The sequence below is a fragment of the Lactuca sativa genome, chromosome 5, assembly GCF_002870075.4.
Source record: "Lactuca sativa cultivar Salinas chromosome 5, Lsat_Salinas_v11, whole genome shotgun sequence".
Classification (NCBI taxonomy): domain Eukaryota; kingdom Viridiplantae; phylum Streptophyta; class Magnoliopsida; order Asterales; family Asteraceae; genus Lactuca; species Lactuca sativa.
In genome coordinates this window covers 6,449,818-6,521,906 of record NC_056627.2, presented here as the reverse complement: position 1 = coordinate 6,521,906, position 72,089 = coordinate 6,449,818, and the positions used below count along the sequence as shown (strand labels likewise).

At 39.9% G+C, this 72,089-nt stretch overlaps 5 protein-coding genes across 6 annotated transcripts; 2 read left to right on the top strand and 3 right to left on the bottom strand.

Annotated features, from left to right (window-relative positions):
* Positions 1-30,591: 30,591 nt before the first annotated feature.
* LOC111899613 (uncharacterized) lies at positions 30,592-31,741 on the top strand. Its single transcript, XM_023895450.3, has 2 exons — positions 30,592-30,750; positions 31,298-31,741. The coding sequence occupies exons 1-2, from the start codon at positions 30,640-30,642 to the stop codon at positions 31,562-31,564; spliced, it is 378 nt and encodes a 125-aa protein (XP_023751218.1). The 5' UTR covers positions 30,592-30,639; the 3' UTR covers positions 31,565-31,741.
* Positions 31,531-33,028, bottom strand: LOC111899619 (chitinase 2). Its single transcript, XM_052764117.1, has 2 exons — positions 32,952-33,028; positions 31,531-32,758 (listed from the first exon to the last, which is right to left on the bottom strand). The coding sequence occupies exons 1-2, from the start codon at positions 33,025-33,027 to the stop codon at positions 31,926-31,928; spliced, it is 909 nt and encodes a 302-aa protein (XP_052620077.1). The 5' UTR covers position 33,028; the 3' UTR covers positions 31,531-31,925.
* Positions 33,029-44,174: 11,146 nt separating this feature from the next.
* Positions 44,175-47,388, top strand: LOC111899618 (ethylene-responsive transcription factor 3). Its single transcript, XM_023895459.1, has 2 exons — positions 44,175-44,308; positions 46,875-47,388. The coding sequence occupies exons 1-2, from the start codon at positions 44,175-44,177 to the stop codon at positions 47,386-47,388; spliced, it is 648 nt and encodes a 215-aa protein (XP_023751227.1).
* A 2,573-nt stretch (positions 47,389-49,961) lies between these two features.
* LOC128126364 (uncharacterized) lies at positions 49,962-60,117 on the bottom strand. 2 transcript variants are annotated; one of them, XR_008224206.1, is made up of 2 exons: positions 59,219-60,117; positions 49,962-50,207 (listed from the first exon to the last, which is right to left on the bottom strand). XR_008224206.1 is itself a non-coding variant. In XM_052764116.1 (2 exons), exons 1-2 carry the CDS (start codon positions 56,968-56,970, stop codon positions 50,179-50,181), a joined length of 768 nt encoding a protein of 255 aa, XP_052620076.1. In that variant the 5' UTR covers positions 56,971-59,170; the 3' UTR covers positions 49,962-50,178. The 2 variants fall into 2 exon arrangements, 1 of the variants encoding a protein (XP_052620076.1); XM_052764116.1 differs by lacking the exon at positions 59,219-60,117 and adding an exon at positions 56,232-59,170.
* Positions 60,118-62,040: 1,923 nt separating this feature from the next.
* Positions 62,041-65,128, bottom strand: LOC111899612 (zinc finger protein VAR3, chloroplastic). Its single transcript, XM_023895449.3, has 5 exons — positions 65,076-65,128; positions 63,844-64,431; positions 63,571-63,673; positions 63,204-63,442; positions 62,041-63,070 (listed from the first exon to the last, which is right to left on the bottom strand). Exons 1-5 carry the CDS (start codon positions 65,126-65,128, stop codon positions 62,197-62,199), a joined length of 1,857 nt encoding a protein of 618 aa, XP_023751217.2. The 3' UTR covers positions 62,041-62,196.
* Positions 65,129-72,089: the final 6,961 nt, after the last annotated feature.

Genomic DNA, 72,089 nt, shown 5'->3' with positions numbered 1-72,089 from the left:
ATAAAATAATGTTCTAGTACTTTCTTTAATAACATTATACTTTTAATGAGATGTAGTTGTCCTATCAAATCCGTTCTACTAACGACCCTCCTCTAATCAAGGAAGCGGTGGGTGAGAGTGGACACCCATTCAACTACCATTTTATAGGCAGTTTCCTTATACCCCCCTTATAGATTAGCTTCGTGAAAGAGGCATACTAGCGATTTGACTGACCATATTCTTATACATATATAATATTTAACTTTTAATTATAATATACATATAAGGTGTGTTTTAAAACATTTTAAAACTCCAAGGGTTTATATAAATTTTTCGAAATTTAAACTATTAAATTTTAAATTTAAGTAAACCAATTAATTAGATTTAATATTTATCTATTAATAAACTTTTAATTAATTTATTAAATCTTTTAAGGATTATCTAATTAAATTAAACAATTAACTTAATCCTAATCCATATCCCTTCTAGATTTCAAAAATATGGGGATAGGATAATTTCCTTAATTTTCTCAACCAAATAACTAGATTTAATATTTGTCTATTAATTAAATTTTAATTAATTAATTAAATCTAGTAAGGATTATCTAATTAAATCAAACACTTAATTTAATCTTAATCCATATCCCTTATAGATTTCGAAAATATGGGGATAGGATAATTTCCTTATTTATCTCAATTATCCAATAAGGCAACTATTATCCAAAACAAAGAAACCTTAAAAGGGGGAGCATATTTCGAAATTTTCAAGGGAGGAGGCTAGGGTTTTGGAAACCCAAACCCTAATTTCGACTAGGGCTCATGGAGGCTAGGGTTTTCGAAAACCCTTTGCACCGAAACCCTAAAATCGAAAATTTTGGCCTTTAGGGTTTAATGGCTATAAACCCTAATTTACAATTCAACTATTATAGCAATTCAATTTAAAACAACAATGGCTCTGATACCACTGATGGGTTTTAGGTAAAACAAATAAACTAGAATACAATTCCTAAGTTCACATGCAACCTACTTTGGATCTATGTTTTAGCTATTGAACATACAACTTTGAATTGCAAAATAAGAACCCTAGATGAGAGAGGCTATTTTCGAAATTCACAAACTAGGGTTTAGAAATTACATACCTTTCAATTGTTATAGTAAACAATTGATAATTCCTTTGATCTTGATCTTGATCTTCTTGGAAGCTTAGCACCACAAGTGTAATGCCTCTAATGGAATCACACCCAAACTAGCAAGAAGGAAAGTAAAAGGAGAGAGAGGGAGTATGAAATTTTCGGCCCTAAGGGTTTCTTCCAAAGAAAGAGTGACCAAAATGTGAACCAGGAGGCTCCTTATATAGTTGAGGGATCTAGGGTTTAGGAAAAACCCTAATGCTCCTTGCTTAGGGCCTAAGCAAAGCCAAAGGCCTTATCCAAGCCCCCTTGGACGAAATCCTTAGGGTTTCCCCTATAGATTTCGTCCACCTCCTTCCAAGGAGGTTCTGGAGCCTTCCACTCAACTATTAGATAATTACAAACTAGTCCCTGCACTTTATAATTAATTCTTTTAACCCCAAAATTAATTCTGATTAATTTCTGTCTAACAATTAATTAAACAAAATGATTTCTTATTAATATATTAATCTTTTAACATATTAATAAATTCATTTATATTAATTTATTAATCTTACAATAAATTAATATCTCTCCTTTCATAATTTCCTTGTCCGGTTGCTAGGTTTGAGGGCAACCCAAAAGGACTGTGCTGCTATCAATTCAAGTACATACCAATTATAGTTATGGGCTTAGACACCTAATCCAACAGGTACGCCACGTGGGCCTACAGTCTCCTCGGACCGCTCATAGGGTATGTTGGCCTTCAGCACAAAGCAGGACCGCCTCAACCCAACCGACAAGCAACTAACCATGTGCGCATAACTATCATATAATGGCATACACAAACATCAAACATATCTATCTCACTGTTCATCAATCATAGAATTCTCTCATAACTAGAGCACCGACCTAGCAGGTCACTAACATACCAATCCCTACGGATTATAAGAGCATAACATACTGTCTACCTGATTCCGATCTAACAGATCATAACTACATGTAGCATACCATAACAATAACAACTAAAGGGTCGGCCTTGGTGCCGTAGACCCTATCAATATAGTGAGGATAACTTACCTCGCAGATGTCGACTCGAAAGGTAAATTCCAACTCTCGGATCACTTGACACAGGCTCCACCACCTATTATTATAGTACAACACACTCATAAGTCCTTAACCTTATAAGGTACTCCATAACCCACTAGTCAATCCCTGGTCAAAGTCAAAGTCCTCAGTCAAGGTCAACAATTCATGTTGACCTCAACTCGCCGAGTAACCTCGGCTACTCATCGAGTTCCTTGAAGCACATTCCAACTCGTCAAGTCATCGGGGTGACTCGTCAAGTTCCTTCGATTCTCGATCAAACTTTAAGGCCACCCGTCGAGTTTCCTCCTTGCAACTCGACGGATACACACACATACATATCCCAGAGAAAACTCATCCGACTCACCGAGTTGTTCTTCAACTCGTCGAGTCTATGGAAATCTTCATCGGACTCGACGAGTTGTTCATCCAACTCGTCGGGTTCACGACCATCTTCATGTGACTCGCCGAGTCAACCTTGCGACTCGTCGAGTCCATCCAGTCCTTTTTCCATACAGATTTGTTTTGAGCCATGCAGCGGCTCCAAATCACAGATCCAAGCTTCTAGAGCATGCTTATCACGTAAAGTTGCAAACTTTACGTGCATGCATGGCTATAAAGGCTCTAAATGACTATTTTAAGTTATTAATGGAGCTTCTTGCTCAAGAGGGACCTCAATCATGACCAAAACTATAACTTTATGCTTATAGAATCCAAGGAGGGTCCAGATCTGAAGTTACAACCTCAGATCTAGCCCATAGCTCATCTTACCAACTTAATATTCCATAAAAACCCTAAAACTCAACCAATAGAACAAATCTACAAGGAAAATGGCAATTTAGGTACCTCTAGAAGATGATAACTGAGATAAGTGTTGATTCCAACACTCTACTTGCTCAAATATCCTTCTCCTCCAAGCCTTCTCCCTCCAAGATCCTCTTTTCAAGTACGAGTGTAAATGAGCCATGCCGAGCCTGAACATACCCAAGCTCGGCTCAAGCTCGTATGATTGTATGTTGGCTCGAGCTCGAGCTCGGCTCGTTTCAAGCCCAATTTCAAAGCTCGTGCTCGGCTCGTAGTAAATATAAGAAGCTCGAGCTCGGCTTGGGTCGGCTCGTTTAGTTTGTCGTGCGAGCCTAAATGAGCTTACGCTCGACTCGAGCTTGTTTATGGTTTTTAGGCTCGTTTAATTTATTATCATATATTCAAGGGAATAATCCAAATTCTAACTTCAAAACAGACATTCATAGAGTCTCCATTTACATTGATTTAATGTCTAAAATATAACCAAATATAAGAACATAAAGAGTAAAAGCTCAAATTACAAAAATAGTAGTTAAACTCCTAATTACTGAACGACTAGTAATAAAAAAATCTTCCTTTATGCAACTTCACTCCTCAGATACACAAAACCTACAAAATGTACAAAGGAATCATTTTTTGAAATATTTTTCAAATTAAGAATTTGTTGTTTAACACATCTAATTACCTTCAATTACTTTGTGTTCACCTCAGGCAGTAAAACCTCAATAGGAAACTCCTCCTTCTACAAAATAAAAAGGTTGACAATTAATAATTTAAACTATTAAAATAACAATTATAATGTGGCTTTTATTTTTTCAAATATACCTTTAATTTTTTCTTGACTCCATGAACTTTCCTAATCCAATCTCCTTCGAAAATCAATATTTGTACCGTGTCGGACCCCAATGAAGCTCAATATGGATCAATAACTCTACCGCTTTGAACATGTTCCCAATCTCCGTCAGTTGGCAAGTGATGAAAATGTGGTTCATACTCTGCATACCTGAGAAAACCACAATTAAAGTGTTAGTGAATATGAACATGTGTTAAAAACTTTAAGGTATATTTGAGTATACCTTGGGAAAGCATCTTTGAACTTTAAATCCGCGCACAACATATCATAGGTTGAATTCCATCGTGTTGGAACATCAAGCATTAACTTCCGATCACGTATTTGCATTTGATGTGCAACCTTTGAAAATTTTAGACGTCTACCCTCCAAATTGTTAATATACTTTATACCCTCACGAACATCACCGATGATATGATCAATTATTGCAAGACCATCTTTCACTAGAATATTCAACATGTGTGCGCAACATCATATATGAAACAATCTACCACCACATGAAAGTTTTCTTACACGTAAAAAAGTTTCTTTCAATCTTCTTAAAGCTTTGTCATTATAAGCTGCGTTGTCAACTGAGATGGTGAATATCTTATCTGTAATTTCCCACTCTTGCAAACACTTGTAAATACCATCAACAATATCAACCGCAGTACAAGGAGGAGGAACATGTACACAACTTAATACACGTTTCTGTAATCTGTTGAAAAACGTTGAGATATAAATTAAAGTATGATAGAAAGAAAAAAGATAAATAATGAAATATTAAAATTGAGCAAGTTGTTAAACCTCCAATTACGATCTACAAAGTGTGCAGTAATAACCATATACTCAATTTTCTGATGCGAGGACTTCCAACAATCAGTTGTTAAACTGATTTTAGTGGCAACTTTTGTAAGGGCTTTCAACCTTTTCTTCTCATGCTCGTATACCTTAAAACAGTCTGATGTAATTGTAACTCTGCTTACTTTCTCAAACAATGGAGTAGTTGTCTTCATCATTTTCACAAACATGACATCTTCCACAGTAGCAAACAGTTGCTCAGTACTTAGTATCCAATTAGCTATGGCCTCCCTCATCTTGTTTTCATCATATTTTGTATCCGGTCCGATCAATGGTGGCACATAATCCACATCACACCCACTAGGCGGAAAATTTAGTATTTGTTGGTTTTTTAGCGATTGTTTATGGGGGATGCAGCTGTTTAGGTGTCTTTTATATCATGATGTAGGACCTGAACCAGTAATAGCCAACCTTGGCTTACAATGTTTGCATTCGGCTTTTTTCGTACCATACCGGAGTGTAACTACAACAAATTCGTCCCATACTTTTGATGTTTTTTCCGTTTTCTCGTTAATCGTACTTCATCTTCATCGGCTTCGTTATTTTTTTCTCTCACACTTTCATTTTCATTAGGAATTTGACTAGTTGTTTCTTCATTTGGAGTGGTTGTGTGATCCATACCATGTACCGATTGTGATAACGGATTATCAATCCTAACACGTGTTTCAACCCTCATTCGTTTGTTTGGACTTAATAGGTTTGTTGTAGACCCTCCATCATCCATTGAATCTTCATAAGAAAACAATACAAATCATAGATACATAAATTTGAAATAATATTTATGCAACAGTAAACAACTCACTGGAACACCATGAACACCAACAAGTACATATTTATGCAAAAGTAAACAACTCAATGTGATTTGAAAAATATGTGTGTCATTTTCTAGCATTTGTTTAAACATTAGGGTCAAAAATGTGAATTGAAAACAGCCAACATGTGATCACGTTGCAATTTGCAAACAGGTGAATTAATATGATTATATGAGCATCTTACAGTTAAGAAAAGAAAAGCAAACTAAGTATATGAACTTTTGATTTGAGGAGTGCCGATTTTAATTACAAAATTTGACTAGCAGGTACCTGTTGAGTTTATCTGCTTACAATTGATTCATTCAATCACATCACTAATGCCAATCGATTCATTATAAACTGCGTTGGAATGAAATATTATTAATACCTGTTGAGTGTTGTCTGTTGAGAACGAGATGGATTCGGGAGGGCAACGTCGACTGCCGATCGTCATATACTCAATTGATACATCCACTAGATTCAGAAATCAATTGTTATGTACTTACTTCGATCGTCTATTGGAAATCATGGATTAGTTATCGTCGCCCTAGATGGTAAATGGGTAATGGCATGTTCGAACGTCGTAGCCTCATAGGGTATATGCCGTATGCGTGTGTGAAGTAAGGGGAAGGTCGGCAAAGGCGGTTGGTTTGATTTCAATTCATAGAAAGGTTAAAGAAATTAAGGAAACAAATTATTAATAATATAAATATATAATATAATGAGTGAAAAATATATTTATATTATAATTTATATAGGCTCGTTTAAGCTCGCGGGCCCTAGTCGAGCTCGGTTTAAAAGATCGGGCTCGAGCTCGTTTAATAAATGAGCCCCGAGTAAAGATCAGGCTTGGATCGGGCTTGTTTAAATCGAGTTCGAGTCGAGTTTTTAACGAGTCGATTCCGAGTAGCTCGACTCACTTACACCCCTATTTTCAAGCTTCAAACACACAATGGGCACACACACACGTATTAGGGTTCTCAAGGACTATCTAGAACTGTAAAGAGGCCCAAAGGAGGCTAAGGTTCCTTTAAATAGGGTGCAAAGGGATTTAGGGTTTCATCTGCCAGCTCCTACTTGCCGAGTCCAAATATGGACTCGTCGAGTAGGTCACTTAACTCGCGATCCCACCCCGCTGCTACTCGACGAGTAGGGCAACCAACTCATCGAGTAGGGCCTAACCCAAGAAATCTTATTTAAAACAATACCTGAGAATCGGGGCGTTACATATAGCCTCCTGTTGGGCCTCCAGGATCTTCTCCAGAAGCGAAGTCACTACTGTCATCCTCAGACAGATGTCTCTGATCGGGGCTGTGAATGCCTTGCGGCTAAGTGCGTCGACCACAATGTTGGCCTTCACCGAGTGGTAGAGGATTTCACAGTCTTAATCCTTCACCACATCTAACCACCGACATTTCCTCATGTTTAGATTCGGATGATCCATGAGGTACCTCAAGCTCTTGTGGTCCATGTAAATGGTACAACGGACCCCATAGAAGTAGTGTCACCAAATATTGAGGGTGAAAACAACCTCCCCCAACTCCAGGTCATGCGTCGGGTAGTTCGCCTCGTGAGGCTTCAGTTGCCTCGAGGCGTAGGCGATGACGTGCCCTCTCTGCATCAACACTACGCCCAAACCCAAGATAGACGCATCGTAGTATATTACAAAATCCTCAATGCCCTCTGGCAGGGCTAAGATCGGTGTCTCACACAAACTCTATCTCAAAGTCTCGAACGTTGCCTGCTGCTCAGGCCCCCAGCAAAATACAACGACCTTCCTCGTCAGTCGGGTCAGGTGTGACAACCCGAAATTTCAAACTTGTAAGGGCAATCAATTCAATCAAAAGTCAGGCTCGTTTCTGCAATTTGTTAGCGTTGTTAAGGGTCCGTTTGAGTGTTCTAAAGCCTAGTACATTCGAGGTTGTGTTAACTTAAGTTCGTTAAGTTAAAATCAAGCCAGAAACTCCATCACAAGAGTTCACGGCCGCAAACTAGGGTTTACGACCGTAAACCCATGGCCAGCCGTGAACCCCTCCCTGTGACATCCCCATTTTCACGGCCAGAAAAGACCGATTTTGTTTATGCTTGTTTGAAAATCAAAGTAACATTTTAAATAAAAGTGTTGCGGAATTTGTCCCAAAACAAAATATGATAAAGATTTATCAAAAACATTTCCAAAGAAATGTATTTCATTAAAAGACTCGGGATGTCATGTTCGATACAGAAACATAAGCATAAACAGAACTTACATTCATTATCACTAGTGATTTACATCTCCTTAATCTCCCAGTGTAATGTAACTTCATATCGACACCTGCGATATAAATAAACTGAGTGGGTCAGGTTGGGAAACCTGGTGAGTACATAAGGTTTTCAACCCACAATAATATGATTATTATGTTTAAACAATCAAATAATCAACCCAATTACCCACCCCCATTATCTTCTTTACTCTTAAGGATCTACCCTAAGAATTAGCTATTCCTCGTTCATGCATTCCTAAGGATCATACTAAGGAATCGGCATGAAGTCCATCGTTGCCACAATTTACACAACGGGCACTAAGTCTACATAGTCTCCAAAGTTTAGGCATAAAGTTTGCATGATCACCAAGGTTTACACAACGGGCACTAAGTCTGCATAGTTGCCAGGGTTTAGGCATCAAGTCCGAATGAACGCCAAGGTTTAGGCACCAAGCCTGCATGGTCGCCAAGGTTTAGAGTACACCGGGTGAACGCATTGTTCACAAGACCTACAGGTTGCGAGCCTGCTAATGTTCCACTTGACTGTCTAATAGTCGGTGGTTGTCATCCATACTCTGCTGAATGACGGGGCCATCATTTGGGAAAAAGGCTTCTCACATCGTCCACCTCTCACCCTCACCTCATGGTCTAAATCATCCCTCATCTCATCATCCAACTCATATTTCATCTACCCATGTTTTACCCAACATATTTTGTAGATGTAAGATATACATACAGTTTAAATCATTTAAAACATGTATAAAAATCTTTCACCCAACATAGATAGCAAGAATACAGACAATATGCACACATAGCACGTAATTTATAATAATTACTTCATATCTATGTGTAAGATGAAATGGACTATGCACTCACCTGATTAGGTGGTGACTCTGCACTTGAACAACACTTCATTATCTCAAAATAATTTCCCTCGACAAAACCTAGTATCAATACCACTAGGGTTTAGTCTAACGTTAACCGCGACTAATTAATAGTCTAACTATTATTATTATTATATAAGCACTAAACAACACTCTATATAACTCATAATAATAGCCTAAATAATTATTTTAAGGACATAATAACATTACTATAATTATTTAAAAGCTATATTAAAATTTTCATAGGCGTAGCTCCCTTACAGCGGATTTTAAAGAAAACCAGGCTTCGCTTGGAGCAGCGTTTCGAAACCGAAAGACCCCTTTTTCTCGGGACTCCGGGAGTCTCAGGGCTTCCCTCGAGTGCTAGGGGTTCACCTAGACTTTAGGGAGGGTTTGAAACCCTAGAGGGAGAAGTGGAATTGGTGTGAAAAATCCGGAGGAGTTGGCACCCTTTTATAGCCTGCGAGGCCTCGGACTACGCTGGGCGTAATCCTTGGCTACGTTGGGCGTAGATCAGATAAGGGTTGCCAACTTCGCACCAGCTGGCTCGCACATCAGATGGGATAAGACCAAAGCTACGCAGGGCGTTCTAACCTCGTACGCGGCACATAGGCAAGGCGATGTGGCGCGATCCGACGGGTGCTCTGCGATCACCGATGAACGGCCGAGATGAGGCCACGTCATCCCTCTCGCAATAGACTTCGTGATTTCGATTCCAGACTTCAAAAATTCGTATCTTCCTCATACAAGTTCCGTCTTTGACATTCTTTATATCCATGCGTAGGCGAGAACGTACTCTACAACTTTCGTTTAGACTCCGTCGGCTAATTTTGACTTTATTTTAAAAGTTATATTTTTAACAGGCCGGAACAGGATTGGTCCGTTAAAAGTTCATAAATTCTTCGTCCGACGTCCATTTTCGTCTGTCTTTTTATAGTTACGCTAAAAATAACGAAATCTTCGATTGTCGTTTAGGTTGTGTCGGCTAAAACCGCTCGATCTATTATTCGAACTTCGGGATGTACACTGCTAAGCCGAAACTTTGAAAAATCATAACTATCTCATACGAAGTCAAATTTGGGCGTTCTTTTTATGGACGCTCTCGGTTTAACGTATTCTACGACTTTCGTTTAGATCGCTAAGGCTAAAACTCACTCTATCGTAAATTCACTATTTACGCTTCCCAGTATTGTGCCGGTTCCATCGCGAAACTTCGACGGGTCATAACTTCTTCGTTATAACTCGGATTTCGGCATTCTTTATATGTACGAAAACCTTGAAACATATACTACAACTTGGTTAAGATTATTTATTCCAAATAATCTTTTGCCGAAAAGTCATTTTCGACACTTATTGCCTCTAAATTGACTAGCCCGGATTTATTGGTGTTACACTCCCCTTAAGTTTCAAATTCCTTCATTTCCTCCTCATCTCCTCACATCTTCAAGGCTGAAACTCGAATTCTCTCTCAACTATCATCAAGAACACTTCCATTGTTCTTCAAAGTTTAAGTATTTCCTTCATTTTGAGTTAATATCTTTCACATTCAAGTGAAACCCTTTGATTTCGTCCATAAATCCAACTCTTTTTACATAGATCTTAAAATTTTCATCCATTTCACCATGAACACCAAGAACACACACTTATTCTTGGTGGTCGTGAACCCCAAAGGCTCCCTAATTCGTGAGTATCTCTTCTATCATCATGTATCCATTAGAAACACTTACTTTTCCAACCTGAAATCAAACATATTGTTCATGATCTTCAAGAGTTTACGACCGTAAACCCTTCATGGTGGCCGTAAACCCTTCATAAGATCATGGTGGCCGTGAACACTTCAAGTGTTCTTGACCGTAAACACACCCATGGCCGTAAACACTCATAAGTGTGGCCGTAAACACTCATAAGTGTGGCCATAAACTCCCTTTTTCCAATCATATGTGATTGATACACTCCATTATGAGTGATTCCTAGTTCCTAAGGGTGTTTTCCATACTTGATTAGTTGATATGTACAGTAATTGTACACATATGCGTGTTATTATATATTTAATAGGATCTGTTTGTGCTCGTGATTTCGCTGGGCATACTTAGCATCTTATACCAATCCTTCTTTCGAATCACTCACTGATGGTGAGTTCATACCCCTACAATCAACCGTTTACATGTTTCAAATGCTTTTAGGGGGGGGGGATACAAGTTGAAACACAATTGAATTGTGCTTAGTTTTACAATTGAATTCTTGCAAGCATAAGAGTTTTACTGTTTTCAAACACTGTTAAAACCTCATTTTCAAAACCCTTTTTAAACTACTTATCAAACCCTTTTATTTTCAAAATCATATTCATGTAGATATTTAATTATAAATATACTTTAATGGACTTAGGACTAATGTTAACAACCTTGACTCCTGTTCCGTGTTTGGTTGTGGGATTAGGGTAGGATTCACTAGTCCGACTGTCGATTAACTTATACTTGTACATACTAAATACTTATATGAATATTAAACCCCATTTTCAAGAATATACTTAACTTAATCATTTATGATTAACAAGTGAGTCTTTCAACATGTCAGTTATACAACAAACATACTAGTAAACTATAATGGGTATAGTTTAGAGAATTATTATTTACTATCCTCATACAATGAAACATACATGAGTCAGTCCATAAGATGAGCAAGATCATTTCATACCATAACAAGAAGATAAAGGAACACAAACATTTACAGATAGGAACCTATACATTTACAAAAGTAACATTCACTATAACTAGAACAAGATATCAATAATGTGAGATACTATTTCATGACACAACAATACACTTGCTATGTCACGTTTTGTAACCAGAGTCTCCTGGAGGGAGAGCTTGAGTTTGTGTATAGATCTATACGGGATTGACCATCCGACACCTCGTTGCTAGCTACAGCGGGATCTGCAGGTCCACGGGTGAACAAATGTCATACATTTTTGACGTCCCAAAAATTTCGTGTATTTACACTAGGTCTATCAAGCATGGTTACAACTTTATCACATTTTCATCTAAATTAACCAACCCAATTATAAGGTGGTAAACTAATATTTGAGTATCATTCACTAGTATAAACATTTTATTTACGTTACTATAAGAGTACAAACAAACGGTGCAGTCTTGGTAGGAGACTACATTTTTCATTACAAGCAGAAAATATAGGTTTTTCTGGGAAAACAAACAAACCTTTTTATGATACAACCATAACCCATTTTATAAAGTAAATACAACATAATGACACTAAACTGCTCATGAACTCACCAGCTTAAATGCTGATCTCCTCTTTCAAAATAACTTGTATCCTCAGGTCACCAGTAGACAGGTACAAATGGTCAGGTATTGCGAAGACGGAGCTTATTCAAGACCCGTCTTATTCTTTTTCTAATACATTCATTTTTGGTGTCATTTAAACTTTACAAAGAACACATGTATTAACTATTATTATTAATGCAATGGATGTTGTTGCTTGATTTACTATTACGCATTGTTATGATACTATAGATGACGTCCTCCGCCCCCAAATGTTTCCGCCAATTCGGTTTGGGGGTGTGACATCAGGGGTACTGCTATCTTGGAAAAATCCTGAATGAATCTCCGGTAATATCCTGCTAACCCGAGGAAACTCCAAATCCTTCGGAACCTCCCATCTCATCACGACCTCCACTTTGACCGGGTCGACCAGAATACCATTCTGGTTGACAATGTGCCCCATAAACTGCACCTCGCACAACCAGAACTCACACTTTGAGAACTTGGTGTACAAGCTCTCCCTCCTCATAGTATCCTCCACCCCTCGAAAGTGCTCCTCATGTCGGTCCTACGTCTTGGAGTAAACTAAGATGTCATCAATAAAGACGATCATAGACCGATCCAACATCGGTTTGCATACGTGGTTCATGAGGTCCATGAACACGGCGGGGGCATTGGTGAGCCAGAAGGGCATCACCAAAAACTCATAGTGGTCATACCGAGTCCGGAAAGCATTCTTCTGTACATCCTCATCTCTGACTCGCATCTGGTGATAGACTGAATGCAAATCTATCTTGGAAAACCATGATGCCCCCTATATCTGGTCAAAGAGATCCTCAATCCTCGGGAGTGGGCAACGGTTCTTCACCGTTACCTTGTACAACTCTTGGTAATCTATACACATCCGATGTGACCCGTCCTTCTTCTTCACAAACTGAATCAGGGCTCCACAAGGCGAACTGCTCGACCTATTAATTCCATTGTCTAACATATCCTATAGTTGTGTAGACAACTCCTACATCGCGGGAGGAGCCAACTGGTATGGTTCCTTGGCTATCGGAGCCGCACCCGGAACTAGGTCAATCCTGAACTCTACCTGCCTCTTAGGAGGTATCCCAGGCAACTCCTTTGGGAGTATGTCCTGGTACTCTCACACAGCTGGCACATCACTCACGGTCGCCTTAACCGCCTCCCAGGTATCCATTACGTAGGCCACATAACCTGCACAACTCTGCTGAAGGTAGCACCTATCCCTCGCTGCTAAACACAAAGCTGGTCCATGCTGCGACTTCTCACCCTGAATCACCAACTCTCCCTCACTTGGGGTCTTGACACGTACCAACTGTTGTGCACTGTCGATCACCGCCCCGTTATGGCTCAACTAATCCATGCCTATGATGACCTTGTTCCCACGCAAAGGAATGGGAACCAAATCCACGAGGTAACACTCGTCATACATCCTCAAGACACAATCTCTGTAAACCTCAGATGCCCAGACGGACCGGTCGTCAACAATCTCGACCTCTAAAGGACAATCCAAAATGCCTGAAGACTCAGCAAACCTCTTGCTAAGTGCAAGAGATATGAATGATTGGGTAGCCACCGAGTTAAATAACACTTGTACTTGGATACCGTTCACATGGAACGATCCTAAACAAACACATAAAACATAAAACATAAATCTCATAACCGACATGTAATATGAGTTAAGGAGAAGAAAACATACTTGTCACCACATTCGGTGCGGCACGCGCCTCCTCGACGGTTAGCTGGAAGGCTCGACTCCTCACCACTAGAGAATCTGACTTGCCCTGTCGCCCATCCGTGATCGCAAGGTCGCTGGATCGGGCGTCGCCACAGGTGCTCCTGATGTCAATCTAGGGCACTTGGCCTTTTTATGGCCCTTCTTATTGCAATGAAAGCAAATCAGTTCTGATGTTTGAAGGGTGTGGGTAGGGGCAGTATAATCCCTGCTAAGGTGCCCAAGCTTGCCGCACGTATAGCAGCCCGATTACCCTAATTTCCCTTCTATGGTTTATTTAATCTTCCCAACTCTTGCAAAACGATCCTTGGTGGGTAAAATAGTTTTAGTTTTATTCAACATTTTTAAAGCTTCCGTTGTCAATTTTATCGGTTGTGAAACCAAATTTTTTGAATAAAAACCCAGCAAGTTGTCTGCATGACTCTTGCATATGTTATGTATTTATATGTTTACCGGGCGGGGCCCAATGACTATCATGTATGCTATTTATCTTTGTGATTATTGTATGTGTTATATGATTATATGTTTATATGTATACCAGATAGGGCATGATGACTGACATATTTGTTCCGGACAGGGCTCGATGTCGTGCGGGGCCCACTATATGTTTGATATGTATGATATGTGGTATTTTGGGGCACTCAGCAAGTTTTGTGATTGTGGTTTTCAGCTTATGTTTCAGGTACTTTTGGTTCAAAGGGGAAGAACCCGAGATAATTATAGTGCACACACCACATCATTCCGCATTTTTATATTACTCTGATATACTTGGATGTTATCGATACACTTTGATTCACCATGGCTTCTATGCTATTGTTTGGACAATGGTTTTATTAATTTAAAATTTGAAATTTTTAGTTTTAATTTTTGGGACATTACATTTCTCAAATAATATTAGTTTCCCCCGAATTTGATTGCTTGTTGAAGTTTTCTTTAATTTTTTCAACTATATCATCGCACAAAATATTGTCATTTACTACAGGCGTCGTATCTGAAATATCAAGCTTTCTCCGAAAGACATCTATTGAACCCAAGAGTATATCTTCTACTCCATTGAAATATAAAATAATTATTTACATAAAATTTTAAAATCTATCTATATGTGGTGGTTGGACATACAAACCTGAATTCAAATAGAAATAAAACATCAATGTCGGTCCTGAGGATTCAAATGCACTAGGACGAGCCGGAAAAAAAATGGTCTTAGACCCTAACGTGTAACGAATTAAATTATATAAACTAAAGTTTTTTTTAAAACAACAATAAACTTTATAACAATAAACATAGCAAAATCATAGTATTAAATTATATAAACTAAAGTTTTTATTTTTACACATATGACCATTTTTGTAATGTTGAAATTGCAATTAATATACCACATATAATCATTTTGTAATTCAATATAACGTACGTATTATTGAGTAATTTTAATATAACACATGGAACAATTCTATAATTTATATAAATAAAATTGTTTTTTTTTTCATATATAAAGATATATTGAAACAAACTCTTTGCATAAATTGGCCTAAATACCCCTAAACCACCTCATGATATTTTGACATTAATGTATTTTCTATTTTACCCGTTCTGTAGCGTACATGTATTGTAAAAGTAGTCTAATAATATGATAGTTAATTTTATTGGGTTGTGATTGTTATTTTATGGTTTATTTACATTTTCGTTTACAACATTTAATTTAATTATTTTTAATAAGAAAGGTAAAAGAATATTTTCCACATTGAAGAAGGAAAAAGTGTTCGGACAATGGAATAGTTATATTACCGTAGACTAGATGGTGTTCGCAGTAGAAGGTAATATATGTTTTAGGACCAGAGCTAGAACACCATTATTATTATTATTATTATTATTATTATTATTATTATTATTATTATTATTATTTCAAGTATTTTCAGTAAAATATAGTAAAGATTTTGTTTTTATTCTTATTTTGAATATATGGTTATTGTCACTCTAGCCCAACAAAGTTACGTATAATGGTTTAAATGGTCCCTCGTGATTATTTTTTGCATTTTAAGGGCTTAAACTTGTTAATGACCGATTGAGAAAGTCATTTTACCCATTTTAGCAGGTTAACCTGCCTCGTCACTTGCTATGTGTACGTATGAAGTAACCCACTGAGTCAATACCGAGTTGAGTCGATGACACATAAGGTGGCACATGCAGATTAGTAATTGTCACCTTTAATGTCCACCAACACCCCAACAACCTTACACTGTCGATTCGATTGAGTCACAGACACAAGTCTCGAATTATAAAGGGACATACACATGTGGGGTTTGAAGTAAAACAAATATGAAACTTGTTTACCATTTTCGGGCAAACAATCTTGTGGATGAACCCTTAAAAAGCAACAATATCGGCTCCACCACCTTCACCCGACTCTTTAAATTCTGCTGAAGACATCAACCATAATGGGCTACACTCAATCTTCTGTGATTGTGGTCCGAAGATTATAGAAAACCAAACTTAAATGAAAAGGTTGAAGGAGCAGATAGGACAAGAGTATATCATTTGCAGGATCGACCATATCAGTCTCCAACACAAGCTGGATGACCATGATCAGAAGTTTAAAGTCATTGGTGTTGCTCTGGGTGGCATGATGTTGGGGATGCTCTTGTTGCTGGTTGTTGTGCTCCATTACCTTGTTAAGCTTTGGTGATGGGTTGATCTGCAGCTAAGGTGGTTAATGGTTAAGAAGGTTATTAGTATGTAGTGTTTGTGTGTTTTAATTTTTTTTCTTATACTAGTGTTTATTTTGTCGAAATATGTAAAAAATCCTATCTTAATGACAGACATTTTGTAAGTGAAATCGAATGATTAATGAAAGACCTATCAAAATGATAGGCATTTTGTAAAATTGTCTGATGTTCTTTGTCAATTGTTTTTGATATGAATTAGTTCTTAACTTTGATAGAACGGATTCGTTGAAAGTGCAATAGTGGGGGTAATATAGTCTTTTACACAGTGGGGGGGGGGGGGGGTAATATAGTCTTTTTTATGTACTGCTCCTTCATATATACCTTCTTGCATTCATTCTAGCACATTTTTTTCTTCTTCGAATCCTCTCCACTGTGAAGGTACATAATGAAGAACATGGAATGTGGATGTGGAGCTGAGGCTATAATAAGAACATCTCGTACTACCAATAACCCAAGAAGGCCCTTTTATGCATGCCCGAAAAAGGTAATTTACCATTTATTCAAATTTTGGTGTTAACCCTACTTTTCTTTAAGATGTCTTAATTGAAGCAAATAGTTGATTATAAATGGAGTGCAACAATGAAGGTTTGATCATAAATGGGTTGTATAAGTGCAACAAAAAGCTTCAAGCTGAGGTCTTTAAGTTGAAGGTTTACCTAGTATGTAGTTGGGTATTTTTTTTCTGTTTAATCATGTACAAATTGTAATGAAGGTCAGTTGGACCACTTGTCTTGTTATGTATCTTGTAATGCACTTTGATGTCTTTTGAAACTTGTAATGTACTTTATTTCCTTTAAGTTGTTATGTAATTTGTAATGTACTTTATTTAATTGAAGTGGTTATATTTGGGGTTTGATGTGTTTTGTAGGTACGAAATATGAACAATCAAATTAAACAAAGTTAACACTTAAATCCAATCAAACACAACAAAGTTAAAACATAACAACTTGTCCAATTCGAAACTTAATAACCTATAATATCCCAATACCAAACTTAACACTTAAATCCAACCAAACACAACCAAGTTAAAAGATAACAACTAAAACAAAATAAGATCCTAATCATTAAGCTCCAATGGGTTTGCATTTGTTTCTCCTTTCCCATCTTTGCCCTTAACCCTCTTAGCAAGTTTCATCTTTATGATTCTCTCTGATTTCTTTCTTTTAGATATCCTTCCAACAGCAACAACTGCTGCTCCTTGACCCTTTTGCCCTTCGTGCACTGATTTTGCTCCTTGACCATTTTGCCCTTCATTGACACCTCCTGCTCCTTCACCTTTATCTTTTCCATTGACACCTCCCGCTCCTTCACCTTTTCCATTGACCCCTCCTGCTCCTTCACCTTTTCCATTGACACCTGTTTTCCTTTTTTTTAACATTTATTTTGGGCCTCCTACCAACTTCAGGTTTTTGCACTTGAGGCCTTTCAGCTTGAGGACATGTGACCTTGTTATGCCCCACATTTTTACAAACACTGCATGATCTTTTTTTCCCTGCCTTGGACACAGTGTGCCTTGATAGCTTCTCTGATGCATCTCTTCTTTTGTTAACCTTTGGTCTACTTGACATTCTTCTCTTCATTGGTGGAAGAGGTGGTATGAAGTCAGTAGGTGGCCACATGTTGCTACCATTCATCCCCTGAATTAGATACTTATAGGTGTTCTTGTAGACTGCTCCATAGAACATTGTATCAACATAACCACCAACATCTCTATTGAGGAATGATATAGTTGCAACTGAATGCACACATCCATACCCATTAAGTTGCCACACTCTACAAGTGCAAGTCTTCTTGTCCAGGTCAACAACATAGGACTCAACCATGTTTCTTGTTTCAAATTGGTTTAGACCACTTGGTAAAACCTGCCAATACTTAGTGTAGACATAACATAAGTAATTATATTGATTTATGAGTTTAGAGATTAGAAAGTACCATTGTGCTTTTTTTTAATTGATTTAGAAGCAGTGCAATTGCTGGGCAAGGCTTGTAATCAGGCCATAAACTACCTTTAATATTTAAATTGTATATTCTATCCATAACATACAATCCAATCTCCTTTAACATGGTGATGATTGGCTTTTTCATAGTATCTCTTATCACACTGTTGAAGCTCTCAGATAACCCATTCTCCACTGCATCACACATCTTTCCCTCTTGAAAAAATGCTCTACTCCAAGATTTGGGGTTTGTGTCCATAAGATAAGGAAAGGCTGCAGGGTTAAGCACTTCAATCTCCTTCATGGCATCATTGAATAAAGGCTCAATGGATGCCTTGCTTGCCTTCCAAAACATGTTTTCATAATGCTCACCACTGAATCTTTTCCTAAAGTTGGCAATAATATGCCTTGCACACTGCCTATGTTCAACAATAGGCAATATTCCCTTCACAGCCTCTAACAGCCCTTGTGCAATAATGGTAACAAATTATATAAAGGGTATGAAACTATAATTTATTAAATTAGGAAGTAAAAATTCTAACTTTATGCTGATTTGACATTAATGTTAAACCAAAACCATCATTTAGTTGCAAGTCATCTCTAAGGTTTTCCAAAAACAATTTCCAATTTTCTTTGTTCTCTACACAGACAATTGCCCATGCAATTGGAAATATGTGATTATTGGCATCTCTTAGCAGATATGAGCTCACCACTACATAATCCCTTTAAGAAACATACATCTAAATTTATAACCCTTCTACAACTCCCTCTCCATCCTTGCTTAAGCCCATTAAAACACAAGTAAAGTTTGCTAAAATAATTCTTACCATCTGGCATAAAATTGACATCAATTTTGACTGTTGATCCTGAATTTGATCTTCTAATCTCCTCACCATATGACCACAACTTTGCATAATGCTCCACTAATGTTCCTTCAATTAGTTCAATTGCATACTTCTTTGCTCTTCTACACTGTCCCATACACACATCTACACCAAATTTCTCTTTAACCTCATCCCTAAGTAGCCTCACACTAACCTTTTGTTTCCGTAAGAATTGTGTTGTGTAATGGGTACCTATCCATGAATAATTGAAAATTGAACATAATTTGAAGTTTCTTGCACAATTATGCTCATTTATAAGACTCTTTATCTGGAAAGACTTTTCCTCACTCATCCAAGAAGCCCAAATCCTAAACTTGCACTGCCCAGAACAACATTTCACTAACAGCCTCCTACTATCATTTTTTTTGTAACACAACTGATAACCATTTGCTACAACATAGTTACACATCATATGTTTCAGTTGTTTAGGACTCACAAATCTCATACCTAATACAACTTTTTTCTTTTTCCAATGAACATTATCATTGTAAATAGCCTGGCTAATAGAAATTACCTCAACTTCTTCTGGTGGATCATATGTATCTTCACGAGGTGGACTGTCTGGGGTGACTTGCTCCTTTAGGCACAACTTAATCAGAAACTCATCCTCCTTTGTCTGGTTCATAGGAATGCACTTATCATGATCACTGTCCCCTTCCATGTGAATGTCATCATCTTGCTCTCCTTGCAAATCCTTGTTTGGACGTGGGATATCATCCATACCGCCATGTAAATCTTGCATATCGATACCATCATCCATATCCATACGACTGTGAACTTCTTCATGATCTTCAATTGCACCAGATAATTGGTCTAAAGAACTGCCAACTTCTGCTTGCTCTTCAAGAATCCATTGATGTACATTAACACCAAGATGGTCCATATATACATCGATTACACAATCAGAAGCATACCCTACTTCGATTAGTTCCATGTAATCCATGCCATTCGCGATTAACCTTAAACCATTAGGAAAAACAATATCGGGCATGCAAAAGTACACATTCACACATATCTCACATGCAAATCTTTCAAGGAACTAGACAAATTCCTTCTTGTCCATTCTAACAAAATCAACATCATCAAACCGTTGCTCTGCTCCATCTGTGTAAGTAATACAGGGGTACCTAGTAAAAATTCCAGCAAAATGTAGATCAATCTTCATGAAAATGGCCAAAGCAACAACAAAGTTCCCTGATTTGAGTGACTAACACTTGTAGAAAAGGATAGGACCGAAGAACAAATCAACAACAAAATTCGATGTGGAAGTTAAAGACGAAAGTGATAGAAGGGGACAGTTGAGGGGTTTAAACGTACAATATCTCTCATTAACTACTGTGCACACATGGAAATGAAATGAGCTAATTTAATATGACGTGGAAAAAAAATTCCCAGGTAGGATGGGGTCACCGGGTGACCCTTTCATTTTTCCAAGATTGCCCTTTTAAAACAAGAAATAACAAGTTTAAGCTCTTAAAACGCAAAAAATAATCATGAGGGACCATTTAAATCATTATACGTAACTTTGTTGGGCTACAGTGACAATAACCCTTGAATATAATTTGTTTGTGAATTCATAGCAGGTCTTAACACCACCTGATAAACATATAAACATATTTCTAAATTCTAATAAATAATAAACATAATTTGATAAGTAGAATTTCATATTTTGGGGACAAAAACAAAAAAACCGAATTCCGATTCAAGGCTTTGAACAAAAAGAAAAGTAGAGATTAGTCTTTCACCTGAAAATCGCTCTCTGTCTATTGATTATGATTTCTGAATCGTTGAGCCAAAATGTAAATCACAAAGCTGGTTGTCACTTGTGAAAATTTTCTTGGTGTGTTTTCACACGTCTGGCGGTTCGTCTCTTGGGTTGTCGACATGTCTTCATTCCTTAGCATTGGGTCAGCCATTAAGTGTATAGTATTAAAAAAATGGGCCCCTAAAAATATTGGGTCATGTGCAGTTGCACATGTTGCCCATGCTCTAAACCAACAATGAAAAGCATGCAAACACATGGTAATCCATAACTGTTACGAAGTTTACAACCACAATTCGAGGAGTCTAAATTTAGATCATTCTTTGAAGCTCTCATAATGTTATATCTATAGGTTCGTTCGACACAACACCCCACTGTAACACCCGGATTCCCAGGTATAATATTTTGTTCCTTTATTTTGGGTTTTGTGGGGGAACTCGGCGAGTTGGCGTCTAGACTCGCCGAGTATGGTCGCGGATTGGTACGCGAGTTCACAGCTGGACTCGGCGAGTCCACGTTGTTTAATGAAACCCTAATTTCCAGGGTTTGAGACCTATTTATAGGGCCTTATGGCCGTCATTTGCGGCCACCAACCCCAGAGAGAAACCCTAAAGAGACCTAGAGCGTTTGTGAGGAAGGAGAGGCTAATCTTGAGCTTTGGTGGGTGTTTTTGCAAGAAGGAAGTGTTTAAGGCAAGAGGAGGCTGAAGGAGGTGCGATTTCTGGTGGTTTTGAGCTCATAGAGACTACATTGAGGTATTATTCTCGGACCTTCTTCAGTTTTGGTGTTGATTCTTTGTGTTAGGGTTTTCCTAACCCTTTTAGAGATTGATTAAGTGGTATTTTGGTCCCTCCTCGAGTTTGTGTTCTGGATCTGGACCCAAAGAGGTCCAGAGACCTTAACCTTTGGAGCTTTTTGAGTCATTTTGGAAGTCATGAGCTTGAAATGTCATTTTTGGGGCTAAATCACCATTTTGGACCATTTCTATGTTATATGTGTGTCAAGTTCCGAACTTTAAGTGATTATCATGATTGGGGAGGCTAGATCTATGATTATATGGAACAGATCTGACCTCAGAAGTTGTTTTGAGTTGGTGCATGGCATGAACTCGCCGAGTCCCAAGAACAGACTCGGCGAGTAGTATGAAGGTTGCCCGCTAATCACTTAGTGAGTGGACTTGCCGAGTTGGGGGAATGACTCGGTGAGTCAGGGAGAGTTAGGGGTCTGAGTTCAAGTTGGAACTCGCCGAGTTGTTCTTGAGACTCGGCGAGTTGAGTCGAGGTGGCCCCGCGATTCATGCCAGGTGGAACTCGTCGAGTTAAGGGAAATACTCGACGTGCCAAGAGAGAATCTAAGAGAGTCAGTGGACACGTGTAGACTCGCCGGGTCGCCCTTGTGCACTAGCCGAGTCGGGCCAAGTTTGACCATTGACCTTGTTGACTTTTAGGGTTGAATGTTGTTGTATTTATGAGAGTATTGCTTTGTGTGATTAGGCGGAGGCTAGATCACATTTCTTTCGAGACAGATACTTATCGAGACCGCGAGGTGAGTCTTTTCACTATACGTTACCTAGAGTGGTACTATGTGATGACCAGAGGGTCTTATGTGTTATGTATGAGATTATGTGCTATGTGATATTTGTATGTTGTATGATGATGTAGACCGGACCGGAGGGTCCAACGAGCTATGACCGGACCTAAGGGTCCAACGAGCTATGGGACTGGAGGGTCCCGCTGAGACACATTGACCAGAGGGTCGTATTATAGCCTTGAGTGGCGTATGTGTTGTATGTGGTATTTTGGGGAACTCATTAAGCATTCATGCTTACAGTTGTTGTGTTATGTGTTTCAGGTACCAGTGATGAGCGCGGGAAGGCGCCGGCATGATTCGTACACACTTGAGGGGTTTATGTTTTGGATTCTAGGGAGATGTTTTTGTGATAAATACATTTTATACAATATGTTTGATGTTATTTTGTGAGTAAATGAATGTTTTGAAAATGAAAAATTGTTTTGAAAATTTACGTTGTTACAAGTTGGTATCGGAGCCTTGGTTTGAGGGATTCGGATGCATCTTCGGGCGTATCTAAACTCAAACTGAGGAATTGAGGAAAATTTTGATAATGAAGTAAATTTTTTTTGAAAAGAGTAAAAGAGTTTTGAGATAAACAGAGCAGAGCCGTGTGTACGATCAGCCAGCGCCCGAACGACGAATTCCCCAAAAGTACCCTTACTTTATGTGTTATGAGATATGTTATATTATGCATGCTAGAGTAGGCTAAGTATACATATTAGGACTAGAGTGGCCTGATTTGTGATGCCTTAGCCTAGGAGTTTTCTGCTACTGAGATGCTTTGAGGGCGAGTGGATAGCAGTTAGGAGCTCATGAGAATAGAGTACTTGTAATCCAAGATCCAAGGAGGAGGACTTGAAGTGAATGCTGATGCGGTGTGGTCAGTAGTATTGGGCCCGTACTACTGAAGACACTAGATCAGTGGGCATTTTAAGTAAAAATCTTTTAGACGACGGAGGACAAGTAGGGTTGCGTCATCGAGTATGAGCATGTTCGATCAAATCTCTGATAATTTTTGTTGTATTTCAGAGGCATCATGGTTGGGACTCGACACACACCTGAGATCAGTGGTGTCAACGACGAGGAGATCCGTCGGTTGATTCATGAGGAGGTGGCTGCTGCCATCCGGGCTGAGATTCCTGAGATGTTTGGGGACATCAAGACCACATTGATTGAGACTTTTGATGAGCAGTATGTAGCATTGACTGAGGCTGTTGCAGCTACTGCTGTTGTTGCTGCTGCCAGACCTCAGGGAGGTGACTCGTTGTTGTTCCGGGAGTTCAGCAACACGAAGCCACCAGAGTTCGAAGGGACGCAGGACCTGATTGCCGCTATGAGGTGGATCTCTGACATCGAGGGATGGTTCTATACGTGCTCTTGTCCAGAGCACTTGAGGGTTCGGTGTGCCTTGAACCAGCTCCGCCTGGGAGCGAAGGATTGGTGGAAGTTCGTGACAGCGAACTTTACTTTGGATGAGATTTCTGAGGTGACCTGGGAGAGGTTCACCGCTATGTTCCGAGAGGAGTATGTTCCCCCGGTAGAGAGGGAACGGTTGATCCAGGAGTTCTTGACCCTCAAGCAGGGTACTGATTCTGTGACAGTCATCACCAGGAAGTTCCATGAGAGGGCTATGTTTTGCCCTGAGCAAGTGTCGACTGAGCAGGCTTGTATGAGCCGTTATCTGGGTGTTATGAGGAGAGATATTTGGGAGTTCGTGGCGAACTCGACTTACCGGACATTTGCTGAGCTCCAGGCAAATGCCCGGAAGAGGGAGATCGAGCTGGAGACTCAGGCCAGGGAGGAGGCCGAGTCTCAGAGGATGGACCGGCGGCCGGCTCAGTCTCAGCCGGCAGCCAAGCGGGCTAGACCCGCTGATTCGAGATCTGGGGGCGCGAAAGGCCTCACTTGTGGGAAGTGCGGTAAGAGCCATGAGGGGTCGTGCAAGGCTGGGGTATGCTACAAGTGTGGGAAGGAGGGGCATATCGCGAGGGATTGCCCCAAGGGATTCTCGGTTTGCTTTCATTGCAACCAGACCGGCCATTGGAAGGCCGAGTGCCCACAGCTTATTCAGGGATTAGCGCAGGGATCTGCGCCTGCTGCTAGGGTTACCGAGGTTCGGCCGGTGAAGGCCGAGGCCCCGAGGGCTCGTGGGAGAGCATTTCAGTTGACCACGGAGGAAGTCCGCGCGACGCCCGATGTTGTGGCTGGTATGTATTTTCTTTTCATCTTCTATTGAGTTGAGATTTTATGCTTATATGATGATATACGTAGGTACTTTTCTTGTGAGTTCTGTGCCTGCGTTGGTATTATTTGACTCGGATGCGAGTCGGTCGTTTGTTTCCGTAACATTTAGTCGGCATATGAGTGTCCGTCGAGAGGCATTGGATCGGCCTCTGTGAGTTTCCATAGCTGATGAACGAGCAGTGTATGCTTCGGATGTGATTCGAGGATGTATCCTTGAGATCTTCGGGGTGGAGTTTCCGATAGATCTGATTCCGATTGTGATGGGGGATGTGTGTGTCATAGTGGGTATGTATTGGTTGAGCCGATATGGAGCTGTGATAGACTGCGAGCGTCAATTGGTGACGATTCGAGACTCTAATGGGGGAGTTCTTACGGTGTACGGCGAGGGTACATGTACGGGGTCAGCATTTTGTTCGGCCGCCAGAGCGAGACAGAGTCTACAACAGGGCTGTAGGGATTTTGTGGCATATGTGATGGATGCGAGGGTTGATACAGAGAGACCGAAGTCAGTTGATGAGGTCTCGATAGTGCGTGAGTTTCCGGATGTGTTTCCAGAGGAATTGTCGGGTGTGCCTCCGGAGAGGCAGGTAGAGTTCGGTATTGAGTTGGTTCCAGGAGTTGCGCCTATCGCTAAGGCGCCGTATCGCCTTGCGCCTCTGGAGATGTAGGAGTTATCCTCGCAGCTTCAAGAGCTGCTGGGGAAGGGGTTTATCAGGCCGAGCAGTTCGCCTTGGGGAGCACCTATCCTTTTTGTCAGGAAGAAGGATGGCTCGCTCCGGATGTGCATCGATTATCGTGAGCTGAAAAAGCTAACGGTCAAGAACCGTTACCCGTTGCCAAGGATCGATGATTTGTTTGATCAGTTGCAGGGAGCATCTTGGTTCTCCAAGATCAATTTGAGGTCTGGGTATCATCAGGTGAGGGTGCGGGAGGAGGACGTCCAGAAGACAGCCTTTCGGACTCGTTATGGGCATTATGAATTCGTGGTGATGCCTTTCGGACTCACCAATGCACCAGCGGTATTCATGGATCTCATGAACAGGGTGTGCAGACCGATGTTGGATCGCTCGGTGATCGTGTTCATCGACGGCATATTGGTGTATTTGAGATCCAGAGAGCAGCATGAGGAGCATTTGAGGGAGATCCTCGTAGTTTTGAGATCGGAGAGGCTTTATGCCAAGTTTTCCAAATGTGAGTTCTGGTTGCGAGAGGTTTAGTTTTTGGGGCATCTCGTTAACCAGAAGGGGATATTGGTCGATCCGGCCAAGATTAAGGCGGTTATGAGGTGGGAGGTGCCGAGGTCACCCACCGAGATCATGAGTTTTCTGGGTTTGGACGGCTATTATCGGAGATTTATTAAAGATTTCTCCAAGATCTCCGTGCCACTCACCAATTTGACCCGGAAGGGTGTTGCGTTTTCTTGGGGTCCGGAGCAGCAAGCCTCATTCGAGACACTTCGCCAGAAATTATGCGAAGCACCAGTGTTAGCTCTTCCGAAAGGGATGGAAGATTTTGTGGTATATTGTGATGCATTGATATCCGGATTAGGAGCGGTGCTTATGCAAAGCGGGCATGTGATTGCATATGCATCGAGGCAGCTTAAGCCTCATGAGTCGAGATACCCCACTCATGATTTGGAGTTGGGAGCGGTAGTGTTCGCTCTCAAGACCTGGCGACATTATCTGTATGGGGTCTGGTGTTTGATATACACGGACCACAAGAGCTTGAAGTATTTGATGGATCAGCCCAACCTAAATATGCGCCAGAGGAGGTGGTTGGACGTGGTGAAGGATTATGATTGTGAGATCTTGTACCACCCGGGCAAGGCTAATGTGGTAGCCGATGCATTGAGCCATAGGGCGGAGGGCGCCCCAATTCAAGACGTATGTTTGAGATTGTTAGTGATGGCCTCGGTGTTGGATGCTATTCGTGGGGCCCAGGTTTAGGCTGTGAAGCCAGAGAGTCAGAAGAGGGAGCGAGTTGTCGGACTGGTATTGGAATTTGTTACCGACAGCCGGGGGCTTATGACATTTCAAGTCGGATTTGGGTACCGTCTGTGGGTGGGATGCGTACCATTTTGTTGATAGAGGCTCATCGATCGAAATTCTCGATCCATCCCGGGGCCACTAAGATGTTTTTGGATCTGAAGAAGGATTATTGGTGGCCCTGTATGAAGAGGGATGTCACATGGTTCGTAGAGAGGTGCTTGACCTGTCGCAGGGTGAAGGCCGATCACCAGCGTCCACATGGTAAGCTACAACCATTAGAGATTCCCGAATGGAAATGGGAACAGATTACCATGGATTTCATCACCAAATTGCCAAGAACCGCGAGGGGTGTCGATGCAATTTGGGTGATTGTGGACAGACTGATGAAGAGTGCTCACTTCCTGGCCATCAGTGAGAGCTCTTCTGCGGAGAAGTTGGTAGAGATGTACGTGAGAGAGGTGGTATCGCGACATGGAGTGCCAATCTCGATTGTCTCAGATCGAGATGTATGTTTCACTTCCAGATTCTGGAAGAAGTTTCACGAGGAGTTGGGAACGAGGCTGCATTTCAGTACTGCATACTACCCTCAGACGGACGGACAGAGTGAGCGGACGATTCAGACGCTCTAGGATATGCTTCGGGCATGTGTATTGGATTTCGGAGGGAGTTGGGACACGTATTTGCCCTTGGCGGAGTTTTCTTATAATAACAACCATCATTCGAGCATTGGCATGCCGCCATTTGAGCTGTTGTATGGGAGGAGGTGTCGAACCCCTATTTGCTGGGGAAAAGTAGGGCAACGTGTGATGGGCAGTATCGAGATTGTGCTTCAGACGATAGAGCAGAGCCAGCAGGTTAGACAGAGGTTGTTGACCACTCAGAGTTGTCAGAAGAGTTATACGGACAGGCGCCGGTCCGAGCTCGAGTTTCAGGTCGGCGACTTTGTGCTCCTGAAGGTCTCTCCTTGGAAAGGAGTGATCCGATTCAGAAAGAGGGGCAAGTTGGGGCCCCGATATATTGGACCTTTCAGGGTGATCGCAAGGGTAGGCAGGGTAGCCTATCGTTTGGAGTTGCCAGCAGAGTTGGGTCAGATTCATGACACTTTCCACGTGTCGCAGTTGCGAAAGTGTATAGCCGACGAGTCGGCAGTGGTGCCATTAGAAGATATTCAGGTGGATGCGAGCCTGAATTATGCCGAGAGACCGGTGGCGATCAGGGATTGGAAGATCAAGGTTATGAGGAACAAGGAAGTGCCGCTGGTGCAGGTCCAGTGGCAGCATCGGAAAGGGTCAGAGTTGACTTGGGAACCGGAGCGTGAGATGCGTGAGCAGCATCCGGAGTTGTTTGCAGAGTGAGACTTCGAGGGCAAAGTCTGATTCTAGTGGGGGAGAATTGTAACACCCGGATTCCGAGGTATAATATTTTGTTCCTTTATTTTGGGTTTTGTAGGGGAACTCGGCGAGTTGGCGTCTAGACTCGCCGAGTATGGTCACGGATTGGTACGCGAGTTCACAACTGGACTCGGCGAGTTCATGAGTGGACTCGGCAAGTCCACGCTGTTTAATGAAACCCTAATTTCCAGGGTTTGAGACCTATTTATAGGGCCTTATGGCCGTCATTTGCGGCCACCAACCCCAGAGAGAAACCCTAAAGAGACCTAGAGCGTTTGTGAGGAAGGAGAGGCTAATCTTGAGCTTTGGTGGGTGTTTTTGCAAGAAGGAAGTGTTTAAGGCAAGAGGAGGCTGAAGGAGGTACGATTTCTGGTGGTTTTGAGCTCATAGAGACTGCATTGAGGTATTATTCTCGGACCTTCTTTAGTTTTGGTGTTGATTCTTTGTGTTAGGGTTTTCCTAACCCTTTTAGAGATTGATTAAGTGGTATTTTGGTCCCTCCTTGAGTTTGTGTTCTGGATCTAGACCCAAAGAGGTCCAGAGACCTTAACCTTTGGAGCTTTTTGAGTCATTTTGGAAGTCATGAGCTTGGAATGTCATTTTTGGGGCTAAATCACCATTTTGGACCATTTCTATGTTATATGTGTGTCAAGGTCCGAACTTTACGTGATTATCATGCTAGGGGAGGCCAAATCTATGATTATATGGAACAGATCTGACCTCAGAAGTTGTTTTGAGTTGGTGCATGGCATGAACTCGCCGAGTCCCAAGAACAGACTCGGCGAGTAGTATGAAGGTTGCCCGCTAATCACTTAGTGAGTGGACTTGCCGAGTTGGGGGAATGACTCGGTGAGTCAGGGAGAGTTAGGGGTCTGAGTTCAAGTTGGAACTCGCCGGGTTGTTCTTGAGACTCGACGAGTTGAGTCGAGGTGGCCCCGCGATTCATGCCAGGTGGAACTCGTCGAGTTAAGAGAAATACTCGACGTGCCAAGAGAGAATCTAAGAGAGTCAGTGGACACGTGTAGACTCGCCGAGTCGCCCTTGTGCACTCGTCGAGTCGGGCCAAGTTTGACCATTGACCTTGTTGACTTTTAGGGTTGAGTGCTGTTGTATTTATGAGAGTATTGCTTTGTGTGATTAGGCGGAGGCTAGATCACATTTCTTCCGAGACAGATACTTATTGAGACCGCGAGGTGAGTCTTCTCACTATACGTTACCTAGAGTGGTACTATGTGATGACTAGAGGGTCTTATGTGTTATGTATAAGATTATGTGCTATGTGATATTTGTATGTTGTATTATGATGTAGACCGGACCAGAGGGTCCAACGAGCTATGACCGGACCTAAGGGTCCAACGAGCTATGGGACTGGAGGGTCCCGCTGAGACACATTGACCAGAGGGTCGTATTATAGCCTTGAGTGGTGTATGTGCTGTATGTGGTATTTTGGGGAACTCATTAAGCATTCATGCTTACAGTTGTTGTGTTATGTGTTTCAGGTACCAGTGATGAGCGCGGGAAGACGTCGGCATGATTCGTACACACTTGAGGGGTTTATGTTTTGGATTCTAGGGAGATGTTTTTGTGATAAATACATTTTATACAATATGTTTGATGTTATTTTGTGAGTAAATAAATGTTTTGAAAATGAAAAATTATTTTGAAAATTTACGTTGTTACACCCACGGTAACCGGAAACACAACAATGTAGCGATTACATCTGCTGTTTTCAAAACTTTCGTTAATCGAAGTTACATGTGACTGCATGATTTCAGTAATCCATTGTACAAATATATATAGGTTAGAATTTACAGAGTCAAGAATTTCTTTCTGCTTTAAAATTCCCATACTTGTGTTAGTAGCTTTATACACAAGCTGAAATTTTAATATTTTAATAAATATAAAAAAAAAAATTCAATTTTTTTTTTGAAGTTACGGGAGACATAATATATTCTTTAAAGGATTACAATGCATTCTTTAAAAGAATAACAAATATTACTTTTTTTCTATGTAGTTGAGAAAACTGAAATAATATGGACACTATAATTTATATAATATTTTTCATGCATTGGTTAAGTATCTTAAAATTTTGAAAAAGCTACAACAAAATTAATTATGAAAAAATTATACCAGAAAAATAATAACTAAAGGGCTATGATAAAAAAAAATCAGTGGCATGAAATCCATTAATGAAATATACGTAATTATATGTATAGTATGTACGGAGGAAACAACATTAATTGTTCCTTATCGGAAACCAAACCAATAAACCGGAAACTCGACGTCGAGGACCAATACAACAAAAATCAATATACGATTTTTTTTTGCACACGTTAGCGCGGGGGCTACGTGCAGCCACTACGTTTGCACACATGTAGTTATTGCGAATGACGTGTCAACCAGCCACTCACATTTCCCTGAAAGCTGACCTCATTTTCTCTACTCTACTGCTTTTGAGATGATAAGTCGCGAATCGTGTCTTTTCGACCCCCTCCTTATCTCAATTCTCCGGAATGGGCCGCCGCCATCTTCTCTACCTTCTCTACACATCTTCAGTACGGCCGCCGTCCTCCACTCCTTACTTTACTGCGCCGCCTCCTCCTCCCGCGTTTCTAATTCGCAAGGTATAGTAATACAATCAATCGATGTTTTTACAAAACCATGATCATTTGAATTTGTTTTTCTTCTTTCCTTCTTAATCTGATATATAGCGTTGTCATCAACTTTATCGTATCTTGAACAGGATTTGAATGACTTGGAGAATTGAATCTCTAGAGTTGCCATTGTTGTTTGAGTTCATGGATTTCAACTCGTATTTTGGCCATCGTTTTACGTTTCATTAAGTCGTCGCGACTTTCAATTTTTTTATTGATGTCAAATTTCATTAATTAAACGTTTGATTTCTTTTGCACAAAAAGTTTTTTGTATCCGACTTTTGGAGAATTGACCAGAAAAATTTAAAAGTTGGTTCATCTTGGCCAATTCCTTTACTTCACGTTTATATTTTGAACTCATAGTTCAGATACATCACAAAATTCTTACCCAACTTTTGAGCAAAAGTTGGTGCGACAGATAAATCCTGATCATATCGACCATTGGATAAGATGAAATAAAATCGAAACGATCCTTTTGATGGTAATTAATTGTGTTTAATTTGATGTTGGAATGAAGGGATACATGAGTAGTCAAGAAAGTAGCAAAGGAAATCATATTCATGCCGACGAAACAATCAACCACGACAGAGCACCGTCGACGTTGGAGGAGTTCAAAAGGCTGGAGGAAGAAAAGGCAAGTCAAGGAGTTGCTAGTCAGACGGTGGAGAAGGCAGAAGATGGTGCCATGGAAGCATTCGCCGGCGACGGCAGCCTGGAGTCCGTCAAGGAAAGTTTCAAGGAGTCTGTCGGCGTCGGTGATTTCCATAGAACCGGAGACACATGATCAAATGAAGATGCTCCGATCGAAGCACAAAATGAACACTAGCTTGTTTTTCATGTATATATATGAAAAGTCTTTTGAGAGTTGAGATCTTGGGACTGTATGTATCTGGCCGAGAAAAATATAATAATCAGCTTACATACAATATATTTACGCGTGTATGTATTAAGCCTTTGAGCTAGCTTTTCTATACAAAGTATACATTTTAAAATTTAAAGTGTAAGCCATGAAGAGTTGGTTGATAAAAAAAAAATCATCGATTTCTCATACAATGAAAACTAATTGTAATTAACGGTTGTATTTGATTTTCTCTTTTCAAAGAATTATTGTAATCACTCGATTTAAAAAAAAAATGTAGTCCAACTCAAACCCTTGAAGAATTGAGCAAGAACTCCTGTGATTTCTGCTCGTAATAGAATTTGGTGGTTAAATTGGTTGAAGCAGATGCATCTGCTGAATATATCATAATCCCATTGATATCGAATCCATTTTCCTCCAAAATATGCAATGCGTCGAAGAACGCCTCGCCTTGAATCCCTCTTCCATCGATTTCATAACTCGGCAACACCTTCTCTTTGTCGAACTGCGCCGTCCTCAGCCGGAAATCTTCCAGGTACGCTTCCGTCGTCCTCACTTTATCTGTGTAAAATTGGTGGTTAACATAATCAATAACGCCGCCGTATGCGGCGAATAGTTGCACGTAAGGTATCGTCGTTAGCCGATACGGTGCGATTGTAGCGACTGAAATGACGCTTTGGTTTTTTAGGTAGGTTATGAGTTCGCCAATGCAGTAACTGAAACTTTCGTTATGTCTCGGAAAGTTCTCGTAATCGATATCGATACCATCTAGATTGTAGGTTTGAATTATGGATTTGAGAGATTTAAAGGCGTTTGAGATCCACGTCTGAGAGTTTTCCGGTTTATACCAACGAAGTGTTGTGGAACCGAGACTCCAACCAGAGAGGCTCGCCATAGCTTTTACGTTTGGGTGCTTGGATTTAACTGCGTCTACGGACTCCGGCGTTAACGATGACGCCCAGTAGGGTTTGAATATTCCGTTTTGGGGGTTGCCGGAGGCATCTGCGTCTATAGCAAAACTAAGTATGAAGTGGAAGTCGATGCCGTCGTCAATCGGAACCTCGTCCATCGTCACAGGCTTTCCCGTTGCTCCGATGTATTCCATGAATACTTTTCCATCTGAAACAAAGCAAAACAAAATCTGCAAATAAAGTGAAAAAACAAAAATCCATTTTGAAAAACAAACTAAACCCGCTCATTGTCATTGTAAGATACATTACAGAAACATTAAGATAAATGCACAACAAATCATACTTTTATTGGTTTTTATAATTGTGTAATTATAACAATTATATATATTTGTATAACTTACTGCAAAGTTGTAGCAAGGTTAGGATGATGGTGATGATAAAGAACCAAAACCCGCCAAAAATAGTATCGGTTTTCATGTTTTTCTTTGGAGTTGTTGTGTGTTAATGAAAAATTGATATACTTGTGCACATGAAGATGTGGATAATTTTGTTTGACTAGTAGGAATAGATTTATATATGAAAGTTTGTGAGGATCACAAAGAACAAAATTTGTATTAGTTGTCAAAGTTAAAAGCCTAGCCGAGACAAAATCACAGAATTTTTAGACTTTGGATACATCTCAGTTTAAGACCTAACGATTTGATTGTCTTTTGGTAGATCACTAGATCCTGTTGAAATATGTAATTATGTATGTTTAATTGTTGGCTAAATTACATAATTTCGTGATTCACTTCTATAACAAAATTCTTCAGTTTATCAGTTTTATTTGTTTGTTGAAATTTAAGTAGTTTTCTGTATGAAGTGGAATGAATGAATGGAATATTACAACCAATGAAAAGTTTTATTTGTCTGCTATATTCGAATAGAATTGAGCATTCCTTGTGATTTATTACACTTGACTGATTTCTATCCATGGGGATGGGATGGGTGTTTTTTTTTAATTAAAGATAATTCCATAATATAATATTTTTTCCTTAGCTTATCATTTTTTTTTTCATTTGGTTTTCTTAATTTATATAACAAACAATATATTTAAATGATCATTTCTATTCTGTCAACTACAATAAAACACCATAAGGAAATGTAATGATCCCTTACATAACTTGACTCATTTCGTAACATTATTCAATTCATTTCATCATTACCATAAATACCTAACAGAGCATTATGTACGATATTGTTATGTTTTAATTCACTTTCACTTAATAATATATGAATCCATTATTGGAACACGAAATTCACTAAGGGTAAAAGAATGCTATTAATGATTATACAAAAGCATATGTTGTTGAATATTGGTGACCAATTAAGAATGTTGATGTCATTAATCGAACTGGGAAAACCAAAAAAGACATGTCAATTCCACTGATCATGTGACGCCTCCACTTCAAATATGACTATTAGGTGACCATGATCACCTCGCGTAAAATGATCATGGTGTGATCTAGGACAATTTTCTCATGCCCAATGGAGGCAATCTAGACTCCCTGTCATTCTAGAAAAAGCCATGTACAATTGCATAATGGGCTTGCAATTGCAAGATGTCATTGCGTGTAGGCTAACGTAAATATTTTGTACTGTAAATCTCAATCACATTTTTGCAAAAATAGTGGAGACTATCTCGTGCGATCCTAGCGGACATTCTAAAACTCTCGTCAAACGCATCAGGAAGGATGTCATATGCTAACTGACAAAGCGTGGTTGTGCATGTTTGTAAGGGAGTGAAACCAAATGTGCCATTAGCATCGAAACCTACACTCCCTCATCACATCTTCGACTGTACGTTCATTTAAAGGTTTGAACATTTTGAACCTCTTTCGAAAATAATAGCCTTGAAAAGTGGCATGCTCGTCAAAGTAGTATTTGATGGGTTTTGAGCAAAAGAACATCCTATGTGCACATGCAAAACCCTAAAGCTTTGGATCTAGGTTTCTCTATTATACATGCAAATTTATCCAAAGCTCACAAACCCTAATCTAGCATACTTTGAAATTGAGATCTATAACAAAACAAGTTTAGATGATACCTTTCAATAGTTGCAAGAATCTTCAATCTTCAAGAAGCTTAGTGTCAATAGTGTAACACCTCTAATGGCTCACAAACATCACAAACACGATGATGATCTAGAAGAGAGAAGGAGAGAGGCATAATTTCGGCTATAGTAACTCTAGGGTTTCTTGGTGTAGTCGAAACTGAAGCCCTAAGGTCCCTTAAATAGTTGAGTTGCTAGGGTTTCAATCAAAACCCTAATTGGATGACTTAGGCCCTAAGCAGCTTAAGAACCTTCTGGAATAAAGCCCCTTAGACGAAATTAGAGTGGACATACACTCTAATTTTCGCCCCCCCCCCCCTTTATATCCATAAAGATTCATAGCCCAAAATCAATTATCTTATAATTGACAGTTCCAGCCCATCTATTTAATTAATCTCTTTCAGTCACATAATTAATTCTTAACTAATTCTTGACCAATATTAATTAAACCATATAATTTCTCTTTTAATATATTATTCATATAATATATTAATAAACCATAATAACCTCTCTCTCTATATAAATCATCCTGTCTAGTTGCTTTGGTGGAGGCAACCCAAAAGGACCATGCACAACCGGGTCAAGTACATACCAAATATAGTTACGGGCTTAGACACTAATCCAACAATCTTCCACTTGGATACGTCTAGTAACTATAAATGCAAGTACGACTTCAGGATCCAATTAGCAATCGTTGCTCTCAAAGACGCCGGCGAACTCTGATCTTATCAGTAACCTGTCCTTTAGATAAGGGATCGTATAGTCCTCCATTCTAGATATCGTGCAGACAATTACATGGAACATAGTCATACTTATTGTCCTGCAGTTTGTTTCTCGATCTTTGATTCGCCTGACATAGAACTTAATTGAACACGTCAATTTAGTCATGATCGGTCCCGGTACATAAGTCAAACCAAATCATTGAGGTGCCCAGATATCGCTTTTACCCTCTTAGGATAAAAGGAACAAATAAACTTCGACTTATATGCATTTACTATTCACTCATCAAATCATGCACAACAATGCATTTTATAACATCAAGTTACTGATGCGTTTACGTATTATCAATGCATAACAAAATGGATGATAGAGGAAAGGCATCTGCAGCTAATTTATCAAGTGGAAAAGGGAGCAACAACCCAATAGGTAATTTTAAAAGTCCAAGTAAAAGTCAATATCATAGTGTCGCTGAAAATGTAAATGTAGTGCCAAAACCGATTATGTAGGTTACACCAGAGAATTATAATTATATCGTTGATAATGATGTTGGTACATATGTTAATGATGTTAGTGTAAATCATTACTCTGACAAAAAAAAACAGTAGTCGTGGTGAATAAGGTTGGTAATGAATTTGGAAAACAGGAAGTTCCGCTTTTGCATGATGGTGTACTAAAAGGATATGGCGAGTTTGCGGATTGTGACAAGTTGGATATATCCGGCCTAGATAGTGATTCTAACGGAGAAGAATTTGATGACAAACCTAAGCTTATTTATTTAGATACCATGTTTCATGGTATGCCCCCTTTGCCTTCGTGTTCTGTAAACGCTGATGTGAACATTCCATGTCAGAGGGTGGATATAAGTGAAGAGATTAAGGTTCTAGACATTTTTGATGACAAAGAGTTGCTTTAGCTTGTAATTGGAAGACAATGCATGGAACAAAGTAAGCAGTATAAGACTACCAGATCGAGCAAAGAAAGGTTCCAGGTTGTTTGTTTGGTAAAAAATTGTTCATGGATGGTTAGGGCAAGGGGAATCCAATCGACTACTGCTTTCCAAGTCACAAAAGTTGTTAACCAACACCCATGTTATGCAACAAACTTGGAGTCTAATCATCGACAATCAAAGAAAATGGTACTCGGTCACTTTATCACTGAAGTATTGGCTGGAGATTATAATAGAGTTTATCGGGGTAATGAAATTGTGAGGGACAACAATTCGAAATTTCCAATCAATATCTCATACCAACAGGAAAGGCGGGCAAAACAATATGCGTTGTTGATGTTAAGAGATGCCAAAGAGGATTCATTCAGCAAATTACCAGCGTATCTGCACAACTTGGTCAAGCACAATCCAGGGACCGTTACTCAGATAAGAACAGGCGATGATGATCGGTTTAAGTTCGTGTTAATTGTGTTGGGTTGCTCAGTAAGCAGTGATAATTTTTATAACAAATACTCCCTCCATCCCAAAATGATAGTCCATTTTTGACTTTTGAAGTCTTTTTATAAAAATGAAAAAACATTTAAAATACAATCCATTCATATATTTTGCATCAAGTATTATCTATCAAAAACAAAAAAAAAAATTAAGGTCAAAGTTTAAGAAAAAAGACTTCAAAAATCAAAAATGGACTATCAATTTGGGACGGAGGTAGTATAACATATGAATCCTAATTGGTATTTGTTAATTCAATCAAAAATAATTGTAGGTACGAGCATTCATAAAATATTGTAGGTCGACCTAATAATTGATGGTGGTCACCTAAAGGGTGAATTCAAAGGTATGATGTTGCTCGCAGTGACAATTGACGGTCAAAACCAAATCATGCCTGTTGCTTATGCCATATACAAAAGTGAATGTACGGAGACGTGGTCCTGGTTCCTTCTAAAACTATGTGAATGTATAGGCAACCTGGAAGACCTTACAATCATATCTGATAGGGCTCAATCCATAGCGACGTCAATTGCAAATATATTTCCTCACGCCCATCATGGAATATGTGGTATCCATTTGTTTTCCACATTTCAGCAAAATTTGGAAGCAATGATACAATACACACATTATTTTGGGAGACATGCAAAGCCTATATATTAAAAAATTCAATAATAGGATGAAAAAAATTAAAAATGTAAATAATCGTGTATGGGAATACCTACAAAACATCAATCCAGAAAGATGGGTAAGTGCACATTTTCTTGGGAATCAGTATTTTCTTATGACATCAAATAGTGCGGAGTCGATAAATTCAATGTCAAGATTTGCAAGAAAGATGCCAATATTGATGTTGATTGAGTATTTTCGTGAAACAATACAACAATGGAGTTTTCAGAAACGTAATGTTGCAGGTACTAATATTTTATATATAATAGTACTTGAAATGTTATTTTACTACTCTTATGATATTATGAAATTATCTCTATTTTTTTAGCTGAAACGAAAACAACACTCACCCTATGGGCTGAAACGATTATACAAGCAAATAAGAATGTTTGTAATAATTGGATGGTGTGCCCTATCTCAAATAGCAAATTTGAAGTGAAAAGTTCTACTCACAAAAATGTCATTGTTGATTTCCAACAAAGAACCTATACATGTAGGCGGTGGCAAATAGATGGCTTACCTTGTGGCCATGTCATAAAAGTGCTAACAATGAGCCGTTATGAAGACTGTTCGGAATTTGCTTTAAAAGCTTACTTTACAGAGACACTGAGGAAAACTTACGAGGAGTCTGTGAACCCCTTACCAAGTCCATCTGAGTGGGAGATCCCGGATGATATGATGACCGTGAAGCCACCCATAATGGAGAGATGTTAGCCGGGTAGGCCAAGAAACACTGACCATATTTCGTCGCAAGGTGAGCGTCCCATACGACAAGAATGTTCTACATACGGTCAATTTGGACACACGAGGAACGATTGTACGGGTAGGGGATCGGGTAGCGGATCTGGGGGGAGGAAAAAATCTACACAAAAGGGCATAATGACTGATGAATTTGGATCCGGAAGCGGGTCACGGAACGAAAACGTGTACCCTACTTTTGATTTCAACAACACATTTGATTTAAATTGTCCTTAGATTAATGTAGGAAAGTAATGAATTCTCGTATTTGTAATTTGTATTGCTTGTATTAAACTACATTTCTAAGATTATTAATTAAATCTAGTACCCCACTTATTATCTACTTTATTCCATGAAAAATGAAACACAAACATAAAACATTATTGGAAAATAGATACACCCGTTACATAAGACATTTCACATAAAAGAGCCTTCTACATGAAATATATGCTATTTTTAACTAGAATCCAAGCATCCTCATACTCGAAGTCACTTCCCTCATGCTCCAAAATGTAATGATCTTTAACCATTTCTAAAAGATCTTCGTCGTTGTTTGGATAACGATACCTATTTTAAAGATGATGATACCATCGATTGAACCATGTGATTTTATTCCTTTAAATCCAACCACTTACCAATAATATCTTCTTGTGTTCGGTGTTTTTCTTCTTCCAACGAGAGGTTAAACATAGTTGTTATGTGGGTCCATTCATCACCTTCAAAGCAATCAGGGTTAACCATGGTTACATGATCGTAAATGTCCATCCAACATCGTGATACAACCATTACCACTCTTATCGTTCATGGATGTGGAGTATTGGACTGAGCAACTGCGTTGGAGTAAGTTGCTTGATTGGAGGCCATTTTTTAAATTTGTTTGTTAGTTTGTTTTAATTTTATAGGATTACTTAAATAAGAAAAAATACTTACATACAATTAGGTGGATTCCCATAAGTACTGTTTGAAACTACATTATGCAAGCTACAAAGCAGTAGTCAAAGTCTATGAAACCGTATTCAAATAATGACAGAAAGTAGTCCAATTGTCAAATACCTTACACGGAGATACAATTTGAAAAGACAAATATATTGTTCGAAAAGACAATACATTATGCAAGCTACAAATTAGTTGATATGGTTCATGTGGCAAATGGCGCAGCCTTGGTATAGCATGTGGTCATGCTATCACAACAGCACGTCATTCAAACATGCATGAATTAGTTGATATGGTTAAAGTATATTACCATGCCGATGTGTTTGTAATATATTTTTAATATATTATGTTTGTAATATATTTGACAATATGTTTGTAATATATTTGAAATATATTATGTTTGTAATATATTTGACATTGTGTTACAAATTGAAGTTGAAATAAAAGTCTTACAAATTGAAATCCAAAGTGTTTCAAGCAATAATTGTCTTCAAAATGCTCCCCAAATTCGCCTCTAGAAATCACAAAATCGACTCTCTTTCATTTTGGAACCGGTAGCATCACTTTAGAAAGTAATTAAACTGTTTTTAACTGTCGACCTCGTTTACACGGCCCGTTACCTCATTGGCTTTACCCTCCAAAGTTTGCTTTTTGCTGTTAAAAACGACATAAAATAACATAAGTTGCATTTTTTAGCTTACCATAAAAGTATGTTTTTAAGCCTGATTTTCATGTTTTATATGTTCGTTACGTTGTTTGTACATAGTTGTTCGTCGAACATTATCCGAACTTCAAATCTGATACCGTTACCTCATTGGTTTTACCCTCCAAAGTATGCTTTGTGCTGTTAAAAGTTTTCCCTATAAGTCAACATGTTGCATTTAAATCTAATTTAAACATACAGAGCTTATCAATTATTTAAATTTTAAATATAAACAAAATGTCTTCATACCGCTTCATCTAAAAATCTCAAGTCAATTGAATAAAAAAGCATATTCCAAAACCTTGCTTCGATTCTTTCATTGTACAACTGATGTTTCAAATAAACAGTCGGTTTGTTTCCCATGTATAGAGAAGGGTCGGTACAACTAGGATTCACATACGTCTCCAATAAAAGTGTCGGGGGATCGCTAAAAGATACGAGGGGTGGTGGTTCATTGCGTATTACCCCACCCGGACGATATCGGGGAGCATTTTGAACCTACATTATACACGAAGTCAATAACTATCCATATAGTTAAAAATTATAGTAAATATAATTTTTTAACATACTTACAGAAACGTATGGAGAGCTAAGATATTGAGAAAGTTTCAATACCCTAACCGGACGACTTGGTTTTGCAACAGGAGGCACGGGTATATGATTTTCCGCATCCACAATGTTGCTGGCAACAACCTTCTTTTTCTTCTTCTACAAAATACATATTAATTTATTTAATATACTTTGAAAAAATAAAAAATTTAATATACAAAAAAAAAAATTATAACCTCCTTCACGATTTGTTTTTGTTTTCTACGATCAACATCATCATCCTCGTTTACTCGATTTGAATTCGTTGGACTACCGAATTGTTGGTTCACCGGGCTTGGCATCTGATAACTACCTTCCACATTCTCATTCACCTACATTTAAAAGGGAAAATAATTAATAAAAAAACAAACATAATTTAACAATTAATTATTTTACCTCGAAACCTTCGTTAAGAATTGATAGTAAATTTCTAAAATTAAATATTTTACCTCAAAAGCTTGGTTAAAAAATTCATTGATGTCATCCTCTTTTTCAAATCCCCTTTTATTTTTCATTTCTCGGATTTCTTCCTCCAAGCTTTGAAGTCTTGCCATTATTTCTCGGGCTGTTCTCGTGTTAATTCCCACCGTATGAGTTTCTCCGGTGGACTTGGTAGATCGGTTGTTTCCACATGATGGATCAGATGAAGATGCCCCCTACATAAATTATTTGATATATCAATAATAGTTGAAAATTTTAATATACTAGATTCTACTTTTACCATTTTACTTACATCTTTTCTAAAGTTGTAGCGTACAGAGGAAGGGGCTTCAAACTAGTAATATATGTCAAATAATGTGGAGTAGATGACTCGACATATGAGGCAATCATCTTTCTTTTGGGTTGATGTGCCTCGTCCTGGTCAACATCAAAAAGATCGTAAACTTTCTCCCAAGTTAACCTTCGAAGGTGAAACCATCGCAAGATACGAGGATATAAATTATTTCGTCGTATCGCAACATTCCCCGAGCTAGTGGGAACATCTCCCTTATCCATATCTTGTAATAAATATACATTAATTTATAAGTGTTAGCAATAACTAATATTATCAAAAAATAAAAACCGAAAAATTTAAAATTATCTTATTACCTTCAAAGGAATAACAAAACCGGATAGTGTGTACATATAAGGTTTTGTGGGATGTTTGGACATATGATCCTCAAATTTCTTAAACATACCCGACAATCTAGGGTATGTTTTACTCCATAGATAACCCCCCCACGAGAACCTATATTATATGCAAAAGTATTAGTTACACGTATAAAAAATAGTATTTTATTATAAATATTAAATTGATAAATACCTATTCCATTCATCCATGTTCTCCACCACCCACAAAAATTCCTTCGTGACTTTGTCTTTGGGCTCTTTTCTAAAAAAAAACCTTGATTGAGGATATATATAGCAAAATCGCACGGACACCATCGTGAGTCGATATCTCATTGAATCGTCGATTCAAGATAAGGAGCTCTAAATCTTCTACAAGTAAGCAGTAAGAAGTAGACAAATCACACAATATAACACTTAATGATTTCATATAATCTATTTACTTTGGATAAAATACCAAAGGAAATTAATTTACACCAATTTTTGTATTTTCTATACTACTAGTATACTAAATTTAGCATTGTACTTTGAAAATGGTATGAAAATAACATGTTTTATAACAAACCCGAAAGTACTAAAACACAATGTTATTCTATCAATACAGTATACTCCAAAGTATCTACACATTATAAACATAAAAACTTGTTCAAATAGATAGTACATTGCTATTGTATGCTATAATTGAGACATAGAAAATAACATCATTTTTAAAAACATGCAAACATTGAATCATAACATACATACAAGGGGATACAATCGTTAAAAATATGTTTAAACAATTTTTTTGAAGAAAAATGAAATATATATATATATATATATATATATATATATATATATATATATATATATATATATATATATATATATAACCATAGGTTTTAGGAAACCTACGATTTTTTTTCCAACAAAAAATCATAAGATACATACAAGGGGATACAAATGTTTATTAGTTATAATTTTTTTTTTATTAAAAAACCGTATTTTTTGGGAAACCTACTGTGTACAAGTATTTACTGCACAAATTGTGCAGCAAATGCTTGTACACCGTAGGTTTCCAAAAAACCTACGGTTTCCCTTTTTTTGTTTTATAAAAAAAATATACGACTACAAAATACATACAATTCCGATCCTATTGATACAAATTTAAAAAAAAAACGAAAAAAATAAATTTCCGTACGATTCATACGAAACCTACGGTGTACAAGTGCCGAATGCACAATCTGTGCATTGGGCACTTGTACACCGTAGGTTTCGTATGAACCCTACGGTTTTATACTTTTTTTTTTCAATTCTTTTCAAAAAAAATTTAACCTCATATACAAAACCTACTCCTAATCACAAACACGGTAAATTTTGATGAAAAGTAGACAAACCTGGTTGTTCTTCGGGTGCTCCATTGGGAGAAAAAAGTTGTCAAACCAAAAAAACAATAGGAAAAATGACATAATCTGAAAAAAAAAATTCATTATATACTTTGGGCTAATGGGCCACGAAAAAGTAAATGGACCCGTGAAACAGTAGCCCATTAGCACGAAAGAGTATTTTCGGCCCAAGACAGTAGTCAACGGCATTGTCCGTAGTCAACCATAAGTTGACTACTCTTTTGTGTAGGAATGACATCGGGGCAGGTTCGGGGCGGGGCATGGTTTTCCAAACCCGCCCCGATATCTTTCGGGTATCTTATCGGGGCGCCCCGTTGGGTTCGGGTTTTCCCGTCGGGTTTCGGGTATCTTATTGGGTTTACAACAATTCATAACGAAATCTTTATTCCGTTTTAGGGTACCCCGATGTCTTATAAAAAATACGTGTTCTAACCTCCCTTTTAAATTAAAAGTATGATGAATCACTTTAATAAAATTAACTCAACGTTATATTAAAAATTATTTGATTTAATTTCAATGTAATACGTCAAAACATAAAAAATGATCATTCACAGCGGATTGTTAATAACTAAAAATATTGTCGACAGTAAGTATTTTATTTATGAATGCGTGCAATTAACATATATATATATATATATATATATATATATATATATATATATATATATATATATATATATATATATAATCGGGGCGGGTCGAGTCGGTGCGAGGATAATCCACTCCCTGCCCCGAACCCGATAACGACCCGTTACCCGACCCGAAATAATCGGGTTTCGGGTTTCCCCGTCGGGTTCGGGTTTTTTTTTGCCATCCCTACTTTTGTGGTCTATTTTTGGCTAAGTTGTATTTTTTGGCTATTTTTTGATAAGTAATTAACAAAAATGGCTAGATTTTTATTTTACCCTATAATAAATGTAACTAGGGTTACTTTGGTCTTTATTATTTCCCTTCACGATTTAGTAAAGAGATCGGGAACAATGAAAATAGAGGGAAAAAGAGGGGGAAATGGGGATTGAGACGAGTTAGGGTTTGTGGCAGCGATTCGTAACTCCGACAAAAAGCAGACGAATACGCTTAATATCTATCGATCTCTTTAAACGCCATAGCAATCGAAGTTTGAGAATACAAGAAATTATGAGTTACAGAATGGGAGAGAGAAAACAATAAATTATGAGTTACATATACTGCGGGAGTGAGGTTGGAGGGTTACTTCTTTTTCGTTGGTCTTTGATCTTTGATTTTGTTTAACCAGCTATGCGAAGAGGCAGAGTAGTGCCGCCGTCGGTGAACAATGGATCGGAGACGGAAATTAGATTTAGAGGAGTGCGGAAGAGACCGTGGGGTAAGTTTGCTGCGGAGATTAGAGATCCGTGGAGGAAAGCTAGGGTGTCACACCTCCAAACCAAGGATGGCGGAAACGTCCGGAGGTGGCGGACTTCATGTATAATATCACAACAACGAGTATAATAGTGCTCAAAGTAAATACAATCAACAATAAATATAACAACTAATTAATTTTCATGTATAGTATCTACTATAGTTAACTACTGTATTTGTGAAGGTAAAAACCCTTTTGTTTACCGATAAGTATATATACCTTTTACTAAAGTGAAATAACATGCAATATAACAACTAATTAATTTCCATACTTATGAAGGTAAAAATCAATTTGTTTTCTGATGTATGCCAATACATCAAGACGAAATGACATGTAACGTAAAAACATATATTCACATAACGATACACACCTTGCTCAACAAGTTACAAGGTGCAAATGAAGTTGATAGCATTTTTCTAGTGTTAACTTTTCTATTACTGTTCTTAGAAAATTTATAGAAAAATCATCATAGGTCCATATCCGAATCCATAAAGTCTAAGAGTTTGGGAAATGAGTCTAGTTTGTTCATAAATTTTATTATGATTTTTAATGACCTCCAACTTGTGTGAAAAAGTCCATAATCACAAACTGGTCCGGATTTGCTCTTGAAATGATAGGCAGTTTTGTAAAAATCACCATAAATTGTAGAAAAATCGTATGGAGGTGTGCAAGTAGTCATTTTAAAGGTATAAAGCTGAACTACTTGCACCTAATACAATTTTGAAAACTAAAATGTTTAAGTTGGCCAAAACAGTCCGTGAATGGAGTTAAACTTTTCTGAGGAAAGCTGTTGGATGAGTTTAATTATGTTCTTGGTGTTTTAACTTGTATTCCCCCCCCCCCCCCCCCCCCCCTTAAAACTTAAGAAAAACATGAAAAGATAGGGGTATGAACTCACTTTGTGTGATTTTAGTGGATGAATGTCGAAGAAAAGAAGTGTTCCACTCAAGAACACTAAGAAGATGCCTTGATGATTCGAGAATCTAACACAAATGTGAAGGAGTTTGTGTAAGAAATCTATGATTTGAGTAGAAAGGAGTGAAATAATCATATGGAGGATGATAATACTTACCAAAAGTAGAAGGAAAGCCTTGGAAAATGCCTTGGAGATCTCGAAATTGAGAGAGAAGAGTTGAGAGAAAAAAGTTTGATCTTTTGGTGGAATGAGAGGAAATGAATGAAGTGAGGAGAGAGGTGGGTTTTTCCCAACCTCTAGAACGTGGCTATGGCTAGAGTATGATGGAAAAAGTACAATGAAGTGGCTAGGGATGGTGGGGAGGTGTGGCTGGTCATGGAGTGGGTGTGGGGGTGGTTGCTTGTGTCATTAACTAAAGAAAAGTCAACACTCCACCTCTTGTACTTCACCTACTCTTCTTGGATAAGATTTATCCCGAAAAACGTGATTAATTAATAAATATGGGGCCTTATATGTTAAAATAAAGTTTTACGTGAAAATCCTGCGTTAAAATAATTAAAAACGGGCATAAAATGCAAAACTAGTCGAAAACCGGGTGAAATTTGCCTACCTGTGAGACCTCTCGGTACTGGGCCGAGGTTCGGTCCCTTCTACTGCTGAGCCGAAGGCGAAATGGAGCGAAAGGGGGTAGGAGGCGAAGGTGAAGGTAGGGTTCGGTGCTCAAGCGAGGTTCGGTCCGAATGGACCTTCGGGTTCGGTCTATGCGAGACTTCGGTCCGAGATAAGGTAGTTCGCTTTTGACACCTTTGCTTCTAACAAGTTCGGCTCCTTAAGGCTGTTTTTCGCGTAGACTTTCGTTTTCGACTAATTCGAGGGTCGGGATACCCCGAGTGATTATAAAAAGTTGAGAGAGATTTGGGAGAGATTTCACATACTTGGAGAGATTTCACATACTTGGAGAGATTTGGGAGAGATTTCACATACTTGGAGAGATTTCTCATACCTAGAGAGATTTGGGAGAGATTTCACATACTTGGAGAGATTTGGGAGAGATTTCACATACTTGGAGAGATTTCTCATACCTAGAGAGATTTGGGAGAGATTTCACATACTTGGAGAGATTTCTCATACCTAGAGAGATTTGGGAGAGATTTCACATACTTGGAGAGATTTGGGAGAGATTTCACATACTTGGAGAGATTTACGAGAGATTTCACATACTTGGAGAGATTTCTCATACCTAGAGAGATTTAGGAGAGATTTCACATACTTGGAGAGATTTGGGAGAGATTTCACATACTTGGAGAGATTTTAAATAGAGTGAAAGAGATTAGGAGAGGCTTCTTTTGTGACCTTCTTGAGTGCTTGGCTCCGCAACACAAGGTCCGTAAGCCCCGTTAAGCCATGTTTAAGGATCTTACACACTCCCGATGAGTATGCAACATTGTTTTATCGGTTTGGTTCATTACTTACCACAGTTTTAGGTTAAGGAAATCTAGATATACGAACTTTTCAATTGATGATTTCTCATTAGAATAGCGAGTTGTATAGTAATTACCTAACGTAAGCCCTAGTACACAAGGGTTAGTTGAGTCGACCGGTTTGACTTTTTGACTTTAGTTCACTTTGACTTGACCGGAAATTGACGGTTGTCACATAGGGTTTGGCTTGTCACTTCCGCTGAGGAGGCTGCCCGTGCCTATGATAACGCTGCTCGGAGCCTTCAAGGAGCTAAAGCGAAGACGAATTTCCCCTCAACTGTTACTACCAAGTTTCTAGATGATCATCATCTGCTGTTTCATCATCATTTATACAACCATATGTACAATCGTACTCGTTCGTATCAACAACCGAAGCACCATATTGTCGTCCTACAAAGGCCGTCTTGTAGCGGTATGAGTAGTACCTTGGAGTCCTGTATTTGTCCCATGCCTATGACTGCAGACGTCGTGTGTCCCCGGAGACATCATCCCCGGCCGGCTCCTTTATTGCCATATGACAGCGGTTGCGATTCGTCTAATTCGGTGGTGGTTGATGGAGGTGACATTGGAGATATCGCTTCTTCTTCGTCGAGGAAGCATTTCCTACAGTTCGATTTGAATATACAACCCCCACTGAATGAGATTGAATTCCCCGCCGAAGATGACCTTATCTACACAACTCTTCGACTTTGACGGTTAAATTTCACTTGCATCTCTCGATCTTATTCTATTTTTGTGCCGAAAAATTAACCCCCAAAATCCATCAATCATACACATGCGATTAATGCTTTATTATGATCAAATATTAAGTTATCTGAAGCCTGTAGTCGTTTTTTTTTCCTAATCTCATGACTAAAGATCGGATATGCTTTGCTCTCGACAAGAACCTCATGTTCATAATCTAATGAATCGGCTAATTGTTCTTATCGTCATGCTCAAGGGTGTTTGAATGTGCATATAAGCTGATTATTGTGGCGTTTCGATTATATTTGATAGGGGTGTCAATTTATGACACGACACGACAAAAATACACGACACGAAACGAAATTGGGACGAAATCAAAATTCGAATTCGTTTTCGTGTCGTGTTCGTGTCAAATATAAAAAACACGATGTCGTGTCGTGTCGTGTTCGTGTTTACAAATCCACACGAAATTGACACGATTAAGCATGTGTTTGTCGTGTTTGTCGTGTTTTTCGTTTTTATCGTGTTATATATGATTAAATTTGAATTAAATAAAATAATAGTTATGTAATATTATCTTTGTCGTGTCGTGTTGTGTTGTCGTTTTTTAATTGGTTCGTTTTCGTCTTAGTGAAAAAAAACACGACATCGTGTCGTGTCGTGTTCGTGTTACAAAAAACATTGTCGTGTCGTGTCGTGTCAGACAAAAGCACGACACGATGACACGATTTGACAGGCCTAATATTTGATCAAAACAATCTAATTTTGAGAATCACGAGATGACTTGGTCCCTGATTATTTGATCCTAAATTTCTACTTGCAAAAATTACTTTCAAAATGCCCATCCAAGCACCCCTAAAAACACTTACATCTGAAATTCCGAGCTTTATTCATTGGTTTTCCTCATGCTAGCTTCGAACTCTCCGTTCCCACGTTTCTTCATGACTTTTTTGATAAATTGTTAGAGTAAATTACACGAATGGTCCCTATGGTTTAGACTAATTGTGCGTTTGGTCCCTAACTTATATTTTTAACTCGGAAGATCGTTATTGTTTGTTTTTGTTAAGCGCTTGGTCCGTATCTTACCTAAAAATACTAATTTCCCCTTGATTTTTTAATTTATTTAAATAAACACACCTCCAACCCTACCCCTTCAGCTTACCTGCCCCACTATTTTCTCTATTTAAATAATAGAAAGAAAAAACTGACCATAATCTCTTCTTCCCTAAATAACATAAGTAAAGGGACTATTGAAATACATTTTCAAAAAATATAATTAAAGCCAATGTTGTTTCTAACCTCTTCATTTTCTTGATCTAAGCATCACATACTATTCAAACATAATGGCTCACATAAACCAAAACAAAAAACTTGTTTGTGATTTCGAATTTGATAAGATTCTTTAATGATAAAGCCAATGTTGTTTCTTTATGTTCATAATGCCATAAAGACACCATGGTGCGGTCTGATGGATGAGATTGAAAGAACAAAATTAGATACATCCCTTATGCGTGAATGGAGTGGTGTTGACGGGAATGGGGAAGTGGAACTAGAAAATTCATAGGATATGAGAGAAACGTAAGTCTTAATTAGTCTCCCGGTTCCCTGTAATAAATAGTGTCTAGGCCTCATTATAAGATAAATAATCCAACACTGTCTCCCTCCTACTTCCGGAATAGGTGGTTTGTTGGGTGTTGCATCCAATTGAGACCCGTCTGCCTGCTGCTGACAAACATCAGCCATCTAATTGTAATTGGAGTAAATTACACGAATGGTTCCTATGGTTTGGGGTAATTTTTGCGCTTGGTCTCTAACTTATTTTTTTAACTCGAAAGGTCCCTAATGTTTGTTTTTGTTATGCGTTTGGTCCTCTTCTTACCTAAAAAGACTATTATTTAAATATGAAAAAATTGTGGGGTAAGTAAGATAAGATGAGGAAGGGGTGTGTTTATTTAAATAAATTAAAAAATCAAGGGAAAAAATAGTCTTTTTAGTTTAGACAGTTTAGATAGGGACCAAGCGCATAACAAAAACAAACAGTAGGGACCTTCTGAGTTAAAAAAATAAGTTAGGGTTAAAACATATAAATTACCATAAACCATAGGGAGCATTCGTGTAAATTACTCTTGTAATTGTAATCAGATCGGATCCGTTAAAAAATTTATGATCTAAATTACGTCGAATCAATTATCATCCGAATAGATTTCAATAAAAAGCAGAGACAGTTTTAAAAGGCCAAGTCTTTTTTATGTTTTATAAGGCTACCCGGTATGGGGCTAATGTCACGCGTCTTGGGCTGAGGTAGCCCACCTCCCCACGCATGAACACCGCCCCCAAGTCCGGTGGGTTGCATCTGGCGTGAGGCGGAAGACGGGTGAAGACGTTGGCTTTAATTGACCATTCAATTTTGGAATGTTATATTCGGCCGTTTGACGATTAAAAAAATATTTTTATTATTTTTTTAAATTCTATCTATATATATACATTCATTTTACACTAATTTCCACTAAAACACACCCATATTTTTTCAAAACAAACACACACATTAAACCAAAAAATGGATAATTTTCCACCTTCGATTTTGTAACGACCCAACTTTCACGTCCAAAAAATTCGTTTTTAAAGCATTACTTTAGAAAACATTAATAATTAAAAACATTGTTTGATCAAACCACATCACAACGTAAACCATGTCTAAAAGCCAAATCATACAACCAATCGAAATATCAGAGTATAAATCCCAGAGAAATCTCATAAATGCGGAAACCAGTGTGTGTGCATGATGTGCCGCTACCGCGCCTACTCCTTCCCCTTTGATGAAGAGGTACCTGAAACCAAAACTGTAAACTGTAAGCACAAAGCTTAGTGAGTTCCCCCACTATACCACATACCATAATCACATAACATACATATACTGTCAGGCATATCTGGGTGCCCGACCTACCCCTTCGGTCCTCTCGACCGGACGTTGCCTAACATACTTGGGTGCTGGCCTCCCCTTCGGTCATCTCGACCGGATACTGCCTAGCATATCTGGGTGCTGGCCTCCCCTTCGGTCCTCTCGACCGGATATTGGGGAACTATTTATCCCCTCTACAACTACCACATAACATGTATCACAATATTAGAATCTATCTAACATGGCTGTGTATGACTACCCCTTCGGCCCTACCAACCGGATATCTTGGGGACTATCTCCCCCTACTGTCACTAGCACATAGCATCATATCATACTAGCACATAAACGTAACACAGGTAGTAGTAATCCCTAGATGAATATAGTAATCCCTAGATGAATATCACAGAGACAATCATCTACATACAACTCCTACCGGTGGGCCGGCATTGTGGCCGTAGACCCACCGCTACTGGAAGGTAACTCACCTCGAAGTAGCTGTTGATCTGATCGGGAACTGACGGTCTACTGCTGCTGCTGCTCTGGAAATCCTCCGGCTGTAATTCCCACAACATACTCAATCAAACACTGCTAACTGTATTTTGGGTAAAATGACCATTTTACCCCTGATCATGCCCTAAGTCAAAGTCAGAGTCAACTTTCAGTTGACCCGACTCGCCGAGTTGGCTCGCCAACTCGCCGAGTCCCTGTCCAATCGACTGACCTGGATCCCGTCTCTACTCGTCGAGTTAGGCGTTGACTCGACGAGTTCTCCTTCCAAACTGATGTTCAAGTCCTTCATCCTACTCGCCGAGTTGTATGAACAACTCGCCGAGTCTGATCTTGATCTAAGGAGATTGCCTTGAACTCGCCGAGTCAGGGCAATGACTCGCCGAGTTCCTTCATGGATGAGTTCGGCTTCCAACTCACTGAGTCACACCCCGTGACTCACTACTCTACTCGACACAACGAAAAGGGGACAAACTCGGAGACTCGCAAGCAGACTCGCCGAGTCAGATGAACGACTCGCCGAGTCGCTACCATGCAGTCTCTATATGGTCGATTTTGCTTGAATCCAGCTTATGCTATCCACAGATCTGGGTTCCTAGAGCATGAATAACACGTAAAGTTTCTAACTTTACGTATAGATGCTCACTAATGAGGGTTTTAGGGCTCAAAATGCACCAAAAAGGGTAGATCTAGGGTGTACATGCAACATGGGTCCATAAAGGCAGTAGATCCAAGCTCCTGGAGCTCGATCTCACCTAGATCTAGGAGTTACCCAACTTATTACGAGTCCACAAGCATACATAAGCTTGGAAATGGATCAAAAGGGATTTAATGGAGTTATAAGGAACAATAAGCATGAAAACAGAGGGGGAAATCGAGTTTTACCTCAAGGGAAACTCTGAGATTGCTCAAAGATGGCTGACCTCCTCTTCTTCTTCTTGATCCACTCTTCTCCCTTCTTCAAAACTTCAAAACACACTAGGAATGCTTCAAACTCTCAAGGAACAAAGCTTTGAACGAGGGTTAGGGCTCTGAGGGTGAATGGGGCAGAGTTGGGGCGCAAATGGTCGTTTAAATAGGGTGCAAACCCTTGGAAATTAGGGTTTCATCAGACAGCGCGGATTCGCCGAGTCCATAATATGGACTCGCCGAGTCGCCAACTTAACCGCTTCCAAGTCTCGTCTTTACTCGGCGAGTCAGGCCTCCAACTCACCGAGTCCAAGGCAAAAATACAAAATACTCAAATATATCTTACATACCAGGAACCAGGTGCTACAGATTTCGTCGTCATCCGATAATAACGATTCTGATGAGGATTTGATTTTGTATACGTTGTTGTCTGCGGCACGAGACATGGAGAGGGACGAAAATTCAAATGTTGAGAAGAAACATAGAAAATGGATCAACAGGGATCGAAGGGCGGCACATGAACTTTTGGTATGTGATTATGTAGTCGTTGATTATTTATATGATCTATCGAAATTTGAAGAACGTTTTCGTGTTATAGAAATTTATTTTTACGTATAGCTAGAGATTTGACACATAATTATGAATTTTTCCAATTACGATGGGATGCTAGAGGTAAACGTGGTTTTGCTACGATACAAAAATGTACGACCGCTCTTACATAATTAGCATACAGTATTGTTGCAGACGTATCAGATGAGTATCTATAAATGTATGAAAGGACAGGTTGGGAGTGTACATATCTATTTTGTGAGTATGTTATAGAGCTTTATCGTGACATATACTTGCGACATCCAACTAAAAGCGCTGTCGAACAGTTGTATGTCGTGCATCAAGCTAAACATGGTTTTCCATGGATGCTTTGTAGCATTGATTGTACACATTTGGAGTGGGCAAATTGTCCCAACGCGTGGCGTGGTCAGCTCACTCGAGGTGATCATGGGGTGCCGACTGTTATTTTGGAAGCGGTTTTTTCAAATGACCTTTGGTTTTGGCATGCATTCTTTGGTATGGCGGGGTCAAGTAATGACCTGAATGTGCTCCAAGCGTCTCCGATATTTAACGATATTTTCAGGGTAAAGCACCAGAAATGTCATATGTTGTCAATGAAAATGAATATAAATATGGGTATTACCTAGGTGATCTGATATATCCAGAATACGCTACATTTGTTCCTTAAATCCTTCACGAGTTCCACTCGCTTGTTCCTCAAATCCTTCGACTTCCTGTCGATGATTGCGATTGGGCGCTCAATGTAATTCAGGCTGTCATCAACCTGTATATCCTCTAACGACACTACTGCTGAATCGTCCACTAGGCACTTTCGCAGCTGAGAAACATGGAAAGTGTTGTGGATCTGGCTGAGCTCGACTAGCAGATCCAGCCTATACGCCACCTTGCCCACCCGGGCTACAACTCTGAACGGCCCGATGAATCTCAGGCCCAACTTGCCCCGCTTCCTGAATCGAATGACGCCTTTCCAAGGCGACACCTTCAGGAGAACCATATCCCCGACTTGGAACTCCAAGTCGGATCGACGCTTGTCGGCGTAACTTATCTGTCGACTCTGAGCAGTCTGAAGCCTACTCCGAACCTGCTGGATCCTCTCGGTCGTCTTGAGCACCACCTCGGTGCTCCCCATGACTCTCTGGCCAACTTCACCCCAGCATATCGGGGTCCTGCACTGCCGACCGTACAACATCTCGAATGGGGGACGGTCAATACTCGCGTGGTAGCTGTTGTTGTATGAGAACTCAGCTAAGGGAAGATAAGTATCCCAGCTACCACCGAAGTCTAGCACGCACGCCCGCCCGCAACATATCCTCTAGAGTCTGGATGGTCCGCTCGCTCTGACCATCTGTCTGCGGGTGGAAGGCGGTGCTAAAATGCAAACGAGTGCCCAACTCGTCATGAAACCTCTTCCAAAACCTGGAAGTAAAACGCACATCCCTGTCCGAGATAACCGATACTGGCACCCCATGCCGCGCCACAATCTCCCTAATATAAATGTCGGCCAATTTCTCGGCCGATATGCTCTCCTGAATCGGAATAAAATGAGCACTCTTGGTTAATCGATCCAAGATGACCCAAATCGAATCTACTCCCTGCGCGGTCCTGGGAAGCTTCGTGATAAAATCCATCGTGATATCTTCCCATTTCCACAACGGGATGTCCAACGGCTGCATCTTGCCATGCGGTCTCTGATGTTCGACCTTCACCTTCCTGCAGGTCAAGCACCGCTCGACGTACCAAGCCACATCCCGCTTCATGCAGGGCCACCAATAATCTAGACGAAGATCCCTATACATCTTCGTCGCCCCTGGATGAATAGAGAATCGGGATTTATGCGCCTCCTCCATCAAGATCTGGCGTACGCCCCCGTGATATGGCACCCACACCCTACGGTGTAGTGTCAATAGTCCTCGGCTATCATAATCGAAGGAGGAAACCTGACCCACCACACGCTCGCTCTTCCGATGCTCCTCCTTGATAGCCTCCTGTTAAGCCTCCCGAATCTGCTCCAACAGGGGAGTCACTACGATCATCCTCATGCAAATATCCCTGATCGGCGCCGCCTTGCGGCTAAGCGCATCGGCCACCACATTGGCCTTCCCTGGGTGGTAAAGGATCTCACAATCATAATCCTTCACCACGTCCAACCACCGACGCTGCCTCATGTTCAGATTCGGCTGATCCATGAGGTACCTCAAACTCTTGTGGTCCGTGTAGATGGTACATAGAACCCCGTAGAGGTAATGCCGCCAAATCTTGAGGGCAAAAACCACCGCCCCCAACTCCAAATCATGTGCCGGGTAGTTCGCCTCGTGAGGCTTGAGCTGCCTCGAAGCGTAGGCAATGACATGCCCCCTCTGCATCAGTACCGCGCCCAACCCTGAAATGGACGCGTCACAGTAAACCACAAAATCCTCTACGCCCTCTGGCAGGGCTAAGATCGGCGCCTCGCACAATCTCTGTCTCAATGTCTCAAACGCAGCCTGCTGCTCGGGTCCCCACCGAAAGACCACGACTTTCTTCGTTAGCCGTGTCACAGGTACGGCTATCTTGGAGAAATCCTGAATGAATCTCCGATAGTAGCCTGCCAACCCTAGGAAACTCCGAATCTCAGATGGAGACTTCGGAACCTCCCACCTCATCACGGCCTCGACCTTGGCCGGATCGACCAGAATCTCGTTCTGGTTGACAAGGTGTCCGAGAAATTGCACCTCGCGCAACCAAAACTCACACTTGGAGAACTTGGCATACAAGCTCTCCCTCCTCAGAGTCTCCAATACCTCTCTCAGATGCTCCTCATGCTCCTCCTATGTCTTGGAATAAACCAAGATGTTGTCAATGAAAACTATCACAGACCGATCCAGCATCGGTCTGCACACGCGGTTCATGAGGTCCATAAACGCGGCAGGAGCATTGGTGAGCCCAAACGGCATCACCACGAACGCATAATGGCCATAGCGCGTCCGAAACGCAGTCTTCTGCGTATCCTCCTCCCTGACCCTCATCTGATGATAACCCGAACACAAATCAATCTTGGAGAACCAAGATGCTCCCTGAAGCTGGTCAAAGAGATCATCAATCCTCGGGAGTGGGTAACGGTTCTTCACCGTTACCTTGTTCAGCTCCCGATAATCTATACACATCCGATGCGACCCGTCCTTCTTTTTCACGAACATAATCGGGGCTCCCCAGGGTGAACTGCTCGGTCTAATGAATCCCTTGTCTAGCAGCTCCTGCAGCTACGTAGACAACTCCTGCATCTCAGGAGGAGCCAACCGATACGGTGCCTTGGCTATCGGGGCCGCACTAGGAACGAGGTCAATCCTGAACTCCACCTGTCGCTCTGGAGGTATCCTAGGAAGCTCCTCTGGGAAGACATCTGCGAAATCTCGCAGCACCGGAACCTCGCTCACTGTCGCCTTACCCGCCTCCCGGGTATCCATCACGTACGCGACATATCCTGCGCATCCCTGCTGAAGGTAGCGTCTAGCCCTCGCTGCTGAACATACAGCAGGTCCACACTACGGCCTCTCGCCATGAATCACTAACTCTCCCCCACCTGGGGTCCTAACTCGCACTAGCTGCTGTGCGCAATCTATCACTGCCCCATTAGGGCTCAACCAATCCATGTCTATAATCACCTTGTTCCCACGCAACGGAATGGGAACCAGGTCCACCAAATAGCGCTCCTCGAATAACCTCAGAACACAATCTTTGAACACTGATGACGCCCGCACCGATCGATTGTCGACAATCTCCACCTCCAAAGGGCAATCCAACATGCCTGAAGACTCAGGAAACTTCTTGCTAAGCGCAAGGGAAACAAATGATCGGGTAGCACCCGAGTCGAACAACACCTGAACTGGGATACCGTTCACATGGAACAATCCTAACACATATATACATACACCGAGCACATATCAATATCATAACATCATATAAATAAATGAGAGAGAAAGAATCATACCCGTCACCACATCGGGTGCTGCGCGTGCCTCCTCGGCGGTCAGCTGAAATGCCCGGCTCCTCACCACTGGAGCCTCTGCCTTGCCCTGCCGGCCATCTGTGATCTGCAGGGTCGCTGGAGCTGGCGCCTTCACCGACGCTGAAACTGTCAACTGGGGGCAATTGGCCTTCTTGTGGCCCCTCTGGTTGCAGTGGAAACACAGCAACTCAGACGTCTGAATAACTGCTGCCGGAGCAGTGCAATCCCTGCTATAGTTCCCAGACTTGCCGCACTTATAGCAGCCTGATGATCCCAACCTGCATGCCCCCTCGTGCGACTTGTCGTATTTCCTGCAGCGGCCCCGTCCCTGTTGGCCCTTTGGCCCCAAATCCGATCCCTTGGGCTTCTTCCCCGAAGCCCCTCCTGACTGTCCCTCCTCTGCCTTCCGTTTCCGGATGTGCTCCAAATCTATCTCCTTCTCTCTCGTCCTAGCAATCATGGAGTCCCAGGTGGGGCAAGCTGAAAAACTAACGTGCTCCCGGATATCAGCCCGGAGCATGTCATGATAGCGGGTCCTCCTCATGTCCTCATCGCCTGCATACTGGGGCACAAACAGTGCCCTCTCCCAGAACTTGGCGGTGATCTCTGCCACAGTCTCCGTCGTCTGTCTCATGTCCAAAAACTCCGTGGCTAGCTGCTGAAGCTCGACAGCCGGCGCAAACTCTGCCTTGAACCTGGTTACAAAGTCCGACCAGGTCATAGCCTCGATAGCTGAGGCTCCCAACGAGTCACCCACTGACTCCCACCAATCTCGAGCTCGGTCTCGTAATTACCCTGCTGCATACCTCACCTTCGACCCCTCGGGACAGAAGCTAGTCAACTGTGCAGACTCGATGTCCGCAATCCAGCGCCTGACAGCAATGGGGTCTTTCACCCCGTGGAAATCCGGCGCACCACTGCTCCTGAAGTCCTTAAAGGACAGCGTGCGAGATCCCGACTGGCCAGATCCCATGTCACTCCTGAACGCCCGGAGGCTATCCTCCATCAAATCGATGATCCCTTCCTTGATCGACCCAAAGATAATGGGGGTCGACTCAAGGATACCCCTGGTGACCTCTGATGCGATAAACTCGCGTAGTCCCTCATCTACCGGCTCGGAACCTGACCCCTCTCCCGAACCGCCATCTATCGGCCTCGATCGAAGTACCACCATTCTGCAATACATAAATAACAATTATTAGCGATACTAATACTTTTTGAGGGATCACATCTACTACAAGTTCCCTGGTCTCATCTTGGCCTTCCTTGGTTCGGGTACGGATCCTCTGCTTTCAGTAGTACGGGCCCATACTACCTTCCATATCTATCTGTACCTTCTTCAAGGACTGCCTCGACTCCGCCAGATCTCTTTCACTATTGTTGTCCTCCGCTATACTCATCCTAGGCTTGCCCTAGGGAAATCTCTGACTCTACTCCATCCAGTCCTCAGCTGCTGCAGGCCTCCTTGTAATGCCAATTAGCCATTACCTGAATACCATCATATGTGATGAGGCTCAGATAATCCTTCGAGTAACAAACTCGTCCCTACAACGGTTGGACTCAAACAAGAGCTGCGCAATAGGATCAAATCCAGCACTCTAAGATTATTCAACCCTGATCACATGTGACGTGACGTATTCACCTACTGGCTAACTCCCATTACTCAGAGTCCCACAAAGCACGAAGCAAGCAGTATTCAAACAAGGGTAATAACCTCAATCAACTATATATGTTTACAGGAACTTGTACTAGCATACAATGCTAAGTTCATACTATCAGGCATAACCTAATCAGGCTATCCTACTTGCTGTCTACTCAACACTAGCATGCAATTTCTCATACAGCTGAAACATATAAAACAGGCACATAAGGCATCACTCCTAGATCCTTAGTCCTATTCTAGCATGTTGTTCTACAAAAGCTGATAAACATAACATAAACTTGTATGGGTACTTTGGGGAATACTTACTTGAGCTCGGCCGGTCGCGCACATCACACACTTCGTTCTTTCTCAAAACTCTTTTCTCTATCTTTAGAAAACATTTTCTTTTTGGAAAATCTTTTAATCCCTCGATTTGAGTTCAGACACCCCCGAAGGTGTGTCCGAATCCCTCAAACCAGGGCTCTGATACCAACTTGTAACGAACCAACTTTCACGTCCAAAAATTTCGTTTTTAAAACATTACTTTAGAAAACATTAATAATTAAAAACATTGTTTGATCAAACCACATCACAACGTAAACCATGTCTAAAAGCCAAATCATACAACCAATCGAAATATCAGAGTATAAATCCCAGAGAAATCTCGTAAATGCGGAAACCAGTGTGTGCATGATGTGCCGCTACCGCGCCAGCTCCTTCCCCTTTGATGAAGAGGTACCTGAAACCAAAACTGTAAACTGTAAGCACAAAGCTTAGTGAGTTCCCCCAATGTACCACATACCATAATCACATAACATACATATACTGTCAGGCATATCTGGGTGCCCGACCTACCCTTTCGGTCCTCTCGACCGGACGTTGCCTAGCATACTTGGGTGCTGGCCTCCCCTTCGGTCCTCTCGACCGGATACTGCCTAGCATATCTGGGTGCTGGCCTCCCCTTCAGTCCTCTCGACCGGATACTGCCTAGCATATCTGGGTGCTGGCCTCCCCTTCGGTCCTCTCGACCGGATACTGGGGAACTATTTCTCCCCTCTACTACTACCACATAACATGTATCACAATATCAGAATCTATCTAACATGGCTGATTATGACTACCCCTTCGGCCCTACCGACCAGATATCTCGGGGACTATCTCCCCCTACTGTCACTAGCACATAGCATCATATCATACTAGCACATAAACGTAACACAGGTAGTAGTAATCCCTAGATGAATATCACAAAGACAATCATCTACATACAACTCCTACTGGTGGGCCGACATTGTGGCCGTAGACCCACCGCTACTGGAAGGTAACTCACCTCGAAGTAGTTGCTGATCTGATCGGGAACTGACGGTCTACTGCTGCTGCTGCTGCTCCGGAAATCCTCCGGCTGTAATTCCCACAACATACTCAATCAAACACTACTAACTGTCCTTTGGGTAAAATGACCATTTTAGCCCTAATCATGCCCTAAATCAAAGTCAGAGTCAACTTTCAGTTGACCCGACTCGCCGAGTTGGCTCGCCAACTCGCCGAGTCCCTGTCCAATCGACTGACCTGGATCCCGTCTCTACTCGTCGAGTTAGGCGTTGACTCGACGAGTTCTCCTTCCAAACTGATGTTCAAGTCCTTCATCCTACTCGCCGAGTTGTATGAACAACTCGCCGAGTCTGGTCTTGATCTAAGGAGATTGCCTTGAACTCGCCGAGTCAGGGCAATGACTCGCCGAGTTCCTTCATGGATGAGTTCGGCTTCCAACTCACTGAGTCACACCCCGTGACTCACTACTCTACTCGACACAACGAAAAGGGGACAAACTCGGAGACTCGCGAGCAGACTCGCCGAGTCAGATGAACGACTCGCCGAGTCGCTACCATGCAGTCTCTATATGGTCGATTTTGCTTGAATCCAGTTTATGCTATCCACAGATCTGGGTTCCTAGAGCATGAATAACACGTAAAGTTTCTAACTTTACGTGTAGATACTCACTAATGAGGGTTTTAGGGCTCAAAATGCACCAAAAAGGATAGATCTAGGGTGTACATGCAACATGGGTCCATAAAGGCAGTAGATCCAAGCTCCTGGAGCTCGATCTCACCTAGATCTAGGAGTTACCCAACTTATTACGAGTCCACAAGTATACATAAGCTTGGAAATGGATCAAAAGGGATTTAATGGAGTTATAAGGAACAATAAGCATGAAAACAGAGGGGGAAATCGAGTTTTACCTCAAGGGAAACTCTGAGATTGCTCAAAGATGGCTGACCTCCTCTTCTTCTTCTTGATCCACTCTTCTCCCTTCTCCAAAACTTCAAAACACACTAGGAATGCTTCAAACTCTCAAGGAACAAAGCTTTGAACGAAGGTTAGGGCTCTGAGGGTGAATGGGGCGGAGTTGGGGCGCAAATGGTCGTTTAAATAGGGTGCAAACCCTTGGAAATTAGGGTTTCATCAGACAGCGCGGATTCGCCGAGTCCATAATATGGACTCGCCGAGTCGCCAACTTAACCGCTTCCAAGTCTCGTCTTTACTCGGCGAGTTGGGCCTCCAACTCGCCGAGTCCAAGGCAAAAATACAAAATACTCAAATATATCTTACATACCAGGAACCATGTGCTACAGATTTCGTCGTCATCCGATAATAACAATTCTGATGAGGATTTGATTTTGTATACGTTGTTGTCTGCGGCACGAGACATGGAGAGGGACGAAAATTCAAATGTTGAGAAGAAACATAGAAAATGGATCAACAGGGATCGAAGGGCGGCACATGAACTTTTGGTATGTGATTATGTAGTCGTTGATTATTTATATGATCTATCGAAATTTGAAGAACGTTTTCGTTTTATAGAAATTTATTTTTACGTATAGCTAGAGATTTGACACATAATTATGAATTTTTCCAATTACGATAGGATGCTAGAGGTAAACGTGGTTTTGCTACGATACAAAAATGTACGACCGCTCTTACATAATTAGCATACAGTATTGTTGCAGACGTATCAGATGAGTATCTATAAATGTATGAAAGGACAGGTTGGGAGTGTACATATCTATTTTGTGAGTATGTTATAGAGTTTTATCGTGACATATACTTGCGACATCCAACTAAAAGCGATGTCAAACAGTTGTATGTCGTGCATCAAGCTAAACATGGTTTTCCATGGATGCTTTGTAGCATTGATTGTACACATTTGGAGTGGGCAAATTGTCCCAACGCATGGCGTGGTCAGCTCACTCGAGGTGATCATGGGGTGCCGACTGTTATTTTGGAAGCGGTTTTTTCAAATGACCTTTGGTTTTGGCATGCATTCTTTGGTATGGCGGGGTCAAGTAATGACCTGAATGTGCTCCAAGCGTCTCCGATATTTAACGATATTTTCAGGGTAAAGCACCAGAAATGTCATATGTTGTCAATGAAAATGAATATAAATATGGGTATTACCTAGGTGATCTGATATATCCAGAATAATAGAAGAAGAGGGTAGGATTATTTGTTCATATACCACAAACGATATACTTAATCCACCTGCAGTAATACAAGTTGCCAGCTCGACATACTTCTCAAGGGTTTTGGAATACAAAACCGTAAAACACATCACAATCTACGACATCATTTAAACGAATACATATGGAAAAGACAATTTCAAGGGCAAAATAACGGTAACGACAAGGAGGATGACAATGGTGACGAGGAGGAGGATGGAGACGGTGACGAGGAGGAGGATGAGGACGATGACAACGAGACGGATGATGCCGTTGACGACAATGACGATTAGAACTTTTCTATGTTTTTTTTTATGTTTTTTAATTTTTATTTTATTTAGACAATGTAATGTTTAATTTTAGTAATTTAAATTTTAAAATTCTATGTTTTTAATTAATGAAATATAGTTTTATTTTTTTTTATGTTTTCAAAAAATTAATTTATGTTATAAATTATGTTTTTTTATTTAATATAATATTAAAAAAATTATGGAATGGTAACAATTTCTAATGTTTAGTGGGTTGGTGGTGAAGCTTACATGACACAGAGGTGACAATGCTTGTTTGGTGGGTTGGTGTGACCACTCCCGAATGCCTAAAGATAGCAACATGTTCACAATGTGACGTTCGATGGATAATATCATTGTTTTGCAACTTTGTTATGATGACCAAATAAGTAACTTATGAGAATATAATTCTATCAAAGGTCCACACCACACGAACACGACATCTTGTGCTATTAGTAAGCCTCTTGTAAACAAGCACCAGCCCCGCAGTTATGATACACAATTAAACAAAAATTTACCCCAAGTCACCTGCCATTGTTATCCTTGTGTAGTCGGGGAGGGGGATTCGTTAACCTCCTTTCTAACGGTGTTTTCCTCTTACTCACAACAAAACGATTCACCCCTTTCCGCATCGGCATAATCTCCGGAAAGTCTTCATCCGGAATTTGACTCAATTCCGATATATCTTTAATCTGTGCAACACGTCGGAACCATCTTTCCGCTTTCGCCTCTTCTGACATATCCAAAGGATCCGTTTCCTTCACCGCCGACCCCTCCAAGCTCTTTCCATTCCACCTGTTTCTAACCTCTTCATTTTCTTGATTCCGGGGGGATTCTCCCACAAGATTCATGTCAGGAGCTTCATCCGTCAGAATTGTGCTTTCCGATACCTCCTTGCTGTCGTCTTTCTTGGAAAAATAATCGGGTGGAAACGGAACAAACGGAACGAAGTTGGTGTTGCTTCCTTTCTCCATGGATTCTTGTTTATATTTAGAGGAAGTTAATGATCGATCTTTTTTCTTGCTAACCACAAACCGGTTTTCTCCTTTACGGAGTGGCATAATCTCGGGAAAGTCTTCATCTGAGATAACACTCGGCAAGTCCGTGGCATCATGCAACTCCGCCACCTTACTGAACCATTTCTCTGATTTCTCTTCTTCAACCGTATCTTTAATTTGACTTTTAATGTTAGATGCCGGTTTTTTTTCTTCATCAGGCTTTTTAGCAAACATATCGGCTGGTAAGGGGACAAATGGGGCGTAACCAGATTTGGTTCCATTTGGAACTTCTTTTTTGGCATCTTGTCCGGATGTTTTCATCTGCCCAATGGGTTCACCTGATCGACTGCATTCGCATTTTAAGCACACCACATTCCTTCCATGATTGAAAAAATTACATCTGGAAAGGAAAGAAAGTTCAACCCTTTCAATATTATAGAATATGCAATAAGAATTTTAGTAGAGGTGAGGAAATGTAGTTAGATGATTACTCCTGGATTGCTTGATTAAACAAGACAAGAAATGCAACTTACTTTGAGCATAGCCATTCACCTCTCTTCATTGTTGGTCCAATCTCATTAAATTTCTCCACAGTGGACAGGCTCAAAGCTGCCCCGCTACTGTTAAACTTAGCCATCTCTCTCAGCAAATTACGGGCAGATGATTCAGTAGCCTCCCTAATGTTTCTTTCAGGATATATAATAGGATTGCTTGCATAACTCAATATGTACTTCATCAAGTCCACACTTGTTGCTTCATTTGATTCGTCCCCCTGCAAATGTTGAAAAAATATGCATTAAATATATAAATTGATGAACCACACCCAAAATCACATCCATGTAGTGTCAGTTCTAGCAAATATAGTTTTGACTGATCAACCAAAATCAACCAGATACAAACCTGTAAGAAAGATCTCATTTTTCTCTCAGTTTCAAGGGAACTTTTGAAAAGGAATGGAGTCCCTTCGGCTATTAGCACCTGGATATCATCCTTCGGAAGGCACCTGGACACAAAAATCATATGAATGATTTGTTGAGAAATAATACAAAGTGAAGGTGGTGTTTGGATATGCGTTTTAAAAGAAATGATCAAATTACTATTTCGAGAACTGTTCGAAATTGGGTGAGGAAGAATAAATGAAGTGATAAGTATCGTGAAGAGGGGACTACAAACCCTAATATTTCAGGCCTATCATGTGCAAAACGCAAACAGGAACACGCAGCATCCAGAAACTCCATTGATAAGCTCTCATTTGGCACAAATTCCTCCTTGATATTCCTATTTACGTCGAAAGCACCGGACATGGATATAGATTCGAGAAGGAGTGACCATTCCGGCCACGGGTGGGACGGTGAAACGAGATAGGCGTCGGCGGGAACAGGATTTTTCTCTTGCAGAGTGGATTGAGTGTAAAATTGTTGAGAGGATTTGATCGGAAACAGTGAGTTAGCGCGATAGGGGAGGAGGAGGTGGTGAGGGACGGTGGAGAGGGGAGGCAGTGGACAACTAAGAGAGTGGCGGTGAGTTACACAGAGGAGAGTAGACGGTCGGTGATGGATAGGAGAGATTGGACCGTTTAAGAGAATGGAAAGTATTGAAGAAGCCCCGAACATTTGATCGGAGAAACGGGAACCACCGACGACGACCATGTTTGGATTGGTCACCGGAGAAGATGTGGCTTTAAACGCATCAAAGACTACAATATCTGTGTTTGAACACCGTATCTGCAAAATACCGCTTTTACCCCTCTGCCTGGTGAAACTGTTTAAAAAACCGACAAACGAACATTTTTTTTTTCTTTTTTTATAAAACAAATATTCTAAAAATGATCGGTACCCTCGAATATCCTCTCTGAACTACTCTTCAAATTCATAAGAACGAGGAAAAGCCCATGTTTGGTATGGGTTGGAAATAATTTAAAGTTTTCTAAAAAATGGTTACAAATAATTTAAAGTTTTCTAAAAAAAAGTGGTACAAAAGTGACTTTTTCCAAAAAATATGTAACTACGAAATCCAAGAGTGTATAGTAAGGTTGATTATCCATTTACCAAGGAAGAGCCAAATGTGTAATAATGGAAAAAGTATGTATAAGAAAAGTATCGAAATGAAACAATGTTGGAAAAAGTATGGAAATAGAACAACGTTGGAAAAGGAAGGGACCAAATTGACAATTGAACAACTTTTGTGGGTGGAGATTATAGTTGTAAAAACATATGGATTAAACTGTGAAGCCCCAAAGAGTGGTGACAGAAATCTAAAAATCTAAACTTTACGGTTAAAAGTTCCCATGCGCTTTAATATATAAAATCGAGTTTTATCTACTCCAGACAAAAGCAACAGATTTTAACACCTGAATTCAGAAAGTAAAAACAGTTGGAACACTAATCATGATCAAAAAAGCAAACCGATTGATTCCCGACATGAATTTGCTCTCGAATCCTTCAGATATTCGCTCCATATCAGCTTAACGGCCCTCCGACCGCTTTCTAGACCCTTCAAATCGTAGCTAGGGGGTTTAGTTTTGTTGGGAACGAATTGGGGTTGAAGATATATCATTAGGGGTAATTTTTGGCTCTATTTATAACTTATAACTTGTTACCATGTCGTGGTACACCGCCACCGCATCGTAGTCCTCGTCGAAATCTCGTATTCTCCACGTCAGCCTAATGGTCGCGGACTGTGACAACCCCATTTTCACGGCCAGAAAAGACCGATTTTGTTTATGCTTTATAAAAATCAGAGTACTTCTTTTCATAAAAATGTTGCGGAATTTATTCCCAGAAAAATACAATAAATACGTTATCAAAACATTTTCGAAGGAACGTATTTTATTCATTTTAAAACGTTTGGGATGTCATCGTCAATATAGGAACATAAGCATAAACAAAACTTACATTTATTTACACTAGTGATCTACATCTCTTTAATCTCCCAGTGTAATGTGACTTCGTATCAACACCTGTGATATAAATAAACTGAGTGAGTCAGGTTGGGAAACCTGGTGAGTACATAGGGGTTCAACCCACAATAATATAATTATTATGTTCAATCAAACAATCAACCCAATTACCCATCCCCATTATCTTATTTACTCTTAAGGATCTACCCTAAGAATCAATCATTCCTTGTTCATACATTCCTAAGGATCATTCTAAGGAATCGGCACGAAGTCCATCGTCACCGGGGTTTAGGCACTAAGTCTGCATAGTCGCCAGAATTTATACAACAGGCACTAAGTCTGCATAGTCGCCAGGGTTTTGGTACCAAGTCTGCATGATCAACAGGGTTTAGGCATCAAGTCTACATGATCGCCAGGGTTTAGGCATCAAGTCTGCATGATCACCAAGGTTTAGAGTACACCGAGTGAACACATCGTTCACAACACTTACAGGTTGCGAGCCTGCTAGTGTTCCACAGGACTGTCTAGAATAGTCCGTGGTTGTCATCCATACTCTGCTGAATGACGGGGCCATCGTTTGGGAAAAGGCTTCTCACATCGTTCGCCTCTCACCCTCACCTCGTGGTCTATAACACCTCTCATCTCATCGTCCAACTTATATTCCATCTATTACATCTACCCATGTGTTTACCCCAGCATTTTTGTAGATATAAAATACATATACAGTTTAAATCCTTTAAAACGTGTATAAAATCGTTCAACTAGTATAAACAGCAAGTACTCAGATAATACGCACACATAACACATAATTTATATAGAATACTTCATATCTATGTGTAAGATGAAAGAGACCATGCACTCACCTGAAAGGTGGTGACTCAGCACTCGGACAGCGCTTCGATACTCTCAAAACAACTTCCTTCGATAAAACCTAGTATCAACACCACTAGGGTTTAGTCTAACGATAACCGCGACAAATTAATAGTCTGACTATTATTATTATTATTATTATTATTATTATTATTATTATTATTATTATTATTATTATTATTATATAAGCGTTAAATAACACTCAATATAACTCATAATAATAGCCCAAATAATTATTTTAAGGACCTAATAACATTACTATAATTATTTGGAAGCTATATTAAAAATTGCGTAAACGTAGCTCACTTACAGCGGACTGTAACGAAAACCGGGCTTTACTCGGAGCAGCGTTTCCGAAACCGAAAGACCCCTTTTTCTCGGGACTCCGGGAGCCTCGGGGCTTCCTTAGGGTGCTAGGTATTTTTCCTAGGGCTTAGGGGTGGTTTGGGGAGCTAGAGAGAGAAAGTAGTGAGAGAAAGAGGTGGATTTGGAGTGAGGAAGTCGACTGCCCTCGCACCTCTATTTATAGGTGCGAGCCTTCGGAGGTAGGCTGGGCGTACAGCAGGTTACGCGGGGCGTAACTTCGGATAAGGGTGCCAGATGGCGAGACCTCGGTGGGGCGACGTGGCTTCTTCTCGGACCAAGCAGATTGACCACGCGCGGCGTTCCCTCTTCGCACGCTGGGCGTACCTCGTACGCGAGGCGTTCCTCGGCTACGCTGGGCGTAACCCTCCGCCACGTCAACAACTTCGCAATCAGCTTCGCAAATTCAAGTGCAAACTTTAAAAATTCGTAACTTTCGCGTATGAGCTCCATTTTCGACGTTCTTTATATCCACGCGAAGGAGGGAACAAAATCTACAACTTTCATTTAGACTCCGTCGGCTAATTTTGATTCAATTTTAAATTTTATATTATTAACAGGCCGGGACATGATTGGTCCGTTAAATCCTCATAACTTCTTCATCCGACGTCCGTTTTCGCCCATCTTTTTCTCGTTACGCTACTCTTAACAAAATCATCGATTCTCATTTAGGTCGTGTTGGCTAAAAATCACTCGATCTAATATTTGAATTTCGGGTTGTACACCGCTAATCCGAAACTTCAAAAAATCATAACTTCTTCATACGAAGTCAGATTTGGACGTTCTTTTTATCGATGTTCTTAGTTTAACATATTTTACAATTTTTGTTTATATTGCTAAGGCTAAAACTCGCTATATCGTAAATTCACTATTTACACTTCCCGGTGCCGTGCCGGTTCCGTCGCGAAACTTCGACGGGTCATAACTTCTTCGTTATAACTCAGATTTCGGCGTTCTCTATATGTACGGAAACCTTGTGACATATACTACAACTTGGTTCAAATTATTTATTCTAAATAATATTTTGTCGAAATGTCGTTTTCGACCCCTATTATCTCTAAATTGACTAGCCCAGATCTACGGGCATTACACAGACATTTCAATCACCACGTCGTGGTTGGACAAATCACCAAATTAGTAGACTAAACAAGTCAAGAATACCCTAATAGCTTGCAATCTTGAAACCCAAGCGAAAAGATAAACCAAGCAATGTGTATGATCACAAATTCTTGCAAAAAAACAACAAAAACCTAGTAATCAATTTAACAACTTTAACCCCAATGATCATGCAAGTTAAGGACACTAAATTGATTTTAAAAGTAATTTAGACTCCAAATGGTAGAATCTATAGACTACAATTCTTTGCTCAACTCTAGTAATCAAGCGAAGATTATGATTAAATAATGACACAATTAAACAACTAACTTATCACCTATACTAGGATATGGTCAATCCTATCTCTAGCAATTTAATGATCATAAACAACTAGGTAAATCAATTTCATGCAATTAACTGTAGTTTAACTAAATAAAACTTGAGACTGGGCAATAAAGATAGAAACTTTAACAAGCTAGGTTTAGATTTATCAAACAATATTTAAAGCAAAAACCAACTTCATCAATCCATCAAATAAGAAATCAACACATAGTATTCATGAATTCATCTAATCTAAACGAAAGCAAGGTCGAGTATTTTTTTTCCGATGATTTCACTAGGATGGGGAAGCCACAAATACACTATAACATATATTGGCTCAAATAAACATTGAAACTCGCATTAGATCATCCCACACAACGCTAGCAACCTAGATCTATATACAACAATATTTTTGTGTGTGTGTATATATATATATATATATATATATATATTCAATTTTACATTACTATTTCAAATCTTCCTAATAATTTTTTTTAAATCTTAGTCAATTTTTTCAATTTTTTAATCACTAAGGTTGCATTCCTATATTCAACCCCCTACCCCACACTTATTTGATGAAATGTCCCTATAATTTGTAGACTCTTATTCTCTTAAAATTTTGGCACTGTTGTCAGGGAATGGTTTTTAATTGATTTGGTTTATTTGATTATTTGTTATTTGTTTTTAATTTTTAGTTTAATTTTATTTTTATTTTCATTTTATTTGATAACATGTCTCTTGTCAGGAAGGTTTTTCTTTTGTAGGAATTCACGATCATATGCATTTTTGGTTTATCTTTTCGCTTGGGTTTCGAGATTTGCAAGCTATTAGGGAATTCTTGACTTGTTTAGTCTACTACTTTGGTGATTTGTCCAACTCAATCCACGAGGTGTAGTATAGCAAGGCGTATCGAGGTGGTTAAGTGGAAGACCGAACTCTTGCTACTCTTGAGTAGTTGGATCAACTATTGTTCTACTTAGTAGGTAATGGTGCAAAGAAAACAAATGAAATAGTCTGACGCGTCCCAAAGTTCTTGTTTTTACAAACCACTTATTGAATGCAAAAGATTTAATCAACAATTGTAGCTTCATTGCAACGAAGACGAGCGATCATGATATCATTTTTAGCTATTTTGGTGTGTTTTCATCTTTTTTTTAGTTTGTTTAATTTTGTTTTTCATGTTGATGCTCTTGATGTTTTAAATCTTTGTAGAATTTTTTTGTTGGCCTTCGAATGCTTTCAAAAATTTCAACAATTTGTCACGAGAGAAAAAAGTCGTCCAATTTTTGAAGATTATAACTGAAGACCATATTCTTGGATAAGTGTGGGGATCCCACATAATGAAGAGAATAGCATTTTGAAGAATATTTACCGAAAGAAAAGATTATGAATGGTCTTAACCATTATGAATAGTCGGTGCATTACTTTGATCTTATAAGGTTCTATGAGAAGGCACCACGACATGGCCATTCACACCATGTCGTGGCAATTCAGTTTATCACGTCTGCATCCGACTGCACCACGACGTGGCGTCCTTAGACCACGTTGTAACGATCTTATTTTGCTCGACCATTATAACTGCCAGCTTTTCACTACGTCGTGATGTTGCTTTCCCACGACGTGTTATAGGGTCAACACATTTTTCGAGAACAGTTCTTTGATTAATTTCAATTTGGCAGATTTGCATTCATGCGTGAAGAGACCAAAAGTACTGTTTTCCAACCATTATACGATGTGACATCCCCAAATTCACGGTCATTTAAAAAAATTATGATTATTTTAAAATCAGAGTATCCTTTTTGAAGATTATTATTGCGGATTTTGTCCCAAAAATATGATAAATATGTTATCAAAACATTTTCGAAAAAATATTCTTTTATTTATATTAAATCATTGGGATGTCATCGTCGATATGGAAACATAAGCATCACGAAATATTACAAGCCTTACAATAATTAAACTAGTGTCCTAATACTCTTTGAATCTCTCAGCAGAATGTATCTTTCGTATAGCCACCTATGTAACGCCTGTAGATCCGGGCTAGTCAATTTAGAGATAATAGGGGTCGAAAACGACTTTTCGACAAAAGATTATTTAGAATATGTCTAATATGTCTCAAGGGTTCCGTACATATAAAGAACGCCGAAATCCGAGTTATAACGAAGAAGTTATGGCCCGTCGAAGTTTTACGGCAAAACCGGCACGGCACCGGGAGACGTAAATAGTGAATTGTTGATAAAAGAATTTTTAGCCTTATAGATCCAAATAAAATTTGTAGTATATGTTAAACCGAGAACATACAAAAAAAGAACGCCCAAATCTGACTTCGTATGAAGAAGTTATGAATTTTCTAATATTTGGCATAGCAGTGCACGACCCGAAACTCGAATTTTAGTTCGAGCGGTTTTTGGCTTACGCGACCTAAATGAGAGTTGAAGATCTCATTAATAGGAACTCAACGGTAAAAACATAGACAAAAACGGAGTCCGTATGTAGAAGTTATGAATTTTACGCGGACATTTAACAATATAATCTCCTCGTACTGTTAAATTTAAGATCGGTCGAGAATTAGCCGACAGAGTCAAAATGAAAGTTGTAGATCTTATTTTTACCTACTCGTGGATATAAAGAACATCAAAAACGGAGGTCGTATGTTAAAGTTACGGATTTTAGAAGTAGGAAGTGTGCTGTGCGAAAATGGGTGATGTGGCACAATCTTGGCCATTGCTTTCTCCCCAAGTCTTGCCACTAGATGGTGACATGTGGCAACAAGTTCAGCCATTTTCACCCTATAAATAGAACCTCTCCCACCCTCATTTTCTTCATAGCTTTCCCATTCTTTCTTCTCTTTACTCTCTCTCTAGAACCTCTCTCTAGCCCCGAAACCCCCCGAAAGGCAAGGGAACCTCCCTAGCACGAGGCGGAAGCCCCGGAGTGCTCGACGGCTCCGAGAAGAAGAGCTTTTCGGCTTGGGAACGCTGCTCCAAGCAATGCGTGATTTTCTATAAAACCCGTTGTAAGTGAGCTACGCCTACGCTATTTTTAATATAGTTTTTATTTAATTATAGTAACGTTATTAGGAACTTATAATAAGTATTTGGGCCATTATTATGGGTTATATAAGTATTGATTAATGCTTATATGATAGTAATAATAGGTAGACTATTAATTAGTCTCGACAAATAATAGACTAAACTCTAGTGGTAATAATATTAGGTTTCGTCGAATGAAATTATTTTTAAGAAGCGAAGCGCTGTCTGAGTTCGGGATCACCACCTTTTCAAGTGAATGCATAGTCCCTTTCATGAACATGATTTTAATACAAGTATTAATTAAAGTATTAAATATATGTTAAAGAGTTAAATATTTGTTGAAGAGTTTATGTGTGAGTGCATAGTCCTTTTCATGAACATGATTTTAATACAAGTATCGATTGAAGTATTAAATATATGTTTATGTGCGAATTATATGATAATGCCTGAGATACTTGTTAAAGAACATACCTGATTATATATGTTGATTTAGGATAAAGAGTAAACCTAAATTAATTATGAGGAATATTGGGTAGTGTTTTCTTACGAGAACGAGTGAATTATACTCAGAGAATAAAACCTTAGTATATGTCATTGATCCGGGAGCATGGATTAGACATAGTCATTGTCCCTAGTCCGAGAGTATGGATTAGGCATAATCATTCATCATTAATCCGAGAGTATGGATTAGTCATTCGTCCATAGCCCGAAAGTATGGATTAGGTGAAGTCGTTCATTTCTAATCTGGGAGTATGGATTAGGTAAAACAACTAATCTTAGGTCCGAGAGTACGGATAGTCTCGTTGTGAGGATCAACGGGGTGGGATAAGAGTTGTTTA

Excerpts from the sequence above, each read along its gene's own strand:
- LOC111899613 (XM_023895450.3), top strand. The coding sequence starts at position 30,640 with ATGGGCCGCCGCCATCTTCTCTACCTTCTCTACACATCTTCAGTACGG. Across the intron at positions 30,751-31,297 it reads CCGCGTTTCTAATTCGCAAG|GGATACATGAGTAGTCAAGA; the intron begins GTATAGTAATAC and ends GTTGGAATGAAG.
- LOC128126364 (XM_052764116.1), bottom strand. The coding sequence starts at position 56,970 with ATGACCTGGTCGGACTTTGTAACCAGGTTCAAGGCAGAGTTTGCGCCG. Across the intron at positions 50,208-56,231 it reads AGCACCCGATGTGGTGACGG|GTACCTCTTCATCAAAGGGG; the intron begins GTATGATTCTTT and ends TTTTGGTTTCAG.
- LOC111899619 (XM_052764117.1), bottom strand. The coding sequence starts at position 33,027 with ATGAAAACCGATACTATTTTTGGCGGGTTTTGGTTCTTTATCATCACC. Across the intron at positions 32,759-32,951 it reads AACCTTGCTACAACTTTGCA|ATGGAAAAGTATTCATGGAA; the intron begins GTAAGTTATACA and ends GCTTTGTTTCAG.
- LOC111899618 (XM_023895459.1), top strand. The coding sequence starts at position 44,175 with ATGCGAAGAGGCAGAGTAGTGCCGCCGTCGGTGAACAATGGATCGGAG. Across the intron at positions 44,309-46,874 it reads CCGTGGAGGAAAGCTAGGGT|GGTTTGGCTTGTCACTTCCG; the intron begins GTCACACCTCCA and ends GTTGTCACATAG.
- LOC111899612 (XM_023895449.3), bottom strand. The coding sequence starts at position 65,128 with ATGGAGCGAATATCTGAAGGATTCGAGAGCAAATTCATGTCGGGAATC. Across the intron at positions 63,674-63,843 it reads GATAGGCCTGAAATATTAGG|GTGCCTTCCGAAGGATGATA; the intron begins GTTTGTAGTCCC and ends TTTTGTGTCCAG. Across the intron at positions 63,443-63,570 it reads AAATGAGATCTTTCTTACAG|GGGGACGAATCAAATGAAGC; the intron begins GTTTGTATCTGG and ends CAACATTTGCAG.